Source organism: Narcine bancroftii, chromosome 5 (genome assembly GCF_036971445.1).
Source record: "Narcine bancroftii isolate sNarBan1 chromosome 5, sNarBan1.hap1, whole genome shotgun sequence".
Classification (NCBI taxonomy): Eukaryota; Metazoa; Chordata; class Chondrichthyes; order Torpediniformes; family Narcinidae; genus Narcine; species Narcine bancroftii.
This window is the reverse complement of record NC_091473.1, coordinates 139,516,119-139,588,207: the sequence shown is the minus strand read 5'-3', so window position 1 is coordinate 139,588,207 and position 72,089 is coordinate 139,516,119. Positions and strand designations below refer to the sequence as shown.

Sequence of the window (72,089 nt, the reverse complement as noted above, 5' to 3'; positions counted from 1 at the left end):
TAAGTCTGATCATAAAATATAATGAATGGTGATTACAAAGAATCCCCATGTCGGTGATTTCCCCACCTAGGTGAACTGCAGTAATATGTCACAACAGTGGAGAACAAAACAATGGAAAATTAACACCATATTGTATGGTACAATCTACGAAATTCAGGATGTCTCTTTGTATTTTACTCTGCTTTCAATTGACAGAGTCCTATGCTGCAGGATGCTCCCCTCTGGGCAGTGTAAATTCTACAGGAAATGGCTAGATCTTTATCGTAGAATTGTTTCCAGTTCTAAGAAAGGTCTTTTAAACGGTATCCACCATTGACTTAATTACATTATATCTCAACAAAAAGCATTGGGAAAACAATGTAGCTGAGCAGGATGTGTAGGGAAAACAGTTTTAAAACACATTACAGGTATATAACTATCCACTGTCACTGTCTATAGATTTTTTTGAAATCTGCATGTATAATTTTGATTTTAAGGGAATCGGGAAATATGGACTTAGTTCAGGAAAGTGGTGTTAAGGTAAGAAACCGAACATGATCTTATTGAATGGCAGAGAAGGTACGAGGAGATGAATGGCATACACTTTTGTGTCTTTTTAGTAAAATTATATGAGGACATGGAGCCCTTCAATTAGATTTAAGCAATTCTCTAAGATCTTTAACAGCGTCAATCTCACCACAATTGTTGGTGTGTTCTTATTAACAGCATTATTTCCCTTACTTTCAAAGAGATGTATTTTTAAAAATAGTTCACGATTATGAAGGGTTTGGATGAAATTAATTTTCTACTGTATTCTGAAGCAGCAATTACTTACCATAAATAGTTACCACCTTATTGCAAAAGGAGTTTGGGAGAGGTTTTTATTTCTAATTACACTAATCTTTGTTGGGAAAGCAAAAAATCACAATAGCATTTCACAGGCAGAGTTTTTAAAAGAAATGAAGATAAACAGAATTGGATCAAAGTAGATCACAATCAGCCCTTGCATTGGCCATATATCCCCTGAGAGTTTACTCTGCCATTCTGTAAGTCATAGCTGACCTGATTTTTGGCCCCAACTCTTCCCTCCACCCTCTTCTTCTAACTCCCCCCCCCCCCCAACAATAATCCTAAACCCTCTGTACATTAAGTATATTTTCATCTCTCAATCCACTGCTCTGTGGTGAGTGACATTCAAATGATTCACAACCCACTAACAGAAAAAAAATTCTCCCATTTTTGCCCCATATTCTAAAGCAATGCTACCTAGTTAGGGTTATGTGGTTATATCTAGGAGGGTGGGGATTTGTTCCAGCATGGACTAGTAGGGCCAAACTGACCTGTTCTGTGCTGTATATGGTTATATGGTTATATTAAGGAAAGACTGGATAATTACATGGAGGGGAGAGGATTGGAGGGGTATGGACCAGGTGCTGGTCAGTGGGACTAGAAGGGTGGGGATTTGTTCCAGCATGGACTAGTAGGGCCAAACTGGCCTGTTCTGTGCTGTATATGGTTATATTAAGGAAAGACTGGATAATTACATGGAGGAGAGAGGATTGGAGGGGTATGGACCAGGTGCTGGTCAGTGGGACTAGAAGGGTGGGGATTTGTTCCAGCATGGACTAGTAGGGCCAAACTGGCCTGTTCTGTGCTTTATATGGTTATATTAAGGAAAGACTGGATAATTACATGGAGGGGAGAGGATTGGAGGGGTATGGACCAGGTGCTGGTCAGTGGGACTAGGAGGGTGGGGATTTGTTCCAGCATGGACTAGTAGGGCCAAACTGGCCTGTTCTGTGCTTTATATGGTTATATTAAGGAAAGACTGGATAATTACATGGAGGGGAGAGGATTGGAGGGGTATGGACCAGGTGCTGGTCAGTGGGACTAGGAGGGTGGGGATTTGTTCCAGCATGGACGAGTAGGGCCAAACTGGCCTGTTCTGTGCTGTATATGGTTATATTAAGGAAAGACTGGATAATTACATGGAGGAGAGAGGATTGGAGGGGTATGGACCAGGTGCTAGTTAGTGGGACTAGGAGGGTGGGGATTTGTTCCAGCATGGACTAGTAGGGCCAAACTGGCCTGTTCTGAGCTATATATGGTTATATGGTTCTTGTCTCCTCCGTTCTTAAAGCATCTGCCCTACTAAAGCCACCCAGGAATTAATTATTTCATTTAGATCATCTGGCATTCTTTTAAACATCAGAGAATATAAATAAGTTTGCTCAATCTTTCTTCGTAGGACATCACCTTCAGTTCAGGAATGAGACTAAGAATTATTGACTGTAAAAAAAAAGATATCCTTCAATTTAATTTATGTGCTTGATGTGTTAAACCTAATTAATCCACTCCCTTTAAAAAATGAGGTGATGACTATGCTTTTAGATTTTGTTTTCTGCCACCTTATTTCTGTGAAGCAAAACTACTTGTGCTAGTATTATGAAAATTATTTTGCTTTCCTACTTGGTTTTATTTGAATTTTACTTTAGAATGAGGTATAAGCTAATTCTGGCCATTGAAACCCATGCCGCCCAATTGCACCCAGTTAACTTGCAAACACCGTATGGTTTGGGAGGGTGGGAGGAAACGGAGCATCCAGGAAAAATCCATGTAAGTCATGGAGAGAACATGAAAATGGCCAACAGATACCGCTGATGCTGAACTAGTGCTGTAATAACATTGTGCCAACTGCTAAGCTCACCATGCTGCCCAGGCTAGTCTAGTGGTTTCAGTATTAATAAAAATATTGGTTTTCTAGGGAAAAAACTGAGTTTTTTTTTGTTGAAATGGAGAGAATGTTTTATCTCTTGTCCCTAAAATACAATTGGTGAAACAGAATTGCTCACAAAAACTGAAGAAACAGATGCATAACATTAGGACCAATCGATTCGTTCAAAGGTTTCTTTGAATATGGCACAAGCACAAGTCCATATTTATCAAGGATGATAGATTAGAAAGTGAACTCTTGAATAATTTGTACATTGACAAATGATGGAAAAGCTGGCAGCTCACATTGTTGACCTTGCTGTTTATAAACCCAAGGGAATAAACCCAGATTTTGCTTAAAATGGACAACAAAATGAAGTTGTTTATTCAAAATTATGACTTGTAGCATCTCTCTTGACACTAATCTTACAAAACAGCTGCACAATTGTAGCTCAGAAATATTTCTTAAGCTATCAGAACCAGTCAGGCTTGTGTAAACCTGTACTAGAGGAAAGCTATTTATTTCCCTCTAAGGGAGAAGGACAATAGATGGTTATCACTTCCTTTTACTTACAAAGCTGAAGAACCAGAAGTGGCCAATAGCAAAATAAGCTACTGTGATGCATTTGTACAGAACGTAACCTATTGCCTTGAAAACATCCAGCAAACTTCTGCAAAAGATACAGCAGCTGTCTGAATTACTATTGTTCAGCCCTCAAGGTGGAAACTCACATCATTGCTATCCAGTACAACTCATTGAGTCCACATGTTCCACTTAATTCATGTTTTTCCTACATCTCTCAGTACACGCTATGAATTCTGACCAAAGTTCCAAATGTGTTCATCTCCAAAATGGAAACATCCTCCCCAAAGTATTTGGATTTGGAGTAGTTTCCAGTCATTATCTGGAACCATCTGATTCATTGTGTTAATCATACCTACTCGGTGGTATTGTCTGCTTCTGGTTTCAGGTTTTTAATTATGCAGAAGTGTTTTTCATCGGCTATAACTGTTAGAATCAATTAACTATTATTCCCTACAGGAAAAAATAAAATAATTTTTCACCATTGTTGACCTCCATATTTTCAAATGGTCTGATTGAAGTTATCAAACTAAGCAAACTCAGATTGCACTAATACAGATGGAAAAATATCAGTCAGATTTTCTTGGCAGGGAGTTCTAATACTGATTTTTTAAAAAAAAAATACAGCGCAATCTGCTGTTGGCTGAATTTATTTCACTTTAAAAGGTGCAGATTACTTTTCCAGAATTTCATCTGTGCAAACACAACACTGTGTTCAATCTGTTAAGGAAGGCTTTTTCCAAAGTTAACTGAATTTTCATGGAATGGTCCTTAATTACATATTCCTACAGTTTATTGGTGAATTTCAGGGCATTTCTAGTTTTTTAAGTTTCTATGCAAATCATGACTTTATACCGTAATAGAATTCAAAATGTATTGAATATCTCAAAAAGTCATTTTATCCCAAATATTTATTGTAATGCTGTTTGGGAAAGGGTTGAATGTGGAATTAAACGACCAATCTGGGAGAACAGTGGGAGATCAGGGCCTGGTCTGATTTTTGCATGAATCTGTGACAAATTATTTTTTTTAGAACTTGGCAGTGATTCTCATAACTGAGAGGCCTTGAAAAGGGAATACTGATTTTATAAAAGCATTTCCAGCAGTGGGGTAGAAAACAAGAGGTTCATGAGTTTTGAAAATTATTTTCAATCTGGAAAGTTAATATATACTTAGAAATTAAGGAATAATTAACAGGAACATAAACACTCTCATATAAATTATTGGTGAGTAATTTTACTGAACACACAAACAAGAAGATATTTTGCTTCCATTAACTTGTAATCTTCCCTGAAAGTAAGACTATATTTGTGAGGAGGGGGGTGTGAGGGTTGGTCTTTGCATCTGTTCGCTGGAACCTGCCAACAAATTGACAATTATTTACTTCTGCAGGTGAAACAGCAGGAAGGCAGCAGGTCCCCACATCTCCTCCCGCATCAGAAAATAGCAGCACGGCTCACAGTATCGGCAGCACACAGAGTACACCCTGTTCGAGTAGCAGCACGCCCTAACCCTGAGGGGAAATAACTCCAAGGAAAAGGGGTGTCGAGGCAAAGTTCAAAATGGCTAATTGTTAGGAAGATCTTCGGTTACTTCTTGATAGCTAACATGTACTTTCAAGACAATAAAAACATCTAGGTTGCTGTACCCTTTAGCCAAAATAACTTTTCTCGAGCGCATAATATGTGACAAAACTACTAATTACCCTGAATTGGAACTTGTAAACAATTGATGAGTTCCTGATGTGAAATTTGCACCAGATATTTTTCAGTGAGGCTTATTTCTAGAATGTAGCCTTTTAATTTTATGGAGACGTTATTGTAAACACAGGCAACTTTATGAATGCTGAATGAAAATACCTTGGCCTGTTGAACTAAAGATGACAACTAAGTATTCAGTGTTTTTATCACAAACACATCAAATTTATATCAGTAAGACAGCTTCCTTAAAGCACAAAGGACTTGTGTAAAAGAAAAAAGGTCTGGGCCATCTTTAAAGGAAAAAATATGCTACCAGATTTTTGAAAAAATCTTTGTTTTAAAAAAGATCAGTGTTTTAAACTAATTGATCTAAAATTACAAATGTAAACCAAAACTAAACTTTCTGCTGTTTTTCTCAAATTATCTGGGCAGGCGATATTTGAATTTTTTGTTGGTTATTTTTCAAGTATTCTGACAGCAATTGATATTACTTTAAAACAGATATGGGACTTTAAAGCACACATGGAATTTCTCCTTATTTTTTAAATATATTTTTAAAATGTGATACAAGTTGTCCCAGATCATGAATGTTTTTCTTTTTTTCTGCAGCTCAACTGACTGTGTTATTCACGGTACTGATTGTTGCATACTGTACAGATGAATGTATTTTATGTCATGAATTAATAATGTATTCCTTGTATATAAACATTTATAGAACTCTCCAGAGCAAGAGTACAGAGCATTTTAGAAACATATAAGCTATATTTTTTAGATGTATTCTGGATTTCTCTGCAAGTGTTCCAAGAGTAGATTTGGCCATTGAATGATGCCAAATGGTGAGATGGAACAAACTGTACCAGGGTATGGATGTTGCTGGTCATGCCAGCATTTATTGTCAGTTCCTGATTGCCACTGAATTGGGATGCAGTTGAGACCCAATTATATTGGCTTGACTGGGTAAGAACAGAAGCTTCCCTTCCTTGTAGAATGTCGGTGTTCCCCATTCTCTGCCTTACAATCCTCTCGATACCAACTGTTCCATTAAAATTGCAGGATGACTGAATTTACCACTTCTAATTAAAATTATAAAAGTGAAATTCAATTGTACAAATTTGTATTAACTTTTTTAACTGTGAATTTTTCATTGAATTTTACAATAAACTTTTGCTACTTTGCTTTTCATTCATTCCCCTCAGAATACCCATTCGGTTCTAGAAGTTAATTTGTCAAATCAGAATCAGTACTAATGAAAGTCATTGAAATCTACTTCTTTTACAATTTATTAAGCTTCTAAATGTAAAATTTAACTTCAACTTTAAGATGGTCATGGCCAACTGAAGATATTGCATCAAATATGGGAACTGTTCCAAAGTTGATAATTGAGTTTGACATAGGGGATTTGGCTCCAAAATAATTTTTTAAAGACTTGCGCTGTTGGTGAAATCTAATGTGTATCCAGTATCTTATCCTTGTTATAATACAGATTAAAAAAAATAACAGTAAGTTGAACAATGCACTTCATTAAAGCTGAGGCATTTGTTGCTATTAAACAATTAATTGTCATTGGTAATTAAAATCTAAACTGCTGGAAACACTCAGCAGGTCAGGCATCAGGTCAAAGACCCTTCATCTGAATGTTAACTCTGTTCCTCATCCCACAGATGCTGCCTGATCAGCTGGGTGTCCCTGCGGTTTCTGTTTTTGTGTCAGATTTCCAGCTTCTGCAGTATTCTTTTGATCTTTCAATTAACTTTTATTCCCTTATTCAGAACATTTCTGAGTGAAATGGTTATGAATGGATATAATTAGCAATTTAGCACTTTAACTTTCTTCTTTTAACAAGCCAGGGCAATTTCACAATTTTTATAAACTTTTTGTGTTTAACAATGCTAGCCAGTTTTTAACAAAAAAAATTAAAGCTGTGGTTTCCTGCTACGAGTTCATGACCTCTGGGTTTTTGTGGGGTTTTAATAATACCGAGATAAGTGATTGGAAAGTTCCCAAAAAAAACATGCACTACACACCAGCTGTTCCATCAATGGATTGCGAGTAGTCCCCAGGATATCCCAAATTCTTTAAAAGGTGCAGCCTGGGACGTCATCAGATGCTTGCATCTGTGTGGGGAGCTGTGGCTGTATTTTACATGTAACGGGAATAAAAGTGGGGTTTTTGTTGTGAAAGGTTGGGAGCTTTTGGTGTAAAGTATTCAGTATCATGATCAGTCACTCTTTTCTGTCCGAAATAAAGTTGGCTCTGGCATGACTACAAGATTTCTGAGAGCTTGTTGTTAGGTGGTGATTAAAGTTAGCATCTTTCAAGCTGTTGTTATACAATTTTGCTTTCTAATTTTTTTTCCAGTTATTGGAAAAATATCCTCCAGGAATGTTTCTCTTGCCATATTAGTTGAAAATATTTAGGCGTTGGGGTCGCTGCCTGAAAAGAAATACCTTCCACTTTACTAAACACTGCATATAATCTGCTTTTTATGCTGCATGTAAAACCATTTGTGTAAAAGAACTAAATACTGATTATAGAAATGCATTTGGGCCTAATATTGTAATATAATGCATAAAAAAGATCAATGAATGTAATATCCTACATCTTTTTTTTATTTTTGCTTTTACATTTGACTCAAGGATACTATCGATTCTGTTGTTTGGGGATTATTAATAAAATAATTGAGAGCAATTGGATTGCTTTAAACATTATGGTAGGTTCACGCTGATGTGTAATGTGAACCTTGGCAGCTCTGTACTTCCAAATGCCAGTGGGTTTGTATCTTTTGCAACTTTGTATAATATATCAATGTTGGAGAAACATTTAAGATTGTAAATTTTCTGTTCTTAATACTTCATTATTCTTTACCTTTAAAATGTATCTACCTCACTGTTTTACTAAAGGAACAAAGCCTAGCCTGCTGGGTGTACTATTTGACTTTTGTAAGTATTAGCAGGTGGTGTCTGTACCTACTTAATAGGGCTGTTCTGTTCATGTCTATTTTTCAAATGCTATTGAAAAGGGATTTATTGTGAAAGTTTAAAAATGATGAGCTTTTGTCTTGCCATATGTTAAATAAAGGTGTATATCAAATAATCAAATATGAACACAATATTTATTAAATAAATGAGTGCTAGATTCCAGCAAGGTAAAACTAGATTTTCCATCGAGTAAATTCCTGTTTATTTGGAGGAATGCCTTGTACAGATAGTCCCCGACTTGCAATGATCCGACGTAAGGTTTTTCAAAGTTACGATGATTCAAATCTACTGTATTTCAAATTTTCAGTGTTTCACGACAGCGCTGTATCAGTCCCCACACTCTGCCCCACTCTCTCCCGACAGCCCCATGTCGGTCCCCACACTGATCCCACTGCCCTTTTTACACATGATTTTTTTCGCCATCTAATGGGAGTGCCGGAATGTAACCCCATCGAAAGTTGAGGATTACTTGTATTCCGTCTGGGCACTCTCCAACCAGACAGCTTCTCCAATTTCCATCAAATCCTTTCTTTGAATCTCTCTCTTTCCCTACTCTTCTGTCTCCCTATTCCCTTCCCTCTCCTATCAGAGAGCAAAACTCTCCCATCATTTCTCTTCTACCCTCCCATCTGTATCCACCTATGACCTCTTTCCTGCTAGCCTGTGCTCCTCCTCTGCCCCTTCTCCCTCCTCTTCCCTGCCTCTTGCCACTTTTTAAATTCAGGTGCCTGCTTGCTTTTGCCTCGCATTTAAGGCCTAAAACATTGATTATTTTTTATTTTCCATGGATGCTGCATGAGTTTCTCCAGCACATTTACCTAATATAACTCTAATTTAAAAAAGATCCCCCATTTAATCAAACCTCCCCCTCTAAACAAGGTTAACATAAATAATATACACGAATCAAACGACAACATCCAGAAACTAGACAGCGCGTCCTTAATTCTTGAAATTTTGATAGTAATCTTTGAATGGGTCGGCATATTTGTGTATTGATGGCTTTTATTTCTGGCATGATGGATACAATTTCACTCAAATTCCACCCTGGGTCATCCCCTGAACTGGTCATCCAATTGTCGGACACATGCAGACAGGAAAGACTAATCATCCAGTCAGTCCTCACCATAACAGCATCCTTAAATGATTTCAAGAGAATTGCTTCCTCTCTTCTATTGATGAAACTTGTTATGAGGAATTTCTTGTCATAACCTTTAGCCTGAATATTAGATTGCTTAAATCCAGGAAAATAGGAACAGCTGTAATTCATTTTTATTATGTGATACTTAGGGAGCCATATAACCAGGCCACAGCAGGAAGTTTCTCTGTGGTCAGGAGCAAGCTTATACCTGTGGTTCCTTAAATGGTAAATTACTAATCTTGGCAATCCTGCAGTTAAAAGTGTTGAGTATAGCATAGGAACTACTCCACAGGGAAGAAGAAAAACACAAAAAGTGAGAGTCCCTGCGAATTGCCGCCAAGCACCTTCCAGCAGATGGTCAGAGCGCTGGAAGCTGCTTTCCTTTCTGCCCCCTCAGTGCGGAATGCAACACATTGTAAAGGGCCCATAGAAAGAGAATGGGGAATAAATTAGCACTGCATTTTCAGAAATGTGATGATGTATGGTTTCTTTGTTAATATGCAGCCTTAAAAGTTCTAGAAATGAAGGTCTCGCATACAATGGTACAAAGGTATATAACAAAGGTTAAAACTGATTTGGAAAGTATCAGTAAGATAAAGTTGGCCCTAAAATATTCTAAAGACATTTGGAGCATGTTGCCCTTTCCACAGTGAGACACTGTGCAACTCTTGAATTGTGAACTGAACCAAATTTAGACTGTTGGTCATAAGTAAATAAGGACAAAGATTTATTCTTATTTGTGCATTATTTGTAGATGTTAGTAATGTGAACACGTTTCATAGGGAACTAAATTTGAAAAGCCATGATCCATTGTTCATAAAGAACAGAGTGTAATTAATAAATTGAACAGAACAGCAAATGTTGCTCATTAAAGTCAGTTAATTATTTGCGTATTTCAGTTTACCAGAAGACTATCTTGTGCATTCAATATGAAACATTCAGCGAAGGAAGGAGATTTTTGCTTTACAGAAGTATTATCTTCTTGTTGATCAAAAGCGCATATGATTGTTTGTAACCTTTGTTTTGCTGTGTTTGCTCGAACTGTTTTCATTTGGACCCAGAGCACTTCACTGCAGATCCGATTAATGCCTGTTGGCTTGCTATGCTCCACTGATCCTATAGATGCCTGACTGACAAAGTGAGAAACAACTTGCATAGCTTTAATGAATATTCAGTTTCTGATGCAGATATGGTGATTGCAACATTACTCCCAGTCATGGCAGGAATGTGATGAGGTTTAGGATTAACTAGTGCTGAAATACAAACAGTTTTTCATTAGTTTTCTGCTCTGAAATTCTAATTTGTATCCTATGGGCGATGAACAAAAGTTCCCTGATGTTGGTGATTTAAAGACGGTTTAACCTCAGGTAAAAGTCATTTAAAAATGTAACAATGCTTCCTAATGTTTGGTTAAAAGAATGAATCAAAATCAGATGGGAAGTTCATTAATTTGGTGCAATGCATTATAAGTAAGAATTGATGTTTCATTTAATGTAAATAACAGTCTTTGCTTTGAGGGATCAATTAGTTGTATTAACTAAACCACAGGAGCTAAGAATATTCAAATTCTTTAATCTGCTGCCATGAGAATTTCTTTTGAACTGCCTTAAACTATTTAATTGCTAAGAAATAAGATGGCACAGTTGGTGTAGCAGTTAACGGGACTCGGTTACAGCACCAATGATTGGGACCAGGGTTCGAATCCTGCCCTGTCTGTATGTGCTCCCCATATCTGCATGGGTTTCCTCCCACCTTTCAAAATGTACCATTTGGTGTATCTGGGCAACGTGGGCTTATGAGTCGGAGGGGCCTGTTACTGTGCTGTGTGTCTAAATTTAAAATTAAAATAATTTTTTTAAAATTTGAATAGAACCTTCACAAACCAGAGATCAGTGCGATGTGAAATATTATGTTTTAAGATTAATCTTACCAAGGTTAATTATGACGCCTAAATCAGTACAAGTCTGAATAAGATGCAGAAAAATTCATTGCACTATGAGTAATCTTGATGTTCAGGTTTAAAGACCTTCACAGTAGAAAAGTAATCATTTCTGCAGTTACAACTAGAATCTCATGGCAAATGAAATGATTCATCTAAGCAAGATGCTTGATAATCATCTGCCCCCATGGGGCTTGTTAAATTATATTCTTTGCCCAGATGTCAAACAATAAAACAGCATCTGTTTTCCAACTGGGAACATAAGTCCACACCCATCTTTACTGAGTATGCTCTGTGGTCCTGCTGGAGGTCTACTTTAGTCTTTCAAGACCCAATCCATAATTATGTCCAGTGATTCTGGATTTCCAACAATTATTCCCAAGTTTACAACTCATTCCTTCAGCCTGTTCTTCCCACAGACAAATTTTAAACTTGTATTTACTTCTCTCCAACTACCAGCCGTAATACTTCCTCATCTTGGCTTCCTGCAATCAGCTACCTCCTCCTGTCCCCATCTCACCCAACTATCTGTATTAAATGATCGACCCCCAGCCTCATTCTGCAATTCTTTCAATGTGTATTTTGGCCTTCAGAGTGGGTGGGCAGCACAAAGGATAACTTTAAGCGTGACACCAAAGCTAATTGACAATTGTAGAATCTGGTGGCTTCTTGACCAAGCAACCAGAGCATCTGAGCCCTTCTCAAAAAGTGTGGAATGGAGGGTGGAATGTAAATACTAGCTCACCTGCTGCCTTTGAACTGGAACCTGGATACCTGACTCAAGTCATGATGGGACCCAACAGCACATGCTGGATTAGTGGTGCCAACTCTGTTTTATACTGGGAGGTTCTGTTCGAGCTATCCATCTGAGCCTGTGAAGTTCTGGGGCCCTGATTGAGTCTGAATTGAGAATAGTTGGGTCATATCTAATTCTGTGAACTGTCCTTCAGTTATCTCCCAAAATAGCCTACACAGCAGCTAATTGTTGGCATCAGAACTCCCTGCCTTAAAGTTCCTAGAAATGGGCCACCTGAATCGAGCTTGATGTGACGATAATAATCAGCTCATGATGTGTGGCACTTGGAGGGACATTCTTGAAGAACAGTAGCCAGCCACTGGGAAAGCATGCAACTGAGAGGGGGCAGAGAGATCCAAGGAGTTGTATCTCTGACTTGGGAAAGTTCTGGGATGAAGAACCAATGAATTTAACTGGAAGAGAAAGAAACATGATGAGTTTCTTGGAGAATTAACTTTTAAGATGGGTGTACAGGTTTCACCAGGCAGAGTGTGTGCTTGAGAGGTGATTCTACCCCATAGCAGGTTAGGTTGTACAACCAGGTTCAGAAACAGTTGCTACCCACCCACCATCAGACAACAAACTGAATCAGAATCTCATTTAAGGACTCTTTACTCATTATTGCTGAATATTTTTTTCTGTACTTGTGCAGTCAGTTTGCTTACATTTCTCTGTTTTATGTAACTATCTTGAGTGCAGTTTACACTACTGATAAGTAGAAATACCTAGGGCATAGGAAAAAGAACCTGAATGTATGTGATGTCATGCATGTATTCTGACAATAAATCTAAACTTGAAATTATTTATGCTCAGGTCTGGTATGAAATATATATTTAGAGCCATGTGGTTAGGTGAGGTTTTGGTTATGTTTTAATGCCCAAGCCCATCAATATGCAAGCAAAATTTGATGTCCCATCAAATGCATGAGTATACAATATGAGGGAGAGTTATTCAGGTGAGGGTTAAGTGAATGAGGTGGACAAATGTCATAGCAGAACTGACAAGGAAAGTGATAAATGCAACAACAAGAATGTATGAGATACTTCTACAAAAATCAAACTGCTGCAGGCCCAATCAAGACCTGTTTAGTATTGCTACCTACAGGTATTTTTTTTCCGATTTCCAGCAAGTGCAATATTTATTTGGATTCATGTATTCATAGAACTATAAAACAATGGAATCAGAACTTCCAACCCAAATCGTCCACGTTGGTCAAGATGCCTCTGGATGTTTAGCCCATTTGCTTGCATTTGATCCAAATTCCTCTAAACCTTTCCTAGCTACATGCATATCAGAGCCAGCACCACCAGGCTGAGGAACAACCTCTTCTCACAGGCAACGAGAATGCTGAACGACCAAAGGAACTGCTCACACTAACCATCCAGACGCTCATATTCAGCATTAACTTTATTTATTTTGATAGAAGAATGCTTGTCCTGCATATGTGTTATTTTCTAGACCAGCAACTACAGAAATTCACCAAGACTATGGTGTTTTCATTATTAATACTAATACCATAACACTTATTAACTCTAACAACCCCACTATCAGCAAGTGTGTGTGTGTGTGTGTGGCAAAATCCAAATCATTACCGTTTAAGCTTAATTCTGAAGAGATGATTTTAAAGTTCACTCTCAGAAAGCTTTTGTGTTGAAACTCAGTCTACTACTATGCAAAAGCAATTATGAAGTGGAAGGCATCAGACTTCTCAAATCTCACAAATTTGTTGTAGAGTTGTTTTCAAAGAATTGTTTCTTAATGCAAATGATTTTCCTCTTATGCTTGGAAACTTCAGAACTTGTTTTTCTTCCTTGATGATTTCACAAACCCAAGGAAAGGGTTTCATGAAATGGCCATGTAGAAATGGTCATGATGTATCTGTCCTCTTTTCAAAGACCGCTGAAGTGGCTAATTCTTCAAAACCATTTTTTCGCTGTTCCTCCTTTTCATAAGGAGAACACAAGAGCATTCCTATTCCAAAGGATTGTTACTGCACTTCAATCCTGTGTGACTTACAGAATGGTCAAACACCTTCTGGTTTCAAAATGTCTCTGTTTCAGTAATATGTTCTCTGAAAATGTTATAATCATGTGACATGACATCATTGCTGTCTTTGAAGTTCCATCTCTTGCAAAAGTATGACTCTGAATTGTCTGCTGAGACCAGCCAGTGAGTGGTTGTGCATTTACACAGATGCTTCTGAGCAAGCATCTATTGTTTTGAGTTTTCAATGGAGAACAGTCATAAAACTTTTACAACTGTTTAGAGCTTTGAATTAGCAGTCACACGGTCTCTTTAAGCAAACAGGCTTCCAGCAGAACAATGAATAAGCAGACAATTAGTCTCCAAGATCTGCCAGTTGCTATCTCAAAGGATTCTCTAAGTGTGTAATTGTGTGTGGCTGTGTCCCTGTGAATCTAACCCATAAAATAACTTAGTATCTGTCAGCATGTTATGTCTAGTTGTGTATCTGCATGGTTGCACCAAGAACCACAGAATGCTGCTTCTTCAGGTTGTACTTGTACAATAGATGACAATAAACTTGATTTTGATCCAAATTTCTTATACGTTGCTCTACAAAGTTCTTCTCATTATGCACCCTGGGAAAAAGACTGTCTATCTTCCCTATCTATTTCCCCTCATATTTTTATAAACCTCAATAAGGTCACTCACTCTTCTTCACTCCAGAGAAAATAGTCACAGTTATCCATGGTTTCCTTCTACTTAAGCCTTTCAGGCCAGTTAAAGTTCCTGGGAATATTATCTGCATCCTCTCTAACTTAATCAAGATCTTCCCTGCAGTGCAGTATCCAGAGCTGCACACAATACTCCAAGTGCTTCCTAATCAATAGCCCCTTTTACACAGCCATTAAAAGACAGGAATTAACTGCCTTTTAACAACTTCACAAATGCAACAATGTGGCTAAGTTTGTAGATGATGCAAAGGTAGATAAGGTTGTGATAGTAGGAGATTTTAACTTTCCACATATTGACTGGGACTCCCATACTGCAAAAGGGCTGGATGGCTTGGAGTTTGTCAAATATGTTCAGGAAAATTTCTAAATCAATATATAGAGGTACCAACAAGAGAGAACGTAATAATAGATCTCCTATTAGGGAATGAGACAGGACAGGTGACAGAAGTATGTGCAGGGGAACATTTTGGGCCCAGTGATCATAATGCCATTAGTTTCAATTATGGAAAAGAATAGGTCTGGGCCTTGGGTGGAGATTCTAAATTGGAGAAAGGCCAATTATGAGGAAATGAAAAAGGATATAGAATGCAAGGTTTGGGGTAAATTGTTTTAGGGTAAGGATGTGCGAGGTAAGTGGAGGACCTTCAAAAGTGAACATTTTAGAGTACAGAGTTTGTATCCTATTAGGATTAAAGGCAAGTTATCAGACATAGAGAACCTTGGTTTTAGAGGGATATTATTTGGAAGGTGTATAACAGATATAGGCAAGGAGGAGCAAAGGAGATATTTCAGGTAATGCAAGAACTACCTCAAGAATGAAATTAGGAAGACTAAAAGAAGATATGAGGTTGCTTTGGCAGACAACGTGAAGGAAATTCCTAAGGGTGTCTGCAGGTATTACAAAATTGGTCCTTTTGAAGATCAGAGTGGTTGACTTTGTCTGGAATCAAACTAGATGGGAGAAGTCTTAAAAACATTTTCATCAATATTCACTCAAGAAAAGGGCACAGCGTCGCGGGAAGTAAGGAAAACAAGCAGCAAGGTCATGGAACCTATACAGATTAAAGAGGAGGAAATACTTGCTGTCTTAAAGCAAATAAGAGTGGATAAATCCCCAGGGCCTGACAAGATATTCCCTCAGGCCTTGAGGGAGGCTAGTGCAGACATTGCAGGGGCCTCCAGCAGAAAAAAATTAAATGTCCTTAGCCACGGGTGTAGTGCCAGAGGACTAGAGGGTAGCTCATGTTGTTTAAAAAAAAAGGCTCTAAAAGTAACCCTGGAAATTATAGCCTGGTGAGCCTGATGTCAGTCAGTAGTAGGTAAATTATTGGATGGTTTTCTAAGATGTCGTATATGCAATTATTTGTATATCCATGGACTGATTAGGTATAGTCTACATGGTTTTGTGCATGATAGGTCATATTTAACCAATCTTAGAGTTTTCCAAGTGCACAAGGGAGTCATGGAGAGATCAGTCCCTACAGAAGGCAGAGAGGGGAAGATGTCTTTGGTAGTTGGTTCCTATTGAAAGTACCAGAAATTCTCAAAGAAAATGCGTTGGATGTTAAGGCTGGTGGGGTGGTAGATGTTGATGAGGGGGTTTCTATGTTCGTTGCATCTGGGGACAGAAGGGGCCAAGGCAGATGAGCAGGAGATGGAGGAGATGTGGGTGAGGGCTGAGTTGATGGTGGTGGAGGGGAAGCCACATTTGCGGAAGAAGGCAGATATTTTGGAAGATCTGAACAGATCTTGACCTGCTAAGTTTCTCCAGCTTTGTGTTTTTACTTCAGACAGTGTGTCTGCAGATTTTCATGTTTCACTGCAGAGAATATTTACTGGGATGTAACCTGGACTTTAGGAACTGAGTTACAGGGAAAGGTTAAACAGGTTAGGACTTTATTCCCCAGACCGTAGAAGAATGAGGGGAGATTTGATAGTTATTCAAAATTGTGAGGGGAACAGACAGAGTAAATGTAGATAGGCTTTTTCCACTGAGAGTAGATGAGATACTAACCAGAGGACATGGGTTAAGAGTGAAAGGGGAATTGTTTAGGGGAAACTTCTTCACACAGAGAGTGCTGGGGGAGTGGAATGAAATTTCAGCTGAAGTGGTGAATTGCAGATCCAATTTTAACATTTAAGAATAATTTGGACAGGTAGCTACCTGTCCATACCCAGGCTATGGACTGGGTGCAGGTCAGTGGAACTAGGCAAAAAAAAATGGTTTGGCACAGACTAGAAGGGCTAAACAGGCCTGTTTCTGTCCTATAATGTTCTATGATCCAGCTGGAGGAGCAAGTAGTGTTGAGGAAACTGAAGTTGCAGAAGGATTCGGACAGATTAATAGAATGGACAGAGAAGTGGCAAGTGAAATATAATGTCGGAAAGTGTACGGCCATGAACTTTGGTAGAAAAAATAAATGGGCAGACTATTTTTTTTTAAAAGGAGAGAAAATTGAAAATATCTAGTATCAAAGAGACCTGGGAGTCTTTGTGCAAATAGTCTGAAGGCAAACTTTCATGTTGAGTTGGTGGTGAAGAAGACAAATGCAATACTGGCATTCATTTCAAGAGCACGAGAATATAGGAGCAGGGGCATGAGGTTGAGGCTTTATAAGGCATTGGTGATCCTCACTTGGAGTATTGTGGGCAGTTTTGGGCTCCTCATTTAAGAAAAGATGTGCCGACGTTAGAGAGGGCTCAGAGGAGGTTGACTAGAATCCTTCCGGGAATGAAAAGGGTGTCATTTTTGACAGTTCTTGGACTGTATTCATTGGAATTTAGAAGAATGAGGGGGATCTCACTGGAACTTTTTGAATGTTGAAAGGCGTAGACAAAGTAGATGTAGAAAGGTTCTTTCCCATGGTGAGAATATCAAGGGCAAGAGGGCACAATTTCAGAATTGAAAGGTATCTTCTTAGAACAGAGAAGCAGGTGGTGAAACTGTTGCCATAGATAGTTGTAGACGCCAGGTTATTACGTGTATTTAAGACAGAAATTGATTGGTCCTTGATTAGTCAGGGCATCAAAGGTTATGGGGAGAAGGCTGGATGTTGGGGTCGAGTGAGGAAATGGATCAGCTCATAATTAAATGGTAGGTCAGTCTGGATGGGTTGGATGGCCTATTCTGATCTTATGTCTTATGGTTAATGTGGTTGTGAATGAAGTCATTTGGGACATTTACTTTGCATTTAACTGGACTGTGGAAAGAACGCCCCATATCTAATGCAACATTCCAGCTTCTGTGTTTTAGCATGTGATCTAGAGGATTGCAATTATATCCAGCTGAATTGAAAATAATTAAATATGAAGACCGCAGAGCCCACCTCACTGACAAAAGGCAAAGGAGGAAAAACCCAACACCCAACCCCAACCAACCAATTTTCCCTTGCAACCGCTGCAATCGTGTCTGCCTGTCCCGCATCGGACTGGTCAGCCACAAACGAGCCTGCAGCTGACGTGGACTTTTTACCCCCTCCATAAATCTTCGTCCGCGAAGCCAAGCCAAAGAAAAGAAGAAATATGATTGGTTTTACTTTTAGAAAAGGAAGCACTTCCCAACTGTCTCCTTCACTGATTTCCATTCATCTCACAACACAGTCAACTTTGTTTTCTTGCCAATGAACTATTACAAAATGAAACCGTATTCCTTTTAAAATATACATTATTAGAAACAAATTAATTGATATTTTCTTTCGTCTTTTGAAGGCTCTAAATATTTTTGTAAAATATCAATGTCTCAAACGTTACATTACAAAGGAGAAAAATGTAACCGAAATGTCCCTACCACTGATCTGTCCCAAGTTGACAGTGTAACCTTACAAGAAGAAATGTACGGCAGTCCTTTTGCACATCTCCTTATAGTACGTTTCCCTATATCCAAATTTTGCTTAACTGAAAAGTTCAATCATCCAAACTTATTTTCTTGGCAGCAACGTGACATCCCAAGTTGACGTGCCCATCTGAGGCTCTGACGGGCTGTTAGCACCAGGAAGACAGACATTGATGTGGGGAAACATACTGAGTCAGGGGGGTAGATCTCAAACTTTATTCACCTACGTACCATCTGAGCTACTTCTTCACTTTCTGCGAACCACCTCTAACAAACCCACGGACCTCCAGTTTTTTTGGAGGGGAGAGAGAGATGCTTGAATCCCTTCCCAAACCACTGACTAGACTTCTGGTGGGAAAATCTTTGGAGAATTTTCTTTTATTTCCTGTCAATAAATTGACAACTTTGTTTGCTATTTGTTTATTTTATCAGTAATACTTGTCTTCCCTGCGCCACCAATGGCAAACCCATGGAAGAGTAGTGGTCTACAGATCACAAGTTGAGATACTCTGGAATAAGGGGTTACGTTTTGGTGCCATAATGCAGGATGAGGAAGAAGTGTGTTCCAAAATCTAGTAACCTTCAGCATTTAAAGATCCAAAGTCTTTACCATCATCAGAGTGGAATGAAGTTTCTCCGTATGTACTGTAGGAACGGAGAATCCTGGACATTATCAAAGATGGCCTCCTCCTCGCTTGAGCATTCCTATCAGTTACAGTTTCAAGCTAATGCCTGTATAAACTAGCCAGTGCCAAGACAAAGCACCTCAGACAAAAATCAGATGTGGACAGTTTCTTGTTGCTGGCAAACCTCACGATTCTCAGATGAAACCTTCCATCTTCCTTGGAATATTATTCTGATGTCTTCCCAATGACATGTCTTCTGCTGGGAGGAGATACACTAACACTGCTAGATCAAGTCAGGTTCAAGCCTCAAAAGGCCAATTCTCAAGCTATCAAAGTCAGAAGCAAAAACGGTGAAAGGTTATCGAGCAGCGGTTCTCACATGTCACAATCGTTTCTTTTACTGTTGAAGAGCCATTGATGAACATCCCAGTGGTACAATGCAGATTACACTGGACAATTAAGATTTGGCTTCCTGAACACTTTTGGTTTTTTTTTCTTCATTCACCCTTGGACGTCTTCCCTGCTGATCTTGGTGCAGTCAGTGATGAACATGGGTGAAAGGTTTCACTAGGACGTTACAACCATGGAAAAGCGGTATCAGGGCAACTGGAATCCATCAGTGCTGGCCGACTATTGTTGGACTGACACAAGAGACATCAGATGCTGAGTACAAAGGAAAATCAGTGGCAAAACATTTTTAGGTCAGTTGAACTAATACAATGCGTCAGCATCATGATGTAATTAAACAGGATAAATTCAATAAAAGTTAATTTAATGTTTCTCCAACTTCCTACATGATACAGCAAATCTGAAATCATCTTTGTGTTCAGCTTGAAGCTGTCTATCATAATCCCCATTATTTTTGATAGGAAGCAAATGTTTTGAAAAAAATTGTTTTCAAGTGTCAGGGTGGAATGGCATCAGCTGTAAGAATGAGTATTTGCACTTGCCCCCTCCTTCAGAGCAGACAGAAAGGACATCTGAGGAAAAGCAGGAAAGCAGCAGGTGGGCCACATTGGATTACTTTTGGGAATTGGGTAACAATTTCTCCTGACTTAATACGTTAGAAATTAGTGCAGTACAGGAAGTCTCTAGCTTGCGAACGTCTGACTTACGGATAACTCGTGCTTACGAAAAACATCGAGCCCCCAATCACACATGCTCGTAATGTTACCTTCATTAATGTTGGGGAAACATTAAATTACCTCATGATGCAAGACATAAATGGAATGAAAGCAAATGTTAACTTTTAATCATGATTTTTTTTCCACCTAAACTGTTGTAAGAATTATTTCTTGAATTTTTTGTTACAGTACTAAGAAGAACATTTGACTAACTGGCGCTAAATAAGAACCGTGTGTACCTGTTCTGTCTTATCTACAAATTCAACTTAAAGACAGACATAGGAATGGATCTCGATTGTAACCCAGGGACTCTCTGTACACAAAAGTGCTGGAGAAACTCAGCAGGTGACCTGTGTGACACAGTGTCCAGAAAAGTAAAAGGCAGTCATACTTCCCATGGATGTTGCATGCCCTTCTGAGTTTCTCCATCACTTTGGTATATTGTATTATACTGTACCCAAGAATGTGCAGATTTTCTGGTTAGAAATTGCTTATCGTTGGTTCTTCAACCAGTAAGATGGGGTGAGTGGGAGAGAGAAATCCAGAGAGTAAAATTTAAGTAAATGGCCAAACTTCTTCCCTGATTCTCATCAAAGGGAGTCATCATTATTTATCCATCTGTTTGTATTCATCATCTCTCTTTTTCTGTCTCGTGGCCTATTGCAGTAATTTAATTTATACCTCTGCTGCTGGTGCACCTTGCATACCCTTGTGGCTGCAGCAAGTAGAGAAAAATGTAGTAATGTAGTACATTTCCTCAGACTTGATGAAGTGTTTTGGCCTGAAGGATCAACCACTCTTTTTCTCCCATTGACTCTACTCGACCTGTTGAGCTCCTCCAGCAGATTGTGCCAAGCTTCAGATTCCAGCATTAACGGTCTCCTTTACGTCTCAATGACTTCAGTGCATCTGCAAATTGTACTTGTGTATATGACAAGAAACAGAATAATGATGCACCTTGTATCAAAAGAATAAACACCTTAATGGTGACTTTGGGTCAGCATGGTTAACCTAGAAGTTAGCGCATTGCTATTACAGCGCCAACGAATCCAGGACTGTCTGTAAGATGTTTTCAAGTTCTCCCCGTGACTGTGTGGGCTTCCTCAGGGTATTCTAGTTTCCTCCACATCCAGGTGTTCCAGATTAATTGGTGTATTTGGCTGGTACAGACTTGTGGGCCAGAAGGGCCTGTTACTGTGCTGTATATCTGCTCTTGAAAAATAATTAAATTTATGTTGAATGCTCTTTTGGAGCTCAGTCCAGGTATTCCACTATTGAATGTTGCATTTTCTTCTTGTACTGTGTCAAGATCTATCTGTCTTGTTGATTGAGGACAAAATAGAGAGGGTGCTCTAGCAATGCCATCTTTTTTCTGCAGGACCTTTATTTTGATGATGTTAAATTCCATGAGAAAGAAAGGAAAGTGAAAACAATTTAATGTTTAACTTGAGGATGACCCTTTTTCAAAATTAGTACATGGCCAATATAGAATGTGATCATGAGTCACAAATATGGTCTCAGAGATCAGGACAAAACTGGAATTGCTGGATCTGTAAGTCAGCTGCACATCCACCGTGCTGCCACGATCAAGAGGTATTTAAGGTTGATTCTAAGAAGAATTCCTTAATGGTGACTTTCTTTTTCTCACGAGCACCGCTCATTCCACAAAAAAGCTCTCTGGTCCATATTCTCTGAATGAAAAGATATCTCTTGAAATATTAGAAGGCCTCAGGAACAATGTTATCCCTGGTGAAGTTCTCACAAATTGAAGGAAAGCAATTTTAGACACAAATTCCTACACTTCCGAAGGAAGTTGAGGAGGGCAAGGCAGCCAGCCTCCAGCCTGATAACATTTGTTCAGGAGCACAAATTGCGAGGGTCCTGTCTGGCTGCATCATTGCGTGGTTACGGTAGCTACAAAATATTGGTCCAGGAGTCAATACAGAGCGTTATCAAAACGGCCGAGAAGACATTTACCAAGAGTGTCGGTTAAATGGGGTTCAAAGAATTATATTGGATCTTTACTCTTTTTTGAATATTTTATGTTTGTTTTCACAGACTTACAAAATCCAATAAACAAAGCGATTCATGTACATATGCATACCCAAAGTCCGTATTTGTCCCAATCCCCCCCCTCCTCCCCGCACCCACCACAGTGAATACATTCCAAAAACATATCTCGATCCCACTCATCATGGGTCACACGACCTCTATCAAGACCTGTTAGAGTATGGCAACCTTATATGTAGTACATGGTGTCACATTTGTGGCCCGAAATGTGAAGTTAATAAAACATCGAACACAAGTTTTATCAGGTAAACTTCTCAGGGTCTTTATTTTCCAGTTTCCTTTGTTCTCCTGCTTGTGCTCTTATCTCTCTCTCATACCACGTGACTTCCGGTACATCTCATACATATTCATTATCATGACATCCCTCCTTTAATCAGAAATAAACTTTACCTTCACTTATCAATATCCCTCGGAAACATACAAACATCGTAACTAATGGTAATACTATAACTCAACTACATAAAATTTACTTCCTACAGCACTCATACATGCACTTAATGATATAAGATTAAAATACTGTCCCAAAGTTCTTATTAAAACTATGGCACAAAGTCTTCGTATCGTTTGGGCACTTTCCGGTTTCGTTTCGGCCGCGATATTGTTGTCGCTTCTCGGTTGTTCACTCTCAGCATCGGAAATACTGCTCACCACGGCTTCGGGTGTTTCTGGCGCTCTAGTCACTTCATCAGGAGTGCTGGTAACTGCCTCTGGAACATCATCAGGTCTCTCAGTTTCAGCATCTCGTATTGGCCTTTCAACCTCTTCGCTCGATGTATCTCTGGACTGGTACCTTTTTACACCTGATACATTTCTCTTATACAGGACTCCAGTCGGAGACTTGACTGTCACCATACTGCCACTTCTGGATACGACAGTATAGGGTTGATGGTAATAAGGTGTGTCTAGCTTACCACCAGTTTCATGCCTCACTAGAACATTATCACCCGGCATGATGTCTGAGTACTTGGCTCTACGTTTCAAATCTGTGTACAGCTTTGCTGCACCTTTCTTTTCAGCATCGTGGCCCCTCATCTCCTGGTCGTCTCGGATTTCCTTTATTTCTGGCATTTTTGTGCGGATTTTTCTCCCAAAAAATGCTTCTGCAGGACTTTTACCAGTGGTTGCATGAGGCGTTGCTCGATAGACAGCCACATAAGATAGCAATGCTTCTCGCCAATTTTGTCCTTCTGCGTGCAATCCTCAATCGTTTTTCAATGGACTGATTTTGTCTCTCTACTTCTCCATTGGCTTGCGGCCATTTCGGAGTTACTTTATGATGGTGGATACCTGTGGTCCTCATGTATTCCGCAAATGTCTCTGAAATGAATTGTGGACCATTGTCAGAGTATAATGTAACAGGTAATCCATATCTTGCGAATATCTCTGCTAACGCTTGTATTGTTTTTTCAGTGGTTGTGGACCTCAATACCACGTACTCATAGTATCTGCTGTAGTAATCTATCACTACCATAATTGATTCACCCGTCGGTAAAGGTCCAAAAAAATCAACAGCTACGTCGATCCATGGTCCTGTCGGGAGTTGCGTACTCCAGATCGGTTCTGGCGGATTACTCTTACTTGTGATTTGACATCCATGACAAGTTTTAACAAATTTCTCTGCGTCTTTATCACAACCTGGCCATCATACCTTGGTCCTGAGGTTTTGCTTGGTACCAACAATACCTAGGTGTCCTTCATGCGCTAAGGATACGATCTTCGGACTCAATCTTTGCGGTATCACCAATCTGCAACCTCTTAATACACACTGTCCGATGCAACAAAGTTCGTCTCTAATGGGAATGTAAGCCTTGTGAGTACACTTGTCCCATTGTCCACTCTGTATGCATTCTCTTACTTCCTTGAGTTCTGGATCACGTTCGGATTCTCTCTCGACTTCCTTCGTAGTCACAGCTTTCGGTGTCGACTGAATAGCTACGAAGCGTACAAAGCTCTCTGTTTCTGTTCCCAATTCTGACTTGGATTGTGGACCACCATCCTTCACCAATCTGGACAGCGGATCTGCAACGTTTGTTTTCCCTGCAATGTGGATTACTTTATATTTGTAGGGTTGTAGTCATCTCTCTATTCTGGCACATGGTTTGGATCTAGGTGCATAGATCACCTCTAATGGCTTATGATCTGTGATGAGTTCAAATTCAATGCCGTATAAATATGCATGGAACCTCTCACAGGCCCATAAAAGTCCGAGTGCTTCTTTCTCTGTCTGAGAGTATCTTCTTTCCACATCTGATAACGATCTGCTGGCATAGGCAATGATTCTTGGTCCTCCATCATGCATCTGGACCAACACAGCTCCTAAATCAACCGGGCTGGCATCCGCTATGACTTTGGTTGATGCCGCCGGATCGTAATATCCAAGAGTTTTTGCATCTGTCAGGCTTTGCTTCAGCGCTGTGAACACTTTCTTCTGCTCAGATTCAAAATGAAATGGTACACCTTTCCTGGTTAGTTTCCTTAGTGGTTCTGCCACTGTAGCGAAATTAGGAATGAACTTTGCACAAAAATTGACCAATCCCAGGAAACTCCTCACCTCTGTTGCGTTCTGAGGTGCACGTGCCTCTGCAATAGCTTTCACCTTGGCCTCTGCAGGGTTTAGTCCTTCCCGTGTAAGTCTGTGTCCCATGAAGTCCATTTCTGACATACCGAACTGGCACTTGTTTCCATTCACGGTAAGGCCTGCCTCCTGTAGTCTAGATAGTACACGCCTCAACCATTTGTCATGCTCTTCCTTCGTTGGTGCATGGACTATGATGTCGTCAGAAATGTTGGCAACTCCAGGAATGCCTTGAATCACTCGATGGATTTCATACTGGTAGATCTCCGAAGCTGCATTAATTCCAAATGATAGTCTCTTGTAACGATACAATCCACAGTGAGTCACAAATGTTGTTACATCTTGGGAACCTGGATCCAGCTCTAATTGATGATAGCCCCATTTCAGATCAATTTTTGAGAATACCTTGCTGGTAGTTAGTTCTTGAAGTACTTCCTCCACTGTTGGTATAGGGTGTCATTCTCTAATTATAGCTTCATTGGCCATTCTCATGTCAACACATAGTCTTATGTCACCCTTTGGTTTGGGCACAATCACTACGGGACTGACCCATTGTGTCGAATGTTCCACCGGTTCAATAATGTCTTGTTCGATCAATTCTTTAATTTTGGCTTCGACTTTCCCACGAAGTCCAAACGGAGTTCGGCGCATTGATTGTGCCTTGGGTTTGACTGTTTCATCTACCGCTAGCTTCAATTGTCGACCTTTCAGCTTTCCTACTCCTTGGAAGACTGCGGGGAATTCTTGCTTCATATCCTCGTATGACTGAATTGAATTGACACAAGCTCCAATATGAAGTATTGCCAGGTCTTGCGCTGTGCTTCTACTCAGCAATGGTTCTCCCCTCTCTTCTATGACCATAAACTCTGCTTCGGTGTACTTATCTCCAGCTTCAACAGTTGCAGTAAAACATCCAATGATCTGCAATGGCTTGGTTGCTGTGTATGGATACAGTTTCTTGGAACACTTCTTTGAGGTACAGATAATCTTTTTCCTTTTCAACTTCTCCCATAAATGTCGATCAATCACATTACTGTTGCTGCCTGAGTCTACAATGACCTGAACTGTCACTCCACCAATGATCACTGGGACTTTCTCATGACGTACTTCATTCAACGTAAATTGGTAACAACTCTGTTCCTCCTGGGTATCATCATCGTCACCGTCTATCTGGCGAATGGTATCTTTCTTTCCAGGATACTTTCCTTTCCCCCAGGCTTTGCCTTTGGAAGTTGTACTCTTCCTCTTCTGGTCTGCATTGGACTTGCTTTTGCACTTCTTTGCAAAGTGGTCCTTACCTCCACACTTTCTGCAAACTTTGCCTTTGGCCGGGCAATATGGGTCTTTTCCAAAGTGACCTCGGTTTCCACATCGATAACACTCCACGTCCTGTGTCGACGTATATCTTGGCTGATTATGGCGATGTGAAAGCCTCTTAATTTGCTGGCTTGAGTTGTCTTTCAGGGTCATGGTATGAAATTGCCCTTCAACAGCCTCTAATGCAGCAGCAATGGTTAAAGCATCGGTGAGTTCCAACTCACTCCCTCTTTCCAGTAGACGTCTTCTGAGTTCATCTGATCTACAGTGCTGTACGACTTGATCCAATAACTGGTTGTCCAAATCAGCTGGCATGTAATTGCATCCAACAGCTAGCTGGTGTAGTCTTGTCACGTACTGAGCAATTGTCTGGCCATCTTCTTGTCTCGTTCTCCGAAACAAATGGCGTTGAAATGTAGCATTCGGTGTCACTACATAGTGTGCATTTAATGCATCTACCGCTTTCTGGTACTCATCCTTTCTTCCAGTATTCAAAAGTGTCTTAAATGTTTCCCGAACTGCGGGTCCAGCGGTGAAAAGAAGTAACGCCCTTCTCTGCGCTTTTTGTTCAACTGTACCGGTATCTAGAAATAGGCCACGACTGTCGGCGTAGGATTCAAATTCTTCCAGCCATGCCTTCCACTTCACACTTACAGTGCTTGCGTCACCCGTTGGGTCAAAATGAGCAATTCCACTATGTGTAAGAAAGTCACCGTCTTCCCCAGCCATGAGGAAATATTTCAGCCCCAAAAGTACTGAGTCAAAGAGAAAATTCTTATCACCTTGAAGTTGTCTGTAATCCTCTGAAATCTTCTTTAGTCTTTAATTTTCTTCAAGCTTCTTTCATCCTCGTCGCCAATGTCACATTTGTGGCCCGAAATGTGAAGTTAATAAAACATCGAACACAAGTTTTATCAGGTAAACTTCTCAGGGTCTTTATTTTCCAGTTTCCTTTGTTCTCCTGCTTGTGCTCTTATCTCTCTCTCATACCACGTGACTTCCGGTACATCTCATACATATTCATTATCATGACACATGGGTTCTCAGATAGATTGATTTCCCCCTGCCCCCATTTTTACATAGGAATAAGGTTAAATTATCCCAGTAAGGCAAGAGGTGTGATCTTGGCACAGTGGATGCACCTGCCCTTTTGTTTTTCAGGTCCTTAGTTTTCTTTTTCCTTTTGAGTTCTTTTTAGTGTTTTATTTGAATGGCATTGCCATTATGATTTCTTTTCATTAATGAGGACCCTTTCCATCCAGCACACAGTATCTTTGACCCGCAACCATCAGGAAGGAGGTACAGGAGCAACAAAATCAGGGACTGTCAGGCTTCTTTCCACAGGCTGTAAGATTGATGAACAGTGCCCTGTAACCAAGTAAATCATCACAAAATATTTATTTTAAATTATATCTTTATGGGTGTGCGATTATGTACTGTGTCCTTAGTGTGTGCACATATATGCAGGAAAATGCTTCCAGTACTTTACTTGTGGAAAACAAAGTTAAAAAATCTCTCTGCCAGGGTTTTGACAACCTGTTGAAGGTGACCATGAGAGTTTATTGTCATGGACACAAGTACAATGTCCAATTCACTGAATTTTTTCTTTCTTGCTGCAGGAACATAGGAATGTAAACAAAATAAATAAATGACCAGACAAGAAAAAATAATAAATGTACAAGGATAAGCTAAAAATTGATGGTGACATGGTTAGTGTTGTAGTTAGGACGACACTATCACAGCGCCAGTGACCTGGTTTCAAATCTAGCGCTCTCTGTAAGGAGTTTGTACGTTCTCCTTGTGTCTGCATGGGTTTCCTCTGGGTATTTCAGTTTCCTCCCACATTCCAAAGGGATTCATGGATTAATTAGTCACATGGGTATAATTGGGCAGTGCAGGCTGCGGGATGGAAGGACCTGTTAACGTGCTTGCAAGTAGCAGCAGGAAGAGTTTGTGACCATGAAGGTGAGTGTCCTTAATGATGCTGTCTGCTTTCTTGAGGTAACTCCTTACATAGATGTCTTCAATGGATAGGTGGTATCCTCCTTTCCTTTCCATAACAGTGAAGCAGTATTTGGGATGGGACTGAGAAGCCCTGAGTTTATATGGGAGTACATAGAGCTCTGCACCTCCCAACTACGCACCTGTAGCAGTCTTTGAGTCCCATATTGGCCTCATCTGCCATGTCAAGACCCAGGTTACAGGAGCAAGGCAAGCCTCAAGCCCCAGAGGCCTGCCTCGGAGAAAGGAAGGACACAGGCTGGGAAGAGATTCAGGAAACCGGCAATTGTAATGAACTTGATTAACCTTGCTCTTAAACCATGGCATCTGGGATTCATGAAGCGATGATAAGCTATTTAGAAGACCGGAAGTGTGTGTGGAGGAGCTTCTGGGTTTTTGTAGCAGATAAATCACATCTGTAGAGCTGTAGAAAGCATTTGTTAGTTGCAATACTTATAGCAATTTTGCAAAATAATCGCTGCCAAAATATGAACATCAATTTGTCATTTACAAACATCTCAGTGTCACAGCATTTCCCACAAAGGCAATTTAAAATGTTGAAATTAACCAGAACCCTATCCAAATCACTCGAACTTCACAACATCCTTAAAGATAGGCAATAAAAGTGTTTGTTGGCCATTTGTTAAATGTAATTATATTTCAGTAATTTAAAGAAAGAGCAAACTTACATTTAGATAGCACCTTTCATGATGACAGCATGTCAGAAGGGGCTTCATTGTTGGTGGTGATTCTGAAGTATAGTCTTTGCTGTGATATGGAGAATGATAATAAACAGTGGAAATAATAAACCAGTGTTTAGATCAAACCATGGGTGGCAAGGTTAGTGTAGTGGTTAGCACAACACTGTTCCAGCGCCCGGGACCAGCGTTCAAATCTGCCACTGTCTGTAAGGGGGTTGTACGTTCTCCTCGTGTCTGCATGGGTTTCCTCCAGATGCTCCAGTTTCCTCCCACCCTTCAAAACGTACTGGGGGTTGTAGGTCAATTGGGTGTATCTGGGCAGCATGGGGTCGTGGGCCAAAAGGGCCTGTTAAATTTAAATTTTAAATTTAATGTAAATGCTAAAAGGATTTCTCTACTGCATACTTATAAAATGCATGATAGAGATTTTTATCATTAACATAAAAGATATTTGGATAGGTATGTGGACAGGGAAGGTATGTGGACAGGGAAGATTCAGAGGGCTTTGGGTCAAACACAGGCTAACGGGACTGGCTTAGATGAGTTACCTGGCTGCAGTGGTGGATTAACTACCATCCAGGCCCCTTGGCTGAGCTTTAGTAAGGCTACCCCCGACTGCTCCACAGCCCTTGCACTCCGTTGAATAAAGTGACGTTAAGTTATGTTAAATAACATATTATTGTACTATGTATAAAGTTATAGGAATCAATTACAGCCCTTTTGTTCATTTATTTTTCACTTTCTTTACATTTGTAATTTAAAAAACGTACATGTTTTGGTTTACAAGTGTCAATAACAGCATGTAAATCAACAATGCGCGCCTTCCTTAAAAAAAATTGTTCGACATGAGCCTTTGGGCATGATTGCCTCACATATTCTAAATTTATCTGCCTGGTATGTGCTGGGAATACACCAGTTGGTGTTTGGTTGGAGGAGGGGAGGAAAAACGTCATTAAAATCAAACAAAACTTTACCTTACAGAAACTGTCTGCTAGCCCCAAATAATTGAAAAGTCTGTTTGTTACAAAAGGAAAAAGTAAAATCAGTTCTTAAAAAGAAGTCTTGATACAAAATAACTCAGGAGAAGGGAGAGTCTTTTTTTAAAAAGTAACCCTCCCTTAAGTGACGCTGAGCGTTGACTAAAATGGACATGAGTCAAGCTCTGCTGCAGGAGGCAGACCTCAGACTCATGCACATGAACAAACGCGACCATTGATTGACAGGTAGCATTGAGACCGGCAGGGCCCAAATTGATAGATGGCACTTTCGCTAGCTGTGATTTACGGGTGGACCCAGGACTAATGCAAGCCCATATTGACAAGTGGTTACATTGAGGTACCTGTGGTTGTGACGGGCCTCCCTTCCTTCCAGACCCCTAGGCTTCAGCTTACTTGGCCTAATGGTTAATCTGCTACTGCCTGGCTGGCATGGGTTGGGTTAAAGGACCTGCTTCCATGCAGTACAGCTCTATAATTGTATGAGAATTTGGATTAGTGACTGGTTAGGGTCACTTAGGGTTGTGAAGAAAGCTTCTCCGACATTAAGGGATGCATTCCTCAGGCTTATGACTACATTCACTGTGATGCTACATTCTAACGGTAGGTTGGATGAGCTATTGAGTGTATGACCTCTATATTTGCAAGTTGCGTTGTTGGAGTTCATGCATTGTTGCCTGTGGAACATTCTGAGGCACCTGACATTGGATGTAGTAGTGATAAAGAGCTTCCTTCAAAGTTATTTGGAGGAATAAATTTGTAAGGAAAGAGCCGACATTTGTAATAAGCACCAGGTTGTGATTATGGGAGATTTTAACTTTCTACAAATTGACTGGGACACCCATACTGTAAATAGGCTGAATGGTTTGGAGTGCAGGATAGTTTTCTACACCAATATATAGAGGTGGCAACTTGAGAAGGGGACAGTGTTGGATCTGCTACTAGGAAATGAGATAGGTCAGGTGACAGAGGTGTGTGTTGGGGAGCACTTTGGTTCCAATGATCACAATAATATTGGTTTCAAGATAATTAAGGAGAAAGATAGGTCTGGAGCTAGGGTTGAGATCTTTTGATTAGAGAAAGGCTAATTTTGAGAAGAGAATGGATTTGGAAGATGTGGACTGGAATAAATTGCTTTATGGGAAAGATGTAGATTCAAAGGTGAAATTTTAAGAATAGAGAGACGGTTTTTCTTGTTGGGATGAAAGGAAAGGTTAGAAGTTTTCGGAAGCCTTGGTTTTCAAAGGTTATTGGAAACATGATTCAGAAAAAGAGAGAGGTGTACAAAAAGTATAGACAGCATGAAGTAAATGAGGTATTAGAGGAATATAAAGAATGTAAAAAGTGTAGAGAGTTGTGAGCGAGTGCAGCGAAGAGACTGAGGCAACAGGCTGGGAGCTCAAGTATCACAATTGGTTTATTTTGAATTCTGCGCTGCAGCCTTTAAGCCCGTCTTTGGATCCACTTGTGCCATGGTGGCTGGCCACGATGTTTCCTGGGAATGAACATGGCCGGCGGCACCTGCATGCGGATGCCCCCCAACTTTGGTGATAGAAACATTACCTTGGATTGAACCTCTCTGCTTTCTGGCAGGCTGGAGCTGGTCATATGGTGGACTAGATTTGGGCATGGTTGTTGGCAGCAACTGTGTTACGCAGCTGACCGAGTCTATGGCTTGGAATCGGTAGAGAACATTCGCTCATGGCACAACCTTGTTCAGGTTGCTGAAGTCCGCGTTGACCCATCCCTGGATCCGCACCCCAACGGTGCAAATGCACACGTGACCTTCTGGTCCGGACCAGAAGAGAGGGTCCCACGGTGCCATCTTTGCCATGGCAAGCTGCTGCAAATGTGCATCGCCATAAAAGAACCTTAAGAAATAAATTAGAAAGGCTAAGGAGAGACACGAGGTTGCTTTGTCATGAGGTGAAAATAAATCCAGAGGGTTTCTACAGCAAAAGGATAGTGAGGGATAAAATTGGTCCCCTATAAGATGAGAGTCGACAGCTTTGCATGGGGCCAAAAGAGATGGGGGAGATTTTGAACAATTTTTTTTCTTCAGTATTTACTAAGGAGAAGGATATTGATCTGTGAAATAGATCTGTGTAAGGGAAATAAGTAGGGAAGTTACGGAAACAATGATGACTAAAGAAGAGGAAGTTCTGGTGTTTTAAGGAAAATAAAGGTGGTTAAGTCTCCAGGTCCTGACAAGATATTCTCAAGGACCTTGAGGGATGTTAGTGTAGAAATAGTAAGGGCTTTGACAGAGATATTTAAAATGTCTTTAATAATCGGAATGGTGTCGGCGCATTAGAGGGTAGCTCATGGAGTTCCATTTTTTTTAAAAAGGTGCTAGGAGTAAATCTAGTAATTATAGGCCTGCAAGTTTGACGTCAGTGGTGGGTAAGTTAATGGAAAGTATTCTTAGAGATGGTATATATAAATATTTGGATAGGCATGGTTTGATTAGGAACAGTCAACATGGATTTGTGAGGGGAAGATCATGTTTGAATTATTTTGAGGAGGTTACAAGGAAAGTTGATGAGAGTAAAGCAATGTATCTGTGTATGTGTATATATAATATATATATATATATATATATATATATATATATGGACTTTAGTAAGGCCTTTGATAAGGTTCCTCAGGGAAGGTTAGTTAGGGAAGTTCAATCATTACATATTAACATTGAAGAAGTAAAATGGATTCAACAATGGTTGAATAGATGACAGAGAGTAGTGGTAGATAACTGTTTGTCAGATTGGAAGCCGGTGACTAGTGGTGTGCCTCAGGGTTCAGTATTTGGTCCATTACTATTTGTCATATACATTAATGATCTGGATGATGGGGCGGTGAATTGGATTAGTAAGTATGAGAATGATAGGTGGAGCTGTGGACAGTGAAGAAGGGTTTCAAAGCTTGCAGAAGAATTTAGCCAGTTAGAAATGTGGGCTGGAAGATTGCAGATGGAGCTTAATGCAGATAAATGTGAGATATTAGATTTTGGTAGGGCTAATCAAAATAGGACATGCATGGTGAATGGCAGGGCATTGAAGAGTGCAGTGGAACAGAGGGATCTAGGAGTAAAGGTACATAGTCCCCTGAAGGTGAAGTCACGTGGATAGGGTTGTGAAGAAAGCTTATGGTATGTTGGCCTGAAAAAAATCAGAGCATTGAGAAGAGGAGCTGGGATGTTCTGTTAAAATTGTGCAAGGCATTGGTGAGGCCAAACTTGGAGTATTGTGTACAGTTTTGGTCACCAAAGATATCAACAAATTGGAGAGAGTCCAGAGAAGATTTACTAGAACGTTGCAGGAGTTACAGGGTCTAAGTTATCGGGAAAGGTTAAATTAGTTAGGTCTTTATTCTTTGGAGCATAGAAGGTAAAGAGGGGATTTGATTGAGGTATTTAAAATTATTTGTGGTATATATTAAGTTGATGTGGAGAGGCTCTTCCCTTTAAGAAAGGGGGAGATACAAATGAGAGGACATGAGTTGAGAGTTAGGAGGAAAATTTTTAGAGGAAACGTGAGGGGGGACTTCTTTACTCAGAGAGTGGTGGGTGTGTGGAAAGAACTTCCAGATGAATTGACGGAGGCCAGCTTGATATTAGCATTTAACCATATAACCATTTACAGAGCGGAAACAGGCCATGTCGGCCTTTCGAGTCCGCACCGGTTCACTTGAACAACTCCACTAGCTCAATCCTCTCGCTCTCCGCCAATATCCCTCCAACCCCCTCACCTCCATGTACACATCCAACAATCTCTTAAATGACAGAAGGGATCCTGCTGCAATTATCTCATTCGGAAGAACATTCCATTCTGCCACCACTCTCTGAGTGAAGAAGCATCCTCTAATATTTCTCCTAAAGTTTTGCCCTCTTACCTTTAACTCATGCCGTCTTGTTCCAACCGTCCCTGCCCTCAGGGGAATCTGTTTATGTCAAGAGGGGAAGTTGGATATGTATATGGACAGGTAAGGAATGGAGGGTTATGGGTTGAGTGTAGGTCAGTGGGGTTAGGTGAGAGAAAGTGTTCAGCATGGATTAGAAGGGCCAAGTTGGTCTGTTTCTATGGTGTAATTGTTATATGGATGAAAGAAAAATAGATGGTTATGAGGGAGGGATGGTTTAGTTTTTTTGGTAGGTTGGCACAACATCGAGGGCTGAAGGGCCTGTACTGTCCTGCAGTGTTCTCTACAGGGGTTGTAGGTTAATTGGTCACATTGGGTTTTTTTTGGATGGCACAGGCCTGTTACTCTAACTTATAGTCTAACTCTGTTACTCCATCGTTTCTCAGCTTATTGGCTAAGAGCAAATGTAGTGTAACTGTAATTCTAAATTTAAAAAAATAAAGCTACGTGTATCAATAAATAATCCAACACATTTGTCTTCCTTTCCAACTTTGCAAGTTGTGCATACACCAGATTTGTAGCCTCAGGCTTAAGTGACGGTACAAATGGCTTTACCCAAGTTCCAGCTCACGTCAAATTTATTGGGATGATTTCCAGCTTCATCAACAGAAATAACTAACTCGGATTTACCACACCCACATGTCATGTGGAAATGCACCATCATTTCATCTTCAGCTGTTCACTGAATAAGCTGCTCAGAGCTGAACAAGGAAATAATCCAATCAAGTTCAAAATCCAGTATTCTTATTTACTTAAAAACCAAATAGCTTATTGTAAATGGGCATCTTCAACCAGAGTATCTGTGAAAAGCTGCATCAAGGAAAACTGTCTACCGTCACTCAAGCCCTCAATTGTGTCTCATGCATCCAAGAAAATTCCAAGAGCCTATTTCCTTTTATTACTACCAGAGTATATTTAACGGTTTGAAACTTCCACCAATTCAGGTCCAAAATCACAGACCCACCAAATCTGGCCTGGGAAAACACACAGGGAACTTGAGTGGCAAAACATTTGTTTAGATGTCGTGAGAGAAAAGGTTCATTTTACAAGCAGAGCCATCCAATCTGTTGCTCACCCATTTTCTGAAGCCCCTCCATTTATTTCCTTGCCCTCATGTGGGACAGATGTTATTCTGGCACTTGCCCTCACTGAGGGGTGAGTTACAGCGGCCAATTGATGGAGGGAAGTGGAACATCTGGGCCCAGCAGGCAGTCACAGGGAGAAATTGGAAACCCCACACAGTTGCACAGGGATCAGGATAATCCCCAGGTAAACAGGAAAGACTGCAGATGCAGGAAAACTAGAGCAATGCACAAAGTGCTGGGCAGGCAACATCTGGGGAAGGCAAAAGTTGATGCTCCGAGCCAAAATCCCTTCATTGGGAATTGCAAGAAATGGGCAGAAGCTCGAATGAAAGGGGAGTGGGCAGGGAGGGGGAGGAGCACAGGTTGGAGGAAGAGGCAGGGGCTAATCAAGATGCACTCTGATCGGAAGAAGAGGGAGGGGGCTGAGGAAGGTGCATTCTGATCAGGAGTGCAAATCAGTAGAACATAACCCAGTCCTCATTGAGGGCTCAGTAGTGGAGAGAGTCAAGAACTTCAAATTCCTGTGTGTCAACATCTCCAAGGATCTGTCCTTGAGCCTCCATGTCGATACAATCATGAAGAAGGTTCGCCAGTGGGTATACTTGAGGTGTTTGAGGAGATTCAGTACGTCACCAAAGACTCTTGAAAATTTCTGCAGGTGGACCACGGAGAGTATTCTGGCTGGTTGCATCACTATCTGGTGTAGAGGTGCCAAGCTCAGGATGAGAAAGAACTCCAGAGGGTTGTTAACTCAGTCTGTGACATCACGTGCACTGGATTTCACTCTATCCGGGACATCTACAAGAACTCTAAGAAAGCAGCCTCTATCCTCAAAGACCCCCACCACCCAGGCCATGCCCTCTTCACTCTGCTACCATTGAGGAAAAGGTACAGGAGCCTGAAGATGAACACTCAATGGCACAAGGACAGCTTCTTCCCTGGTGCCATCAGATTCCTGAATGATCAATGAACCACAGCCCCTGCCTTAGTTTGACTTTTTCTTTTTCTCGCACTTTTTATTTTGTAAGGTGGTTAATTTGAATTTTTGCCCTGTAACGCTGCCGCAAAACAATGAATTTCGTGACTTGTTCATCACAATAAATTCTGATCGGAGGAAGGGAGGGGTGGGTGTGGAGGTAGAGATGGGCAGGACAAGAGGGCTGGGAGAAGAAAGGGAAGGAGAAAAGGAGGAGGAATGTGCTAGGGAGCTAAAGGAAACCAAGAGGAAACAGTTGGTGGAGAAAACAAGGGGAGAGGTTACCGTAAATTGTTGAAGCTGACTTTAATGCCTTCTGTTTGGAGGCAGCCAAGGTGGAATATAAAGAACTGTTCCACCAATTTGTGTGTAGTTTCATCCTGGCAGCAGTGTCATGGATGGACTGAGACTCAGGGGCAACAGCGCTACCTGCTGCACCACGGCACCTACCAAAATCATTTCTGATTTCTTTCGCAGCTAAGTTGTTGATCAGTTATCATTGCCAATCATTTCTAGAGGCTATCCTTAATTGAAACATCCCAGCTTTGCCTGAAAAGGGATTCAGCTGTATCAAAAATATATGTAACCATGAAGCTGTCCTCATATCATACACTGTTGTCTTTATTAGTGTTATTCAGAAGTGCGTATTGCCAACGAGGCCATGTAACCTGAACACAAAGTGGAGAGGCCATAGTCTTGAAATGCAATCCAGAAATCATTGTTGCTCAAACAGCATCTTTCGAAACGTGGAGGGACCCTGAGGGTTTTTAAACACCCATAAATGCAAGACAGAAAAATAGATAGACTAAGACATACATGGAGGTCATTTGGCTTCAAATCATCTGCTGTCAGTCCCGATGCAACTGTTGTTGAAATAATAAATGTCAGGAATGGTCAGTTATGAAATGAAAATCAAAAACACTGCAGATGGTGTAAATCTGGAACGAAACCAGGAAATGCTGGAAACAATCAGCAGGTTGTGATGGAACATGGCATTCTTTCTTTTCTTTCTTTGGCTTGGCTTTGCGGACGAAGATTTATGGAGGGAAATGTCCACCTCTGCTGCAGGCTTGTTGGAGACTGACAAGTCCGATGCGGGACAGGCAGGCACGGTTGCAGCGGTTGCAAGGGGAAATTGGTGGGTTGGGGTTGGGTGTTGGGTATTTCCTCCTTTGTCTTTTGTCAGTGAGGTGGGCTCTGCGGTCTTCTTCAAAGGAGGTTGCTGCCCGCCGAACTGTGAGGCGCCAAGATGCACGATTGGAGGAGAGATCAGCCCACTGGCGGTGGTCAATGTGGCAGGCACCAAGAGCTTTCTTTAAGCAGTCCTTATACCTCTTCTTGGGTGCACCTCTGTCTCGGTGGCCAGTGGAGAGCTCGCCATAGAACATGATCTTGGGAAGGCGATGGTCCTCCATTCTGGAGACGTGACCCACCCAGCGCAGTTGGGTCTTCAGCAGCATGGATTTGATGCTTGCGGACTCTGCCAGCTCGAGTACTTTGATGTTGGTGATGAAGTAATTCCAATGAATGTTGAAGATGGAGCGGAGACAGCGCTGATGGAAGCATTCTAGGAGCCGTAGGTGATGCCGGTAGAGGACCCATGATTCGGAGCCGAACAGGAGCGTGGGTATGACAACAGCTCTGTACACGCTGATCTTTGTGTGTTTCTTCAGGTGGTTGTTTTTCCAGACTCTTTTGTGTAGTCTTTCAAAGGTGCTATTTGCCTTGGGGAGTCTGTTGTCTATCTCTTTGTCGATCCTTGCATCCGTTGAAATGGTGCAGCCGAGGTAGGTAAACTAGTTGACCGTTTTGAGTTCTGTGTGCCCGATGGAGATGTTGGGGGGCTGGTGGTCATGGTGGGGAGCTGGCTGATGGAGGACCTCAGTTTTCTTCAGGCTGACTTCCAGGCCAAACATTTTGGCAGTTTCTGCAAAACAGGACATCATGCGCTGGAGAGCTGTCTCTGAATGGGCAACTAAAGCGGCATCCCAAGTCCAAAGCCCTCTGCGCAGCTCAGACGGCGAACACGGCATTGCATGTATACTATAAAGGTTGGCCCACCTCTGACTCTAACTCCCACCCTTAAGATTCCCCAGTAAAGGCTGAGCTTCCCTGATCTCCTCCCTTCATACCAGCCTTGGAACCGGGCCAGCAGCATGTGATGACGTGCCTGTGTTTTAGGTTATTAAAACCTTCAAGTCTGCTTGTGGTTATTGATTGCGCTGCAATTTAATAACCTAAGTAACTGCCATGGACGAGGTGATTCATATGGAGAAGCTGGAGACCGATCCCAGGGATCAACATGTGGCTCCCCTGTCTAAAGGCCTACATGAGGTGCGACGAGATCACAGACGACGTAGATAAGTATGATCTACTCTTCTCATATGTCGGTCACCTAGCTTATCAAATAATACAAGACTGTGATAAGTACAGTGTCATGATGGCCCTACTGTGGCAGCAATGCGGTGCTCCCATGAACTCAAAGTATGCTCATTATGTTCTGGTCATCCGGCATCAGGCCCCTGGTGAAACTGTCGATGGTTTTGTGAGTACCATGTAGGAACTAGGATGAGCCTGAGGGTGCAGAAATGTAAAGGCAGCAGTCTACCAAGAAGAACTCATCCATGATGGGTTAGTGGGCAGCTTCCACATTCGCGAGCGACTCCTGGAGAAGGGCAATAGGACCCTACAGGAAGTAGTGCAGCTGGCACGATAACTTGAAATGCCCCAGAGAAATGCTGAGGCTTACTCTGCTGGCAATCTGGCTGCCGGGTAGAGAGCATGGGCGCCGCCATCTTGGGACACAGGGTCCCCAACAGCCACTGTCGCCGCTGAGCACACGAGATGCAACTACTACATCCCCAGAAGCACTGCCCGGCCTGCAGCACAACTTGCTCAAACTGTCAGAGGAAGGGACACTACGCCAAGGTATGCTGGTCCAAACCTTCCTCCAGCACCGCCACGAGCGGGCCGCAATCTGCATTGCTACCTTGGAATTACCAACTACCGGCATCATTTCTGGTGGCAGAGAACCAAATGGCAGGAACAGGAGGAAGATGAGATGGGCCGAAGTCACTTCCGGCATTTCTTCCAGACCCCACCGCGTGCGATCTATGGGGGCGGCCATCTTGGCGGAAGCTGCCTCCATAGTACAGCAGCAGCGACTCGGAGAATGAATTGACTCTGGCCTCAAATGTTCTGGACCAGAACAGGCCACACCAACTGGCACGATCCATAATGGACATAGAGGTAAACAGTTGTGCCATGTGCTTCCTTATTGACATGGGGAGCACTGAAAGTTTCATATACCCGGGTACTGTATAATGCTATTCCCTCACAGTGTCCCCTGCAAGGTGTAAAGTAGTGCTAGCATCAAAATTTCAGCCCACAGAAATCTGAGAATACTGCACAGTGACCCTAACCGTGATGGGCACAAAATATAAAAACTTCAAGCTGCTCGTCATGCCCCACCTCTGCGCATCATTCATACTGGGACTGGATTTCCAGTGCCAGCTAAAGAGCATGCTCATGAAGTCTGATGGCCCCCATCCTCCCTCTTACTGTCCAAAACAACCAATCCCTGGTTAGCCTGCCCCTCTTTCTGAACTCAGCCAATCAGAGGCTGGAATGTAACCCGGGTCCTTCTGCGACCAACCCCACCCCCACCATTCCAGAATCTCACCCCAGACTGAAATCTGTCCCTTGGGACAGAGAGTTTATAAAAGAAGTAGAGTGACTGCTAGTGGAGGCCATTGTAGAGCCTAGTAACAGCCCCTGGAGGGCACAAGTGGTGGTGGTGAAGAGTGGGGAGAAGCTCCAGATGGTCATTGATTATAACCAGACCATCAACTGGTTCATCTATTGGATGCCTACCACCTTCCTTGCATAGCCCAGTATTGGGTCTTCTCTACCGTTGACTTCAAGTTGGATTATCATCAAATTCCGATTCGGCCTGAAGTCCACCAATACAGGGTATTCGAAGCTGATGTCCACTTCTACCATTTCTTGTGGATCCAATTCGGCCTCATGAATGGAATGTCCGTCTTCCAGAAGGACATGGACTGCATGGTTGATTATCATAAATTGAAAACAACATTTCAGTATTTGGACAGTGACACCATCTGTGGCCGTAACCAGAAGGTACACGATGTAAACCTGTAGAAGTTCCTCAGCAAGGCCAAAGCCCTGAACTTGACCTATAACCAGAAGTACGTATTCCGCACTTCACATCTGGTGATACTAGGGTACATGGTGGATCATGGCGTTATTGCCCCAGATCCTGACCATATGTGGCCCCTCCTGGAACTCCCTCTGCCCCAAAACATCAAGGCCTTGAAAATGTGCCTGGGGTTTTTCTCATAATATGCCTGGTGGGTCCCCAATTATGCGGACATTGAATATCATAAATAAAAATATGACGCTTTGACAACCTACTTAAAAATGGGTTCAGTGAGCAGGTTGAAGAGCAAAAATCAACCTGAGCTTCACAGTTATAAAATACGTCAAAGGTAAAATAAATTAATTAACAATTATTGAAAAGAAAAAAGTGGGTGTAATATCACCGCACAACGAAGATTTTGTTTCCTGAACACTTAATGTATTTTATGGATTTTGAACTACTGATTATGAAAGTTGCCTTCACATTTTCTTATCTTTCTTTCTTATAGGTTTAGATATAACCTATTTTTATGATTTCCTGTCATATTTTGTCTACTTCAAGCATAAAAAAAAAACATGATGAAGTGCAACATGTCATTGAAAATTCACTCTCTGCATTCGAACTTGGACTTCTTGACTGCTGGTCTTGGTGCAGTCAGTGACAAACATGGTAAACGTTTCACCAGGACATTGGAGCCATGGTATCAGGGCAACTGGAATCCATCAATGTTGGCTGACTATTGTTGGACTATTGAGGCATCAGATGCTGAGTACAAATGAAAATCATCTGCAACAATGTGTCAACATCATTATGTGATTAAACATGCTAAATTCAATAAAGGTTAATTTAATATTTCTCCAACTTCCTATATGATACAGCCAATCTGAAATTATCTTTGTATTCAGCTTGAAGTTGACTATTATAATCCCCAATTATTCTTCAGGAAGTAAACCTTTTAAAAAAAAAATTGTCCAGTATAATCACTGCTGTACAGATCTGGTCACGTGCCATCACAATTTTTTTGCATATTTAGTTATTTTTATTCCATTTTGGGATCTAGCCATCACTGACAAAGCCCACATTATCGCTCGTCCCTAATTGCCCTCGAGAAAGTGGTGGCGAGCCATCTTCTTGAAGCACTGCAGACCTTCTAGCATGAAGGGCTGAATGACCTACTCCTGCACCCAGCTTCTATGGTTTGATGTGAGTGCTCCCACATCAAATGGGTTCCTTTCCTACTTAAAAATGGGTTCAGTAAGCAGGTTGAAGAGTAAAAATCAACCTGATGAAAAATTTCTAAAATGCTGGGTGCAGGAAACATCACCCTCGCCGCGACATCACTGTGTTGCCTTGGTCTTCTTACTTTTGTTCTTTTTGTCTTTCTTCTTCCAGCCATCCATGTGTGCCCACAGCAGATTTGAGTACGCCATCTGAAACCGGTTATAAAATACGTCAAAGGTAAAATAAATTAATTAACAATTATTTAAAAGAAAAAAATGGGTGTAATAGGTGTAATACCACCTCACAACGAAGATTTTGTTTCCTGAACACTTAACGTATTTTATGGATTTTGAACTACTGATTATGGGGGAAGGAGTTCCAGGATGTAGACTCAGCGACCATGAAGAACTGATGATGTGTTTCCTGATCAGGACAGTTTGTGACCGGGTGCGAGTTGAATCTTCAGACCATAAGGCATAGTGACAGAAATAGGCTGTTCTGCCCATTGATGAAGAATAAATGAAGGAATAGATTTGATTCCAACCTCCTCGAATCAGACAGGAACATAAACGTTTCCATGTTAAAAGTTCATAAAACATATGGGCAGAAATAGGCTACTCAGGCCTTTGAGTCTGCCCCGCCATTCAATCATATAACTATTTCCATATGGAAACAGTCCATCTTGGCCCCTCTAGTCCACACCGATTTAAGTGATCTCCTCTAGTCCCACCTACCCGCTCCCTGCCCATAACCCTCCAATCCCCTCATATCCATACACCTATCCAACCTTCTCTTAAATGACAAAATTTACCCTGCTGCAATCATCTCTTCCAGAAGGTCATTCCACTCACCCTCCACTCTCTGAGTGAAGAAGCTCCTGCTCATGATATTTCTAAATTTTTGCCCTCTAACCCTTAACTCATGACCCCTCGTTCCAAACTCACCTACCCTCAAGGGGAAGAGCCTATTCACATCTACTCTATAAATCCCCCTCATAATTTTATATACCTCTATCAAATCCCCCCCAACCTTCTACGCTCCAATGAATAAAGACCCAGTCTACTCAATCTTTCTTTGTATTCTAGATACTGCAATCCAGGCAACATTTTAGTAAATCTTCTCTGCACCCTCTCTATCTTAGTGATATCCTTCCTATAATTTGGGGACCAGAACTGCACACAGTATTCCAAATTTGGCCTCACCAATGCCTTGAATAGTCTCAACATCACTTCCCAACTCCTATATTCTATGCTTTGATTTATAAAGGCCAGCATACCAAAAGCCTTCTTTACCACTCTATCCACTTTCAAAAATTATGAACCATTATTCCAAGATCTCTCCGTTCCTCTGCATTCCTCAATACCCTTCCCCTCACTGCATGTGTCCTGTTTTGATTATTCTTCCCAAAATAAAGTACTTCACACTTATCGATATTAACTCCATCTGCCATCTTTCAGCCCATTCTTTTAAGCAGTCCAAATTCTTCTGCAGTCCCTGAAAACCATCTTCACTATCCACAACTCGCCCTATTTTTGTATCTTCTGCATATTTACTAACCCAATTTACCACTCCACCATGAGATGATCTATTTTCCAACTCAGCCTGGCCTCCTCCCCATAACCTTTGATGCTCTGGCTAATCAAGAACCGAACAATCTCTGTCTTAAATACACCCAATGACCTGGCCTCCACAACTGCCAACAAACTCCACAGGTTCACCTCCTCTGTCTAAAAGTATTTCTCCACATTTCTGAATGCCATTCAATCTTGAAATTGTGCCTTCCTGGTAGGCGATTGTGCTTCCATGCATCCGCTGCCCTGGAACTTCTTGCTGGTAGAGTTCATGGATTTACTAGCACTGAAGCCCAAGTTAGTAACCATAGAGTGTCTCGTAAATACCCAGGTACTCCTTAACTTTAGATGAGGTTACATTCTGGAAAACCAATCGTAAGTCAAAAAAGAATACCGCACCTACTATATTTTATAAATTTGAATACCTTTATTCCACACTGAAGAAACCATTAATGTACACAGGTGAAAGCGCACTGGGCCTGAAGAATGTTTGAAGCATTGAACTAAAGTTAATTGTTGGATGGTGGGGATGCTGAAGCAATGAAATAATCAATTTCACTCATTCGTGTGATCGCTACAGCGGGTGTGAGCGCAGTTGAGTCAGCATCGTGAAAGTGTATGTTGTATGATACTCTCGTGCGATTCAGCCATCGGCCAGGATCGTGAGAGAGTAGTGATCCACTTATCACAAGAACGGGAACAGATCGGAATGCAAAATTGAAAATTTGGATTCAAAACATTGTAACTTCGAAAAATTGTAAATCAGACCATCGTAATTAGGGGAGCATCTGTAATATAAAACGGGATTTTCAAAGGCATGGGTTTCTGTGATTATATATTTATTGATGTTTTCAGTTTCCCTGTACCTCCTGAGTCTTGCTACAGTCCTCTGCTAAATCTGATGGAAACCCAACCAGAATTTCTTTAGCCAGAGGGTGGTAAATCTGTGAGATTTGTTGCCACAGGCAGTTGTGGAGGCCAGGACATTGAATATACTTAAGACAGAGACTGATAGGTTATTGATTAGCCAGCGAATCAAAGGTTATGGGGAGAAGGCCTGGGAATGGGGCTGAGTGGGAAAATGGATCAGCTCATGATTAAATGGGAGGGCAGGCTTAGTGGGATGAATAGGCTATATCTGCACCTTATGGTTTAAAAAGGCCAAGCTAAAAAGAACAATGTAAAACTGGGAATACTGTTTGGAAGACCTTACCACCCTATGCGTAGTCAATGGCCCATTGACTACACAACCAGTGCCAGGGTATGTCAGCAGAGTGGGAGGTGAATGACAGCTCCCGATTGTTCAGTTACTGTGGTAATCTTCCCTGTCAATCTGAATTTGGAGCTGTATTGGCAATCCCAGCCCCCCTTTGTTGTGGTCAGTGTCAACAGGGAATCATTGGGAAAGGTTGTGAGGGAGAAAGTAAAATCCCCTTTAAGAATTACAAGCTGATGCGTGCAAGCACAGGTCGATGGGAAAGTATCCGATTAAGGCTTTGGCTGCCTGTGGGCTGTATTCATGGCCAGCATTGTAACTGTTTATACAGCTGTGCTCAACAAAGTGAAGACGCAGCCAGAGATTGATACAACAGCCAAGCTCGCAAACTTCAAATACCTGTCGAATGATTAACACAAATAGTAAAGTGTTTTGCTCTTCATTGATCTAGCTGCCATCCATGAAGTGAATCAACATGAAAACCTTCTATAAAACAGTACAAAAAAAATGTAACCAATTCCTATTGCACTTGTAAAAGAATGAACGTGGGTAATATCAGAGACAATTTGAATCTTAATTGTTGGCTTACAGAGATGGAAAAAAATTAAGGGACTTGAGCAGAAATCAAGAATTTGTGCCCACTGAAAATCATCCATCTGACAAAGATCAGGTTGACAGATTTCAATTCATTTTCTATTCTTTATAGATACTGTTTTTTCTTGTGGATTCTCTCTAGTACTTTCTGGCATAGATTGTTCAAAATTAATGTTAGCCCAAACTTTCTGTTAAATTTCTGCATAGAAAACCCCTTCCTAACCTCTGTACTCTGTAACCCCTCCCTCCCAATCTAGTAGTTGAGCATAGCCTGGCACTCCCTCCCAATCCTATACCCACTCATAGCAGGGCACTCACTCCCAATCTAGTAGTTGAGCATAGCCTGGCACTCCCTCCCAATCCTGTTCGTACACATAGCCTGGTACTCCCTCCCAATCCCGTACTTATAGCCTGTCATGCCCTCCCACTCCAGTAGTTGGGCATAGCCTGGCACTCCCTCTCAATTCTGTACCTACTCATAGCCTGACACTACCTCCCAATCCTATACGTACACATAGCCTAGCATTCCCTCCCAATCCTGTACGCACACATAGCCTAGCACTCCCTCCCAATCCTGTACCTACGCATAGCCTGGCACTCCCTCCCTATCCAGTAGTTGGGCATAGCTTGGCACCCCCTCCCAATCCTGCACCTACGCATAGCCTGGTATTCCCTCCCAATCCTGTACCTGGACATTGCCTGCCCTTCCCAGTCCTATATCTTGGCATAGCCTGGCACTCATTCCAATCCTGTAGCCTGGCCTTCCAATCTGCTTCTTGGGCATAGCCTGGCACTCCCTCCCAATCCAGTAGTTGGGCATAGCTTGGCACCCCCTCCCAATTTTGCACCTACGCATAGCCTGGTATTCCCTCCCAATCCTGTACCTATGCATAGCCTAGTACTCCCTCCCAATCCTGTACCTGGACATTGCCTGCCCTTCCCAGTCCTATATCTTGGCATAGCCTGGCACTCATTCCAATCCTGTAGCCTGGCCTTCCAATCTGCTTCTTGGGCATAGCCTGGAACTCCCACCCAATCCTGTATCTGGACATTGTCTGGCATGCCTCCAAATCTTGTACTTGAGCATCTCCAGGCACTCCCTCCCAATCCTGTACCTACTCATAGCCTGGCACTCCCTCCCAATCCTGAACCTATGCATAGCCTGGCACTCCTCCCAGTCCTGAACCTATGCATAGCCTGGCACTCCTCCCAGTCCTGTATCTGGGCATAGCCTGGCCTTCCAATCCAGTACCTATGCATAGGCTTGGACTTCCCTTCTAATCTGGTACCTGAGCATAGCCTTGCACTCCCTCCCAATCTGGTACCTGGTTATAACCTGACACTACCTCCAAATCCTGTACTGACTGAATTTCCACACAGCTGATCACTGCTGTTAAAGTCACTGTGGCCTTAAACTGGACAGTTTAATTGGGAGAGGGTGAACATCTGCAGTTTCCTATCAGCAATGCTGTGATACCTGCTTGTTGATTCAGTGACAGATCTAAACTGGTGCAAATGAAACATGAAAATCTGCAGATGCTGAAATTGTAGTAAAAACACACGGAAATGCTGGAGGATCTCAGTGGGTCTTGCAATGTACATAAAGATATAAAGGTATTGTGGCAACCCACTTACCAGCAAGCAAACTGGCTCCCAAAATGTCAGACGTGCTGTGGAAAACGTGGGAAATTGACCTGCATCCCACATGGGTTCTTATCTGGGCTGATGACATTGCTGATGATGTCACTTCCTATCTATGTGACAGAAGCAGTGATGTATATAAGCCCAGCATGCAAGCCTGGAGGTATCAGTCTTACACTAGTCTCCACAGCATATACATTGACTTCCCAGTGTACACATCAACTCGACAACGTCTATAATAGCTCAGTATAGAATACTTCACTTACAGTATTAGCAAAAACCAGGCAGACACCTTAATTGAAGACAATAGATTAAGGGGGAAGGATAGAAGGTGGCAGAATCCTGATCCAACAGCCAGAAGGTGTTTATTGGATATGATGAGGAAAGGTGAGAATTGATTTTTGCTAAGTGAAAGGAAACAGAGCCAAAAGCGAAGGTGGTGGTGGGTGGGGGGTTTATACAATTCTCACCTTTCCTCCACCATTTCTATGTGCTTTTACTAACCCGTTGCAAGTTCAGTGAACGCATTCATTTCAAAGACGAGGAATGGCTGTGGGGACAAAGGTGCATTTCTGATCATGAGCCTTTTTAAAAAAAATGTAATTGTTAATTTCATTCTGTTACATCTTCTTTCAGCAGTAAAGTTGGTGAAATTTCAAGCCATTATTATTTGAAAATCACCTATTTGTATTAATTGTTAAGAAGCAAGATGCAATTGTCACTTCTATACCATTAGGATGAAGTTTCTTTTGTTGAGGTCAGACTTTAATACCCATCTTTATTTGCTCTTGAGGGGATAAGGTTGACTCAGCTTCTCCTAGCAATGAAGATATTACCATATTGTCATTGGAGAGGGAATTCCAGGATTGGAGAAGTTCAGCTGATCAAATAGTGTCCTTTAGATAGCAAAGGTAAAAATGCATAACCAACGTTTTGGACTTGAGGCCTTCATCAAGGTATGGAAGGGTGGGGTGGGGTGGGGGGAGGGCGACAAAGGCAGGAGGTGATAGGTGGAGAAGGGAGGGAGGGGATAGCAACAATCAGGGGCTGAGTGGGTGGAGGGGAAAGGGAGGGAGGAGAACTGGAAAAACTGGAAAGGGGGAAGGGAAAAAAGGCAAGCAGATTAGCAGAAACCAGAGAAGTCGACGTTAATGCCATCTGGCTGGAAAATGCCCAGAGGGAAAATAAGGTCTTGTTCCTCCAATCTGTGAGTGGTCTTGGTGGGATATTACATAAGGCCATGGACAGACGTGTGAGTATGGGAGTGAAATGGTTGGCTACTGGGAGGTCTCAGTTACTGTGGTGGAGGGAGCGAAGGTGCTCAGTGAAGCGATCTCCCAATCCTGCGGCCAGTCTCTCTGATGTAGAGAAGGTCACAAAGAGAGCACTGGATGCAGTAAATCAGTCCTGTTGATATACAAGTATGTTGCTTCACTTGAAAGATCTGTTTGGGGCCCTGGACCATGGTGATGGAAGAGGTGTGGGTGCAAGTGTTGCACCTCCTGTAGCCACAGGAGAAGGTGCCGGGGGAGGGGGGGTAAATAAGTAGGGAAGGATGAGTGCATGAGAGAATCACAGAGGGAGCAGTCCCTATGGAAGGCAGAGAGGGGAGGAGAAGGGAAAATGTGTCTTGTGGTAAGATACTGTAGTAAGTGCTAGAAATTTTGGTGGATAATGTGTTGGATGCAGAGGCTGGTGAGGTGGTAGGTAAGGATGAGGGGGATTCTATGTTTGTTGCGTCTGGAGGCAGAGAGGACAGGGCAGATGAATGGGAGATGGAGGAGATGCGGGTGAGAGCTGAGTTGATGGTGGTGGAGGGGAAGCCACATTTGTGTAAGACACAAAATGATGGAGAAACTCAGCTGATCAACCTGTACTGACAATAACCACACCGGCAGTGTGACTATAAGACAGCTTTAATAAACTCATATGTACACTAAGAGGTCTTGTTTCTCTGCAAGATAAACCTGGAAGGCGAGATTGTAGCTCTGGACTGCTTTATATACAAGGTCACCGGGATGACCCGTGGTGACCTAGTGGTGTAATTACATATCACCACACAACCATCCAGGTCAACCAGGATAGCATGTGATTTGGAGATGAAGGTGTGCCAGGAATCTGCTGTCTTTGCACCTTTTGATGGTAGAGGTCATGAGTTCAGGAGGTGCTCTTGGAATAGCCTGGATGAATAAATGCGAGGTGATGTAGCTGTGAGAGAGGGGATGAATCTTTAGAGTGCACTTTGCACAGCACACATCACATTGTTTCTCTTTGGCATTTGGGGCTGTAGCATAGATAAAAGCTGTCAAATGACTGGAGGGAGAACAAATACTTTTATTAGCTTTCAACAGTGGGTAGGGTTCACTGGTAGGCTTCAGAGGGATTCTGGGTTTAGGCAGGAAACCAGGGTTATGTATGGGTAAACAGGAGTGGAGCCAGGAGACGGGGCCAGTCATCAATACATCACTCACCCAGTGAATCCCAGTTCTCTACAGGGGGTAAAGAGGGGAAATGGATCAGGATTTGGAAGAAAACAAGAATAGAATTCAATACACTGATCGTATTGAATGGTGAAGTAAGCTCAATAGGAATGAATGGCCTTCTCCCGCTCCTATTTTCTATGAATCTGCTATCTGCTATCAATCTTATTCTTCAGGGAAGTGGGAACCATAATCAAGTTTACTCTCATCTGATTACACAAGTATAACCCAACGAACCAGAGTTCTCTAGTCCTCAGTGCCAAACATACAGATGCACAACCAGACATAACACACATAGAGACAGAACAAGTATTCAGATATGCAAACAAATAAATAAATATTGTTTTTTGTATATGAGAGTCTCAGAGGGTTAGTGTGAGGAGTTAATTTGGTCGTTCAGACTTCTCACTGCCCATGGGAAGAAGCTGTTCCTCAGCCTAGTGGTGCTGGCTCTGATCCTCCTGTATCTCTTTCCCGAGCATATGAAAGATGCTGTGTGCTGGGTGGAAGGGGTCCTCAACAATTTTGTGCACCCTCTTAGAACCACAGAACCATAGAACATTACAGCACAGAAACAGCCCACTTTGGCCCTTCTCGTCTGTGCCAAACCAGACAACGATCCTGGTAGTATTTGCTAATTACTGAAATCCATGGCCGGGAAGGGAGCATGAGAATGCTGAGTTCCTAATGGGCTAATCTGAATGTTCAGCGAATGGATCCATGCTGTCTGAGTAAAATTATGTGTACGTTGAGCTTTATAATGAACACGGTCCCACTTGTTCCACTAGTGTGGTGAAAATCCTGACGGATAGCAAGATCAAATGGCTCATTTATTTGTGGGGAAAGATTGGGCTTTGGGTTTAAGATCTGAACCAAACGATAGCCAGTCTCACAATAGGCACTTGGCCACTTCTGAGTCTGAGCTGAGTTTAAACATTCATGTTTCTGGGCCCAGATGTTTCTGACTCAGAGCTGAGATTATTAGTCACAGATCTAAGGCAGCTCCATAAATCCCTAAGGGAGCAGCAATGTTAATCAAGGAAAAGCCATGTGTGGTGTCTGGACAAGCTCCTATCAAACTGTGCACCACATTGCCCAGACAAAGGAACTGAACTGAGTTCATAATTTTACTCTGGTGCAGATATTCCCTCTTAGGCCTCCTTGCCTTCACTGCCACCCAGACTAACTTGCTTTCTCTTCTCACTTCTGTGGAAAGGTCCTTCAGCCTGAAACATTAACTCTCATTGTCCTTCACAAATGCCACCTGATCTGCTGTCTGATTCCAGCATTCTCTGTTTTTATTTCCCGTTTCCTCTCTGGGAGGGGTGACAGTGTTAATGTGGTCCCCATGCTCACAAGCCATAGAACTGGGATGGGCGTTGTTGCGCGTTTCTCTTCCTGGGAGTAAAACACGAAAGTCTGCAGACTGTGATTGAAGAATAAACACAATGCTGGAGCAACTCAGCAGGTCAAACAGTGTACTTGATGAAGGGCTCAAGTCTAAAATGTTGGTTATGTATCTTTATCTCCGCTATATAAAATACACTGCTACAAGATTTACTGTCAGAGTACATTCATGACATCACATACAACCCTGAGATTCCTTTTTCCTGGGGGGGCGGGGCAGCAGAATTACCACAAATTGGTAGTGCAAAAAAATAAACTGTACACAGCATGAACATGCAAACAATGAAAAGAACTGTAAACAGATACTGAATGTAAACAAACTGACTGATTTTCTTTGCTCTCCCTTAATTGTACAATAAAGTGCACAAGTAAGAGTTTTTAAATGAGTCCCTGATTGCGTTTGTGGTTGAGGAGTCTGATGGTGGAGCTGTTCTTGAACCTGGTGGTGTGAGTTTTGTGGCACCTGTACCTCGTTCCTGGTGGCAGCAGTGAGAACAGAGCATGTGCTGGGTGGTGAGGGTCTTTGATGATTGCTGGGCCATGATGCAGCTGGTCAACCCACTTGCCACCACACATCTGTAGAAGTTTGTCAGGTTTTCTGGTGTCATATCAAGCCTCCAAAAAACCCTGAGGAAGTAGGAGCATTGACATGCTTTCTTCACAATGCCATTGGTGTGTTGGGTCCAGGATTGATCCTCTGAGATATTGACTCCTTAGAACCTGAATGTGCTCACCCTCTCTACCTCTGATCCCCCCAATGATCACGGGATTGTATACCTCTGGCTTTCCTTTCCTGAAGTCAACAATTAGCTCCTTAGTTTTGGTGACATTGATTGCACCATTCAGCCAAGTCTTCAATATCCATCTTATATGCTCATTCATTCCCTTCCTTTATACAACCCACTACCGTGGTATCGTTGGCAAATTTGTAGATGGTGTTATTGTCGCACCAAGCTACACAGTCATAGGTGTAAAGTGAGTAGAGCGGAGACGAAGAACTGCTGATTGATGTAATGTAGCCACAGGGAGGGGCAAAGACTAAGGATTGGGATCAGCATGTCTCGACAGCTCTCGAAGCATTGTTCACAATTATCAAACAATAATCAGTAGACGTCAGGCAGCAGTAGTGAGATAGAGGGTAGTATGTATATGATCAGAGCTATCTGAGGAAGCTGTAGATGTAGGTACAGTTGTAATACTTAAAAGACATTCAGAGAGGATTTGGATAGGGAAGATATGGACCTAATGAAGGCAAATAGAGTCAGGTTGGATGGATAACCTAGTTGGCATGGAGAGATGAGCCGAAGGGTCTGTTTGCATGTGTATAGCTCAATTCAAATATAAAGGTGAAAGTTTGCATTTGTGTAGCAGAGTTGTGGGGGGATTAGCAATTTTGAGGAATGCTCGTTCAGCAGTAGGGGGAAGGGGTGCTAGCAGGAACCTGTCATGGGGAGGGGGGAAAGGTAGCTGGTAGGGACCTACTTGTTGACGGGGGTGGGGGGATGGTTGCTGGCAGGGACATACCTGCATACCTGTTGACCGGGGTGTGGGGGAATGCTGACAGGGACCTACCCGTCATTAATGCCAGCCGCCTCCCTGATGTGGGGCAGAGGATGCTCTTTTTATTGCGTCGTGCCACTAGACGCGACCAGGGGCAGGTAGAGAGTCACTATCATTCGTCAACCTAGACACTACTGACACAGGTGGGAGTTGGGTGAATTTGACGGCCAGGTATGGGGGGGGGGGCACAGTACCTTGTTTGGGGAGCACAGCACCCATTTGGAGGGTAATTCCCATAGATGCCCCCCTCAGCACAGACCCTGTGGTGTAGCATCTTTGACAATCTCACATAATCACCAAAGCAGGAAACACGGTAGCCTCGTTTTTAGGGTCATATATAGATGGTATGGGCTCTGATGACTCCCACTGTCTCACCCAACTTTGCACAGGAAGATTTCTCGCCAGCAATGTCAGAAATGACCAGTTGATCAGTTTAAGTGATGCCGGCTGGAACCCTGGAAGGAATTTGATGGTGTCAAGAGAGCTCTCTGGTCCACCTTTCAAGGGAAAGTATTGCCTTGAAGTAAACCTAGTGAGGTCACCACTGGTGTAGGCCATCCCTCCGATTCATTGCACAGGATCTGGTTTTATATTAAGGAAAATAATGTTGGCACAAACATATTAAAGCTACGTTTTCATGGAGGTCACGAATAAACAAATACAGTGTAGTTTTCACAGTCCTTGAACTGGGAGAGAGGGATCATAGACTGTTCTATCTTGATAACATTAATTATCAAATTCTTTTCAAATAGACAAGTTACTAGTTAAAAATCTATATTTTGTCAGCATTTTATCACATGAAGAGTTTTGAACTTGGTGAACTGTGTTATCTTGGCAAATGGTATAACTCAGCAGGGTGACCCATAACTTCTTAACCCTTCCCAGCTAGACATTGGGAGAGTCTAGAATGAAGAGGAGCTGCTGCAATCTGTCTGGGGCTTTAATGTTGACCCTCAAGCAATAATTGGCAGCTAATTTGTTATTGGCTCAGCAGTGATATTCTTCTTCAAATTTCTTGTACAAAAGAAGCAAAAGGGGCATGATCTCTGTGGTAAAATAAAAGTAAAATGATGGGATAGCTGCTTTTAACTGTGAACTGCTAGCAAGAGCTTTCCTTGAGTCACGGAGACATAGAGATACAACACAAAAACAGACCCTTCAGTCCATTAGGGCCACGCCAACAATCACAACCCTTTGACACTCACTTTACATTAATCCACTATTTATTGCAAGGCCTCAGAATGGGAGGCCTAGAGGTTAGGGCAATGCTATTGCTGTGATAGCGACCCGGGTTCGAATCCACCATTATCTGTATGTAGGTTCGCCCCATGACTGAGTGGGTTTCCTCTGGTTGCTCCAGTTTCCTCCCACCCTCCAAAAAAAATGTACGGTTTTTGTAGTTTAATTGGAGTGTTTGGCTGGCATGGGCTTGTGGACTGGAAGAGCCTGTTACTTTGCTGTGTCTCTAAATTTAAAAAAAATTCAGACAAGAAACAACATTCCAATGAACTTAACCATCATTCTAATACTTCCATTAACACAGAGTGCTGGGAGGATACATAGAAACATAGAAACATAGAAGATAGGAGCAGGAGTAGGTCGACCCTTCGAGCCTGCTCCGCCATTCAACAAGATCATGGCTGATCTTAAAGTTCAGTACCCCGTCCCCGCCTTCTCTCCGTAACCTTTAATACCTTTATACTGAAGAAATAGATCTAATTCCCTCTTAAATATATTTAATGAACCTGCCTCTACTGCCCTCTGTGGCAATGAATTCCACAGATTCACCACCCTCTAGGTATAGAAATTCCTCCTCATCGCGGTCCTAAATGGTTTGCCTATTATCCTCAAACCATGGCCCCGGGTTCTGGATTTTCCCACCATTGGAAACATCCCATCTGCATCCATTCTGTCCAGTCCTGCCAGAATTTTATATGTCTATGAGATCCCCTCTCAACCTTCTAAACTCCAGCGAGTACAATCCCAATTTGCGCAATCTTTCCTCCTAAGTTATTCCTGCCATTCCAGGTATCAGCCTGGTGAATCGCCTCTGCACTCCCTCCATTGCAAGAACATCCTTCCTTAGATAAGGTGACCAAAACTGCACACAATACTCCAGGTGGGGTCTCACCAAGGCCCTGTACAGCTGCAGTAAGGTATCCTTGTTTCTAGACTCAAACCCTCTTGATATGAAGGCCAACATACCATTTTCCTTTTTAACCGCCTGCTGTACCTGCATGCTCGCCTTCAGAGACTGGTGTACAAGTACCCCTAGGTCTCTCTGCACTTCCCCATCTCTTAATCTATTGCCATTCAAATAGTAATCTGCCCTCCGGTTTGTATTACCAAAGTGGATAACCTCACATTTATCCACATTGTAGTGCGTTTGCCATGGATCTGCCCAGTCCCTCAATTTATCCAAATCACACTGGAGCTTCCTGACCCCCTCTTCCGTGCACACAACCCCTCCTAGCTTCGTGTCATCTGCAAATTTGGAGATATTACATCCAATCCCCTCATCCAGATCATTAATGTAAATTGTGAACAGCTGGGGTCCCAGTACAGATCCCTGTGGCACCCCACTGGTCACCGCCTGCCACTCAGAAAACGAGCCATTTATCCAAACTCTCTGTCTTCTACCTGCCAGCCAGTTCTCAATCCACATCAATACTTTGGCCCCAATCCCATGAGCCTTGATTTTGGAAGCCAGTCGTTTATGCGGGACCTTAACAAAGGCCTTTTGGAAGTCCAGGTACGCCACATCCACTGGTTCTCCCCCATCTATTTTACCTGTCACCATCTCAAAGAATTCCAATAGATTTGTCAAGCACGATTTACCTTTTGTAAATCCATGTTGACTCCGTCCGATCTCTTCTCTGCTAGTCATATGCTCCGCTATTACATCCTTAATAATGGATTCCATCATTTTGCCCACTACTGATGTAAGGCTCACAGGCCGATAATTCCCTGCTTTTCCTCTACCCCCCTTTTTAAATAGTGGGGTAACATTAGCTACCCTCCAATCCATGGGTACTGATCCTGAGTCTATCAAGTTCTGGAAAATAATTCTTAAAGCATCTGCTATCTGAATGGCCACTTCCTTGAGTACCCTAGGATGTAGATTATCAGGCCCTTGGGATTTATCTGCCTTCAATCCCATCAATTTCCCCAAGACCATGTCCTTAGAGATACTGATTTATTTCAGTTCCTCCCTTGCATTAGTCTCTATGTTTCCCAACATCCTTGGGAGGTTATTTGTATCCTCTCTTGTGAAAACAGAACTAAAGTCAGAATTTAATTGGTCTGCCATTTCCTTATTCCCCATGATATATTCCCCTGATTCCAACTGCAAGGGATCTACTCTGGATTTCACCAATCTTTTCCTCTTGACATATTTATAAAAACTTTTGCAGTCGGTTTTTATATTTGCTGCAAGCTTACTTTCGTAATTTATTTTTGCTCTCTTGATTAATCCCTTTGTCCCCCTTTGGTGCATCTTGAACTGCTCCCAGTCTTCGGTTGTGGTACTTTTTTTGGCCAATTGATATGCTTTCTCTTTGGACCTAATGCTGTCTCTAATTTCCCTTGTTATCCACGGTTGAGTCACCTTTTTTGGTTTATTTTTATGCCAAACCGGTATAAACGATTTTTGCAATTTCTCCATTAGATCTGTGAATGCTTTCCATTGTCTATCCACAGTCAACTCCCCCATAAACACCACCCAATCAATCTTACTCAACTCCCGTCTCATACCATCATAATTCCCTTTATTTAAATTCAGGACCTTAGTCTCGGTTTTAATTTCATCACTCTCCATGTCGAGTGAGAATTCGATCATATTGTGATCGCTCCTACCCAAAGGGCCTCGAACAACAAGATTGTTGATTAGCCCCTTATCATTGCATAATACCCAATCTAAAATGGCCTGCTCCCGAGTTGGTTCCTCGACATATTGGTCTAGATAACCGTCCTATAAACATTCAAGGAATTCCTCCTCCTCAGTATTTTTACTAATTTGGCTAGTCCAATCTATATGTAAATTAAAGTCTCCCATGATGACAGCTGTTCCCTGATTGCACGCTTTTCTAATATCTCTTTTAATGCCTTCCCTCACCTCTACACTACTATTTGGAGGCCTATATACCACCCCCACTAACGTTTTCCGCCCCTTGCTATTCCTCAGTTCTACCCATATAGATTCCGCATCTTCCGAGTTGATATCCTTTCTGTCAATCGTGTCGGTCCCTTCTCTCACCATCAATACTACCCCACCCCCTTTGCTTTCTTGCCGATCCCTCCTAAATATTGTATACCCCGGGATGTTAAGTTCCCAGGCTTGCCCACCCTGTAGCCATGTTTCTGTAATCCCAATCAAATAATATTTGTTTATCTCAATTTCCACAGCTAATTCATCTACCCTGTTCCGAATGCTTCTTACATTAAGATATAAAGCCTTCAGATTTGCTTTTTTCACCCTCCTTGCTCTTTCTGATTTTTTACTTTCGCTGCCTAACCTAACTTTTCCTGTTTTATCTTTTCTGTCCTTTGCCCTATCATACAGGTTCCCATACCCCCTGCCAAATTAGTTTAAATCGCACCCGACGGCTGTACCAAACCTAGGTGCCAATATATTGATCCCTTTTGGGTTTAGGTGTAACCCATCCTTCTTGTAGAGGTCATGCCTTCCCCAAAAGAGATCCCAATGATCCAAGAAGCCAAAACCCTGTCCTTTACACCAGCCCCTCAGCCACACATTCATTTTTCTTAACCTTCCATTTTTGTCCTCAGTTGCACTTGGCACAGGTAGCAAACCAGTGATCACCACCCTGGCAGTCCTATTTCTTAGTTTCTGTCCTAGCTCTCTGTGATCCTTTTTCAGTACTTCCTCCTTTTTAATCTATGTCATTGGTACCCACATGTACCAAGATATCAGGCTGTTCGCCTTCCTCTTTTAGAATACCCTGGACCCGATTTGAGATATCCCGCACCCTTGCACCAGGGAGGCAGCACACCATGCGGGCATACCTATCTTGCTCACAGAATCTCCTGTCTGTATTTCTGACAATGGAGTCCCCAATGACCATTGCATTCCTCTTTACCTTTTGGTCCACCATGCCAGGCTCAGTGCCAGCGACCTGGTCACTGCTGCCAGCTTCTGTCAGGCCATCTCCCTCAACAGCATCCAACAAAATATACCTGTTACTGAGAGGGATTTTCACAGGTGTGCTCTCCATTTTCCTGGTATTTTTCTTCCCTCCCCTGACAGTTACCCACTTACCTGACACATCTGGTCTTGGGGTAACTATGTCCCTGAAAGTTGAATCTATCAACTCCTCACTCTCCCTTACCAGCCGTAGGTCCTCAAGTTGCAGCTCCAGTTCCCCAACTCGGTCCTTAAGGAACTGCATCTTGGTGCACCTGACGCAGATGTGGCTATTTGGGAGGGTGGGACTCACCTATGGTTCCCACATCTGACATCCAGTACAAAGCACTAACCCCATAGGCATGACTGAGCTAAAATAATGCCACTTACCTTTCTCCTCGCCTGCTTTTGCCTCTCCCTTTCAGCCAATGTTCAATCCATTTGACTATCTTAAAATTTATACCTAAAGACTGCACCTTCCTAACTAACCTTCCTAACTAACGCCAACAAATGGCGAGGTACTCTTCATCAACACCTAGAGCAAGGCGAGAGAGTAATCTTGAGTCAGTTTAAAGAGTGGAGAGCTAAACGGAGAGCACTGCAGACAGTGGACAACAATTGAATGATGCCCTACAACATGCAGCAACTGTGGGAGAGCTTGCTATTCTAGGATCAGCCTCAATAGCCACAGTCGATGCTGCTCAACAAAGGAGTGCCTACCACAGATGGAGTACCCGTGATCGAGCACCACACACACACACACACACACACACACACACACACACACACACACACACACACACACACACACACACACACACACACACACACACACACACACACACACACACACACACACACACACACACACACAATTGAACATCATACCCTTCCATGTTCTGAGTATAAACACAACACGAATCCAGAGCTAGCACATTCACAATTTCAGAATCAGGATTGTCTGGAGGATAGAGTTTATTCAGTCACATCTGGACTTCATACAGTTTTTATCACACAAATTCAGGGTTAGTAAAGCCTCTTGCACTGAAGCTAAGTGCGAAAGCAATGTAACACGTAAAATGATGCAGCTGTCCAATGTGACGATGGCTCCATTCCGAGCACAGGGTGATACTGTCAATGTTTCTTCATCATCCTGCTGTGCCCTTGAATTGCTTGAATATGAAGGAAAGTCATGAATACAAATTCCATGAATGAATGAGAAACTGGAGGAACTCAACAAAGCATTGACTGGCCACAGCTGCCTGACTCATCTTCACTCAATATTCCAGTCTCTCTCTCGTAAGGTGGACAAAATAACGAGAAGAATAGATCGGGTGAACGCAAAAAGTCTTTTGCCCAGAGTAGGAAAACTGGTAATCAGGAACCGGAGGGATAATTTTTTTACATAGAGGGTGGAGCGGGCTGCTGGAGGAGGTTGTTGACGCAGTTATTATTGCAATGTTTAAGAAAAAATGGACAGATACATAGATAGCATGGGTTTAGAGCAGTGGTTCTCAACCTTTTTTTTTCCACTCACTTACCAACTTCCCTTCCTAACCACGGAGCATCTATGGCATAAGATGCCATCGGTGCTCTGTGGTTAGTAAAGGATTGTTTAAGGTGGTATGTGAGTGGAAAAAAAAGGTTGAGAATCACTGGTTTAGAGGAATATGAGCCAAATGCAGGTAGGTGGGTCTGTATGGATGGGAAATTTTGGTCAGCATGGCCCTATCTGTGGTTCCTGTGTTTCTCCAATACTAATTCATTTTTGGGTGCACCTGGCCCACAGAGGGTCCAGCTCCACAATTATAATTTTACAGAAAATATTTATTAATAGAAGTTTTATGTTTCCTTAACCAAATAAACTCAAAGTGCCAATCAAAACACATTTGAAACTAAAACTGTGTCATAACCATTTTAAGGAAGTTGAACCTGAGTTCTGAATTACAATTTATGGCTATCTGGATGTTCTCTTGAGTGAAATAACAGGTAAGGCTCAATTGACATCTAAGTAGTAGAAAGTTGCTCTCAGATCTAAATAGAATACATTTTTGGAAGCTCAGGGGAATCAACAAGAGGGAAAAGAGATAGGGCCCTATAATTGATTTATTGCAATGGAAAATAATTTGGAAAAGAAAAGCAGTCTGGCAGAATTTGAAGATTTGCAATACTATATTACAGTGGTTCTCAACCCTTTTCTTCCCCACTCACAAACCATCTTAAGTAATTCCACAGAGCACCTATAAAATAACATGGGTATTTCTGGTTAGTAAGGGATTACTTAAGGTGGTTTGTGGAAAAAAATGGCTGAGAACTACTGCTACAATATATCTCTCTCACTTGTATAAATCAAATTATGTGATGAAGAGAGATACTGAAGATTTCATGAATACACGGAGTAGATTGCAATAGATCTTGCACAATTTTCGGATCATCTCTAAAGGCTACGACCCTGTTTTGCTTTGCATTTTCAACCAAGGAAAAGCTCTGATTAAAGGGAGAATAGTTCAAATTATGCTGTTTTCTTGCCTTTAAAATAATATTTTGTCTGATTTGATCATTCAAGGGATTCAGTAATCAGTGGTGAGATTTATTGCCCTCTCTAATTACTCCTGAGAAGGTGAGGGTGATCCACCTTCCCGAAGATTGACAGTCCTTCAATTGATGTTACTGTCTATAACATTGTTAGGGAGAGATGTCCAGGAGTTAGATCATAAAGGAACAATCACAATATATTCAAAGTCAAATATATAAGCCAACTTAATGGTGGTGAAATTAAAAGCAGAAGATGCTGGATGCAGGAAATATACGAGCCTTTGTCTCAACATCACCCTGCTCCACCATATATGACTTACCTACCTCTACATGACCCCTCTTTTTCTCTTCTCTCTCTCTCTTGTCTTGCACCTGCCAATCAACTGCCTCTGTCACCCTTCACCCCTCCCTGGTTCACCAATGCCCTACTGGTCCCCTATTTAACTCCTCCCATCCTGACCTCATCATTCTGGCCCCTCCACACTCTCAGACTCAATGGAGAGTGCAGACCTGAAACACCAAAAATCCATTCCCTCCCACTGATGGTGCGCGACCTGCTGAGTTCCTCCAGCAGGTTCCTGTTCCACATTCTGGAAACACTTGCCATGTCGGGCAGCATCTGCGCAAAGAGAAATAGAAGTTTGGGCCCAGAAAAACTGAACTGGGAAAGAGAGGAAACAAGTTAGTTGAGGTGGCAGAGAAAAGGGTGAGGGAGGGATATGAGTTAAACAAAGGGGATCACTTTGAAAGATCTGACTGCTGGAGTTGGTGGTGCTCTAAATCTGGTGCCCTTCTCGTCTATGTAGCAAAGTTCTTGTTTGTGGGAGGTGCTGCTAGAATGGTTGAGGCCAGTGACTAGTACATGCTGGAATCGCTGAATAACTTTTGGGGTGGTTGGAGGGGTAACAATCACATGGACAGCTCTGCCTTGAATAATGTGGGACAACTTGAGGTGCAATCATTCAGGTAAATTGGAGAGTATTCCAGACACTGTTTTGTGCCGTGCTAAGAAGGTTTATGGGGAGCCAGGAGGAAACTTACTTGGCATCTGAGGAGCTCTTGTGGTTAATGGTATGTGGTAACTCTCAGACTTCTTGCTTTGGTGACACGAAAAATATCACATTCTTAACTCTTGTCAATTAATATTTTTAGCTGTGATGGTTCTTACTGCAGCTGTATAATTTTTCATAATAAATGCCTTCAAAAGGCAGTTAAGGTCTTTCAGTCAATTGATCTTGTGAAGTTACATAAACATCCACTTTCACAACATTGACAAGAGATGGAGGGTTATCTCTGAGACTCAGACATAGAAAGTTTGTAGCTGAATGCTTATCAGGTAAAGTGTTTGCCTTTGAGAGAGTGTTTTGGGTTTCTACTGATTCATGCAGTCCTGCTTCCTAATTTGACTCCTGTACAGTCTGCTATCTTAATTTTGCCTCATGATCTGGATTGGCCCCCACCAATGGAAATAGTATCTTCCTGGCAAACCTTCCCAACCTGCCTTTAGAAAACCACAAACCCTCGGTCCTGGCGATAGTGAACAGAGGACTGAAGAGAATGGTATTTATTTTACTATAGAAAATTGCCAAAGAAAATATATGCTGATAAATTGCCACAAGATTTAGTTATAGTGTTTACACTTCAAGTAGACCAAGTCAGGAAATATTGAAACCAAGCTTTTTGGCACAGATTAATTCCAGCAATTGATTTGAAATTATATTGTGCAATTTCATTCCAAGTATATGCTCAGATAGCTCTTAAAAATTCATTCCCTCCCACTGATGGTGCTCGACCTGCTGAGTTCCTCCAGCAGGTTCCTGTTCCACATGCTGGAAACAGTCGCCATGTTGGGCAGCATCTGCGCAAAGAGAAATAGTTAGAAGTTTGGGCCCAGAAAAACTGAACTGGCAAAGAGAGGAAAGAAGTTAGTTGAGGTGGCAGAGAAAAGGGTGAGGGAGGGATATGAGTGAAACAATTAGATCACTTAGAAGGATCAACTGCTGGTGCTTCAATCATATCGTCTTCTCCCTCAAATTCTCCTCAATTTTTTTCCCTCCTTTTTCTCTAACTCTCTCTCTCACCTGCTGTCTCGCATTCCTCTCATCCTCCGTTTTTGCCCGTGCTCCCATGGATTCCTTTATCCTTTCTTTCCCATTTCCTTCATCCATAAATGAAGCATTGTGAACATGAGTTTACCTTTGCTAAGTATTGGCTCTTTCTCTCTTGACCTTTATGATGACTTCAATGTTAAATTCACATAGGGCAGTGGTATAAATAAATCCACGTTTTAGATGGTATCAGGAAAATCAGTGAAAGATCCAATTGCTAGGCAATTATTTTAATCACCTCATTATGGTAAAGGATTCTTAAATGAGGATTAGATGCCAGCTTGGTTGTATTGTTGTTTTTGACTCCTTTCACAGAGCAATGCAGAATTAGTCTCAGTATGAGTGGCACTTGGTATGCATTAGTGACTAAAAAAGGTAGATTACATTTCTGTTCGCAGCAGTTTTAAAAATTAGCATTGAGTTTCCAATTACACATTGTATCAACAGAATAGAACCATTTTCACCATTTCGGGAAGAATAATCAAAACAGGACAAATGCAGTGGTGGTGGGGGGGGGGGGGGGGGTGGGGGAGGGGGATGGCATTGAAGATGCAAATGAACAGAGAGATCTTAGAATAATAGTTCATCGTTCTTTAAAAGTGGATTCTCATATGGATAGAGTGGTAAAGAAGGCTTTTAGTATGCTGGCCTTTATAAATCAAAGCATAGAATACAGGAGTTGGGAAGTGATGCTGAGGCTATTCAAGGCGTTGGTGAGGCCAAATTTGGAATACTGTGTGCAGTTCTGGTCCCCAAATTATAGGAAGGATATCAATAAGGTAGAGAGGGTGCAGAGATTTACTAAAATGTTGCCTGGATTGCAGTATCTAGAATACAAATAAAGATTGATTAGACTGGGTCTTTATTCATTAGAGAGTAGAAGGTTGAGGGGGGGGGGGGATTTGATAGAGGTATTTAAAATTATGAGGGCGATTGATAGAGTAGATGTGAATAGGCTCTTCCCCTTGAGGATAGGTGAGTTTGGAATGTGGGGTCATAAGTTAAGGGTTAGGGGGCAAAAGTTTAGAAGTAACATGACAGGGGGCTTCTTCACTCAGAGAGTGGTGGTTGAGTGGAATGACCTTCCAGAAGAGGTGGTTGCGGCAAGGTGGAAGGAGGAGGGACAAGGTGGTCATTGGGGACTCCATCATCAGGGGAACAGACAAAAGGTTCTGCCCACCTGACAAGTATTCCCGTATGGTATGTTGCCTTCCAGGAGCCAGAGTGTGGGATATCTCAGACAGGGTTCATGGTATTCTGAGAGGAGTGTGTGAGCAGCTGGATGTTCTGGTACAAATTGAGGGAGGAGATCCTGAGATCCTGAAGAGGGAGTACCATAAGCTAGGACGGAGATTAAAAATACCTCCAGGGTCATAATCTCAGGGTTGCTACCTGAGCAGCAAAAATGAAAAAATTAGAAAGTTAAATATATGGCTGGAGGAATGGTGCAGGGTGCAAGGTTTCAGGTTCATGGACCATTGGGATTTCTTCTGGGGGAGACAAGACCTTTACAGGAAGATTGAGTTGCACCTGAATCCAAAGGGGGTCAATATATTTGCAATAAGGTTTAATAATGCTGTTGGATATGTTTTAAACTGAATTGGCAGGGGAGGGGAACCAGACTGATAGGGAAATGGATAGGAAGGAGAACATAGGGGTAGTTCCGATAGACTGTGAAATCTCAAAGCCGGAGGGAGCAAAGAAGGATAGGAGAGTTTCAGAGAGGGTGTCAGGCAGCAAATTGGAGAGAGCAGGGTGGTACAGTTTCAAGGTATTGTATATGAATGCAGGGAGTATAAGGAATAAAATGGATGAGCTTGAGATACAAATGAACATTGGAGGATATTATGTTATCGGAGTAATGGAGACATGGCTGCAGGAGGGACAGGATTGGGAAATTAATGTTCCAGGGTATACATCCTATTGAAAAGACAGAAAGTTAGGTAGAGAAGATGGGGTGGCTCTGTTCATGAAGAATGAAATTCAGGCGATGGAAAAGAAAGACATTGAATCAGGTGGAGTAGAGTCTGTTTGGATAGAGTTGAGAAATTGCAAAGGCAAAAGAACCATAATGGGGGTCAGATGTGGGAATCAGTATAAATAAAGAACTAAGAATGGCATGTCAGAGTGGGAGTGATACAGTAGTTATGGGTGACTTCAACTTGCAAATGGACTGGGAAAATCAAGTAGGTGTGGGAAAACTAGAGAGTGAGTTTATAGAATGTCTCTGAGATACATTCTTGGAGTAGCTTGTGATGGAACCTACCAGGGGGAAGTCAATTCTGGACTTGATATTGTGCAATGACGTGGAGTTAATAAGGGACCTTGCGGTAGGGGAGCCATTAGGTAATAGTGACCATAATATGATTACTTTTAATCTGCAAATGGAAAGGGAGAAGAAAAGGAACTCATAAACATTAGTGTTACAGCTGAATAAGGGTGACTATACAGCTATGAGGGAGGAGCTAGCCAAAATAAGGACATTCTAGCTGGGAGGACAACTGGGCAAAAATGGCAGGTATTTCTAGACATTTTGCACAGGATTCAGAATATATTCATTCCAAGTAGGAGGAAAGGCTCTACAAAGAGCAAATGGCAGCCATGGATGACCAAGGAGATCAAGTGCAGTATCAGGTCTAAAAGAAATAAGGATACAATGGCAAAGCAGAGTGGGAGGTTAGGGGATTGGGAAGCCTTTAAAAAACAACAGAGAGATACTAAGAAAGTCATTTGGGAGGGGAAAATGAAATTCAAGATTAAATTGGCAAGTAATATAAAATGGGATAGCAAACGCTTCTTCAGTTATGTAAAAGGAAGAAATTGGTTAGGGCCAAAATTGGGCCCATAAAAACAGAGAAAGGTGAAATTATCAATGGAAACATGGAGATGGCTGAGGAATTTAACAATGACTTTGGATCTGTTTTCACCAAGGAGGATATAGGTTGTGATCAGATAAGGGGTAGGGGTCAAGCAGTAGCTAAGGACTTGGTGAAATTACCTAAGGAAACAGAACCTGATGAATATTCAGATCCAGAAGTAGCTGGTTGTGAGCAAATTGTTAGAACTGAGGCCTGATAAGTCCTCTGGGCCTGATGGGCTGCATCCCAGGGTGCTTAGAGAGGTTGCTCTGGAAATTGTGGAAGCACTTGTTGACATTTTCCAAAGTTCTTTGGATTCGGGGGAAATGCCTGCAGAGTGGAGAGTGGCTGACGTAGTACCACTTTTTAAGAAGGGAGGAAGAGAGAATACGGGAAATTATAGACGGGTCAGCCTGACGTCGGTGGTGGGGAAGATATTGGAATCCATCATTAAAGGAGAAATAGCAGAACACTTAGGAAGGAATAAAAGTATCGGTGCTGGTCACCATGGGTTCCTTAAAGGAAAATCTTGCTTGGCTCATCTCCTGGAATTTTTTGAGGACGTAACAATGAGGGTGGACTCGGGAGAACCAGTAGATGTGGTTTACTTGGACTTACAGAAAGCCTTTGATAAGGTCCAACACAGGAGGCTAGTTAGCAAAATCAGGGAGCATGGTATCGGGGGTAGGGTGCTGTCATGGATAGATGGTTGGTTGAGAAATAGGAAACAAAGGGTTGGGATAAATGGGTCAATTTCTGGATGGCAGAATGTGACAAGTGGAGTCTCACCGGGGTCGGTGTTGGATCCTCAGTTGTTTATCATTTATGTAAATGATTTGGATGAGGGGATTAATAACTACATATGCAAATTTGCAGATGACACTAAACTGGGTGGTAGTGTGGAGTGCAAGGAGGATGTCAGGGAATTGCAGAGGGACGAACAGATTAGGGGAGTGGGCGGAGAAATGGCAGATGAAGTTTAATGTGAGTAAATGCGAGGTTGTCCATTTTGGAGGCAGAAACAAGAGAGCAGAATATTATTTAAATGGAGTTAAGCTAGGGAGTGGGGTAATGCAAAGAGATCTGGGCGTACTTGTTCACCAGTCATTGAATACTAGCATGTAGGTTCAGCAAGTGGTGAGGAAGGTGAATGGGATGTTGGCTTTCATAAAGAGGGGATTGGAGTATAGGAGTAGAGAAGCCCTCCTGCAGTTGTACAGGGCCCTGGTGAGACCTCACCTGGAGTATTGCATCCAGTTCTGTTCCCCATATTTAAGAAAGGACATACTTACTATAGAGGGAGTGCAGTGCAGGTTTACAAGGTTAGTTCCCGGGATGGTAGGATTGTCATATGCGGATAGGTTAGAAAGACTGGGATTATATGCGATGGAGTTTAGAAGTATGAGGGAGACATGATTGAGGTATTTAGGATTATCAAAGGGCTTGACAGGGTGAAATCAGAGCACATGTTCCCAATGATGGGTGAGACTAGGACTAGAGGGCATATTTTAAGAATACAGGAAAGACCATTTAAGACAGAAATGAAGAGAATTTTTTTTACCCAGAGAGTTGTGGATCTGTGGAATGCATTGTTATGGTGGTACACCACCAGGCTACTGCAGGGGGCAACCTCTGTACCTGCAAGAGTGTAAGGGGACAGGACAACACTAGGCCGGCTGCCAATCAGTTATCCTGAATGGATCAAGCTCCCCCGGTCGGGTGTCAATCACCCTCCGGGATATAAGCCTGCGCCGACAGAGTTGTTGTAGCCACAGCCAGCCTGGCTCTGTGGAAGTCTTTGTGGATTAAAGCCTGTTGTACAGTCTTTACCTTGTGTGTGAGTGATTCTGTCCAACAGCCCACCACGACTTAATACAGAAAATTTTCAAACAGCTGCCATGGAAAACCTCCTGAGCGCAGGGAGCCTTGAGGTCAACCCACACCACCAGAAGCCCAGACACGCTTTGAGATCTGGCATCACGCGGTCGAGGCAATCATTGAGGCACTCGAGGGTGACATCCTGAACTCCGATTGGAAGAGGTTGGTCCTACTCTGGTCAAAGCTGGGTCCCCGCGCCTTCCAGATAACCAAAAGCTACTCCATGTACAAGAGCGCAATGGACACTTTCAAGAACTTGTACAAGCCTCCCATGAATGTGGTCCGTGCAAGGTACCTCCTCAAACCCCGAGCCCAGCAACCCGAGGAGAGAGCTAAGTCTTACCTGGAACACTTGCGAGAGTTGGCCCGACCGTGTCTGGCTGAACCCAGGGTAGGTGTAGAGGAGGCCGAGAGGCTGATCCGGGACACCTTCATCCAAGGGCTATGCTCGAGGGCCATGCAGCAGAAGCTGCTGGAAGACAACATCTATGCCCTAACCAGGAATGTGGAAGTGGTCCAAACCCTGGAAGCAGCAGCCCTGTATGTTGAAGACTTCAATTCCAGGTTTCCCCAGGCTCCCTCATGGCCCTCTCACACTGCAGCTGCAGCCCCAGACTAAGCTGGGGAGTAGAACGTCGCTTTGGCAGGCGCCCGGCGCCCCTGTAAGTACTGTGGGTCCTGGTGTGGGTCAGATCGATGATTGTGCCAAAACTGTCCAGCTAGCCAACCTGCGGCCTCTCCACACTGCACATCACTCCACTGGCGCTCTTTCCACATCTTGTGCTAAGCTGCAAGCCGATTGCCGCCAGAAGTCGGTGCAATTGCGCTGCAGACAGGGACTTCATCAAGGCGGAGGTGCACCGACTCCTGGCGGAAGGTGTTATAGAGCCCAGTCACAGCCCTTGGAGAGCCCAAGTCCTGGTGGTCAAAGGGGTAAGTAAGCCGAGGATGGTCATGGATTACAGCAAGACCATTAATTGGTACACCCAGCTGGATGCCTACCCTCTGCCGAGGATCGCCGACATGGTCAATGAGATAGCCCGCTACAGGGTTTTCTTCACGATTGACCTGAAGTCAGCGTATCACCAAATCCCTATCCACCGCCTTTGAGGCGGATGGGCACCTGTACCAGTTCTGCCGGGTTCCTTTTGGGGTCATGACGGGGTCTCCGTCTTCCATCGGGAGATGGATCACATGGTAGACCGGTCCAAGCTGAAGGCCATGTTCCCATATCTGGATAATGTCACTATCTGCGGCTTTGACCAGCAGGACCACGATGCTAACCTAGAAAAATTCCTCCAGACGGCCACAGAGCTGAACCTCACTTACAACAAGGAGAAGTGTGTGTTCAGCACCGCTCGCCTTGCCATCCTGGGGTATAACGTGGTCCATGGAGTCGTCAGCCCAGATCTGGAGTTATCCCTCACCCCCATGCTAAAGGCCCTCTGCAGGTGCCTGGGCCTATTCTCTTATTACTCGCAGTGGGTCCCTCACTTCTCGAACAAGGTCCACCCTTTGGCCCAAGCCACAACTTTTCCCCTCCCTCCTGAGGCGCAGGCAGCCTACACCTGCATCAGGCAAGACATCACAGATGCCATGATGCAGGCTGTGGATGAGGACTCCCCTTTCCAGGTGGAGAGCGATGCCTCTGAGGTGGCCCTCGCTGCTAACCTCAACAAAGGGAGGGTGCCCCGTTGCCTTCTTCTCCAGGACTCTCCATGGCTCCGAGCTAGGGCACTCCACCATTCAAAAGGAGGCCCAGGTGATTGAGGAAATGGTCACTGGCGCCACTACCTGGCCAGCAGGAGATTCACGCTCCTCACGGACCAGTGGGCCATGGCGTTCATGTTTAACACTACCCACAAGAGCAAGATCAAGAACGTCAAGATCCTGCGCAGGAGAGTCGAGCTGGCAACCTACAGCTACGACCCGCTTCTCGCGCCTGTGTGTCTATGCAAAACGACAGGTTGCTGGCATTGCATGAGTCCATCTGCCATCCAGGCGTCACCCTTTCATTGTACCATTTTGTTAAGTCCTGAAATCTGCCATACACCATCAGGGATGTCAGGGACATGACCGAGGCCTGTCAGGTCTGTGCGGAGTGTAAACCACCCTACCCCAGGCCCTCGATGTAAAGGCTACTCCGCCTTTCGAGCATCTCAGCGTGGACTTCAAAGGTTCCCTGCCTTCCACGAACCAAAATGTCTACTTCCTCATGGTAGTGGACAAGTACTCACGCTTCCCTTTCACCATCCCTTGTCCGGACACCTCTACGGCCACCGTCATCAGGGCCTTTGGGCAGATTTTCACCATGTTTGGCTCCCCCGCCTTCATCCACAGCGACCGAGGGTCTAGTTTCATGAGCGACATGCTGTGCCAGTACCTGATGGCGAGAGGCATCGCGACCAGTCACACGACAAGCTATAATCCAAGAGGCAATGGGCAAGTTGAACGCGAGAATGGGGTGGTCTGGAAGGCAGTCCCCCTGGCTCTCAGGTCAAAAGGGTGGGCCGTTGAGTTCTGGCAGGATGCCCTCCCCGAGGTGCTCCATGCCATTTGGTCACTGCTGTGCACGGCTACCAACGAGATCCCTCACAAATGTCTGTTCTCATTTCCCAGGAGGTCAGCGACTGGAATGTCACTCCCAACATGGCTCATGTCCCTGCGTAAGCATGCAAGGACACACAAGGCCAAAGTCCTGGTGGAGCAGGTTTTCCTCCTTCATGCAAACCATAACTACGCTTACGTTAGGTTCAGCAGTGGCAGGGAGGACACCATCTCAACCAGGGACCTGGCATCAGCAGGAGCACCCACCACACCACGCCACCCTCCAGCCCAGGATGACGCTGACCGGACATACATCCCCATCCACGGGCAGCTATAGGGCATGCAGGGCCTCCTTGACTACCAAGGGCCTGCTTCAGCCTTAGGAGATGAACCCACCCCCCCACCTATCCAATATGACTCACATACATCAACCCGGCCCCCCTGGCCACTCCTCCGTGCTGCACCACACCAGCCACACACACACACCCCTGCTGCCAGCCCCCCCACTTCCTCTCTGAGCAGTGACCAGGAGCCAGTCCTACGACGGTCACAGAGATCCCGGCAGCCGCCGAATTGTCTCAACCTGTAAATATTGTATGTACATAGTGGGTGCGATTCCTTATTACTGCCCCCCCGGGACAAGGGGGTGAATGTGGTGACCGGCCTATTGCAGGGGGCAACCTCTATACCTGCAAGAGTGTAAGGGGACAGGACAAGGCGCCCTGAATGGATCAATCCCCACCCGGTCGGGTGTCAATCACCCTCCGGGATATAAGCCTGCACTGGCCTCCCGACGCCTTACACAGAGTTGCTGCAGCTACAGCCAGCCTGGCTCTGTGGATTAAAGCCTGTTGTACAGTCTTTACCTTGTGTGCGTCTGATTCTGTCTAACAGCGCACCACAATTGCCACAGAGGGTAGTGGGGGTGGATTTGCTGGATAGATTTAAGAGAGAGTTGGATAAGGCTCTTGTGGACAGGGGAGTTAAGGGTTATGGGGATAAGGCTGGGATGGTTATTGAAAGAGAAAGATCAGCCATGATCCGATAAATGACGGTGCCGGCTCGAAGGGCCAATTGGCCTACTGCAGCACCTATTGTCTATTGTCTATAATTATGTCATTTAAGAAAAGGTTGGATAAGTGCATAGATGTGAGGAGATTGGAGGGTTATGGGCAGGGTGCAGGCAAGTGGGACTAGAGGAGATCACTTAAATTGGTGCGGACTAGAGGGGCCGAGATGGCCTGTTTCCGTTCTGTAATTGTTATATGTTATATTGTTATAACTCATTGGAATTACTTTCAAATTCAGCATAAACTGAACTCGTTTAATGTGTGAAAAGTTTTCCACGACTTTGAATGCTTTAATTGAATACCCAAACCACACAATTATTGAGTGATGGACAACTGCATATTTTCAGCTGATCTCCTTGCTCAGTTAGCTGAATGCTTGGGTCAGGTGAATCCAAAAGCTCGATGATAGAAACCTTTGTTAGAGATTCTTATTCATCAAGGGAGATTAATAGCAATTGGATTTGGACATTTCAAAATTCAAAAGTTCAAAGTTCTGATTTATTGTCTGAACACATACATGACATCACATACAACCCTGAGATTTTGTACACAAGATGATTTATATATACACATGCACAAATAAAGAAATACAAACTATGGAATGCAGAGAGGAAAAAAACAAAGTACACAAGTAACAGTCTTTAAGTGAGTCTCTGATTGAGTTTGTTGTTGAGGAGTCTGATGGTGGAGGGGTAGCAGCTGTTCCTAAACCTGGTGGTGCAAGTCTTGTGGCCCTTGTACCTCTTCCCTGATGGTAGCAGTGAGAACAGAGTGTGTGCTGGGTGGTATGGATCCTTGATTATTGTTACTGCAGCGTTCCCTGTGGATGTTCTTGATAGTGGCGAGGGTTTTTCCTGGGATGCCCTGGGCACTGTTCCTTCTAAGCTGTGCATGTGTACGCGCACACACACATTTTGCAACCAGCGCGGAAAGGAAATTAATATGCACATAAAAGGTCAGCTACCTAAACGAACAGACCAATCAAAATAGTTCAAAGTATAGAATAAAATCTTAACTAAATATGTTACATTGTAGAATGCAATCATACTTGTATTTTATTAAAACATGCCAATACAGTTTTATTAGACATGAGAGATAGGCTGTGCCAAAATGATCTTGAAACAATTTCAAGTTTACATTTGCACAAACATTCAGTGCACACATAGTTTTACCACAGGAAAAAAAATTGCACAACCTAAGATTTTTGCACACTCTGACTAGTAAAAATTAGAGGGAACATTGGTCCTGGGCTGTGCCCATTACATTTTGCAGGGATTTTCACTCGGGGTATTGGTGTCCCCATACCATCCTGTGTTGCAGCCAGTCAGCACACTTTTCACCACACAGCTGTAGAAATTTGCCAGGGTTTCTAATGTCATACCAAACCTTCGCAAACTCCTGAGGAAATAGAGGTACTAACTTGCTTCCTTCACCATGCCATTAGTGTATTGAATCCAGGAAAGATCCTCCAAGAAAGCGGCTCCCAAGAACTTAAATTTGCTCACCCTCTCCACCTCTGATTCCCCCAATGGATTATAACCATATAACCATTTATGGAGCGGAAACAGGCCATGTTGGCCTTTCGAGTCCGCACCGGTTCACTGATTTTGTGTGCCCTCTTCAGGCAATGGTCCCGTTCTTCTTCTTCTTAACCAGGGTCTCAATATCTCTTGAAAACCAAGGTTCCATACACCTTTCGTACATCTTACCTGTAATCTAGTTAAATATATTGTACATCACACCTCTGGTTTTCCCTTCCTGAAGTCAATAATCAGCTCCTTGGTTTTGGTGACATTGAGTGCGAGGTTGTTGGTGGACTATTCAGCCAAGTTTTCAATCTAAATTTTTCGGCCCAGGAGCTCGTGCCTTCCATTTATGTACCTGCAGTACGTTTTTGATTGTGGAAACAGGAGCATCCGGAGGAAACCCATGCAGACATCTGTTGAACGTACAAACCTCTTACAGACAGTGCAGGATTCGAACCCTAGTTCGATTGGTATACAGTAACAGCATTGCATTAGCCTCTCCACTAACCTTGATGCCATCCATTTAGGTTGCTATCTGTATAAAAACAAGTATTTACCAATCCTACAACAACTAACTGGTGAACATCAGTTATCAGAACACATTGACGTGCCTGTGACTGTTTTGTGTCAGCAAGTATATCATTAATAGACATCTCAAAGTAAAGCTAACCTTCATTATCACATTAAATGCAACCCAGATTATTTTTGTTTGCAATTAAATTCATACTGTATACTTAAAATGAACAATAAATCAAATTATGATGGGGCCTCATTACTTCCTTTGAGCAGCTGTTCAGTTCAATTGACTTAAAACAACAACAATAACAGGCACTTGTA

General features: G+C 42.7%; 1 protein-coding gene and 2 long non-coding RNA genes across 7 annotated transcripts in view; 1 reads left to right on the top strand and 2 right to left on the bottom strand.

Moving 5' to 3' along the window:
* Positions 1–8,072, top strand: part of tgfbr3 (transforming growth factor, beta receptor III) — a 213,839-nt gene extending 205,767 nt beyond the window's left edge. For 4 of the 5 annotated variants that reach the window (XM_069939189.1, XM_069939190.1, XM_069939188.1 and 1 more), the window contains one exon: positions 4,667–8,072. In XM_069939189.1, the coding sequence (XP_069795290.1) occupies positions 4,667–4,785 (119 nt within the window). In that variant the 3' untranslated portion in view covers positions 4,786–8,072. Of the gene's footprint in view, positions 1–476; positions 520–4,666 lie in introns of all 5 variants that reach the window. The other variant, XM_069939191.1, reaches the window with a different exon arrangement.
* Positions 1–28,833, bottom strand: part of LOC138764010 (uncharacterized) — a 34,847-nt gene extending 6,014 nt beyond the window's left edge. Inside the window, exon 1 of the long non-coding RNA XR_011357958.1 lies at positions 28,756–28,833. This is a non-coding gene — a long non-coding RNA (uncharacterized lncRNA). The remainder of the gene's footprint in view (positions 1–28,755) is intronic.
* Positions 28,834–40,913: 12,080 nt separating this feature from the next.
* Positions 40,914–59,604, bottom strand: LOC138762822 (uncharacterized). The gene is made up of 3 exons (XR_011357180.1): positions 59,590–59,604; positions 46,135–46,253; positions 40,914–41,327 (listed from the first exon to the last, which is right to left on the bottom strand). It is a non-coding gene; the product is annotated as an uncharacterized lncRNA (long non-coding RNA).
* Between the last annotated feature and the right edge of the window lie 12,485 nt (positions 59,605–72,089).